Source organism: Rattus rattus, chromosome 3 (assembly GCF_011064425.1).
Source record: "Rattus rattus isolate New Zealand chromosome 3, Rrattus_CSIRO_v1, whole genome shotgun sequence".
In the NCBI taxonomy this organism is placed as follows: domain Eukaryota; kingdom Metazoa; phylum Chordata; class Mammalia; order Rodentia; family Muridae; genus Rattus; species Rattus rattus.
In genome coordinates this window covers 66173422-66245313 of record NC_046156.1, presented here as the reverse complement: position 1 = coordinate 66245313, position 71892 = coordinate 66173422, and the positions used below count along the sequence as shown (strand labels likewise).

Below are 71892 nucleotides of genomic sequence, written 5' to 3'. Positions count from 1 at the left end.
AGTTGTTCCTACATGCATATGTATATGCATATGCATTTGTCTATACATTTATAGGCATGTATATTTACATATGTATACATGTACAGATACATATTTATACTTATACACACATATATTATTAAATATAACCTGCCCAGTCTGTATAAAGTTATTTGTCTGTATGTTTTCAGACTGACCATTAATATCAATTTGTTCTGTGATACCTTCTACATCTGAGAGTCTCTCTCCCGTCTCTTGTACTCTGTTGGTGATACTTGTATCTGTACTTCCTGTTCTTTTTCCTAGGTTTCCCAGCCTCAAGGGTGCCTTCATTTGTGTTTTCTTAATTGTTTCTATTTCCATTCTTAGGTCTTGGACCATTTTGTTCATTTCCTTCACCTGTTTGATTGTATATCCCTGTATTTCTTTACGGGATTTATTTGTCTCCTCATTAAGGGCATCTATCTGACCGTTTTCTGTATTTCTTTCCTGTAATTATTTATATCCTCTTTGAAGGCCTCTATGATCTTCATGAGGTGGGATTTAAGGTCACAACCTTGCTCTTTGAGGGAGTTAGGATATCCAGGGCTTGCTGTAGTAGAGAGCTGGTGGTGCCATATTGTATTGGCTTCTGTTGATTATGTTCTTGTGCTTGTCTTTCCCCATCTGGTTGTCTCTGTTGTTGGTTGACCTGGGTGTCCCAGCTTGTAGTGGGCTTCCCAGGAGGCAGGTGGAGCTGTGTCCCGGGTTAGAGCAGGTTTCCTGGGAGACGGGCAGAGCTGTGGGGCGGGGGTGGGGCAACATGCCAATCCGAGAGTGCAGGTGGAGGTGTAGACAGGAAGGGAGATGGAGCTCTGACAGGGTGAGTAATACCCACATCTGCTGGGCTCTGTGGGGTCCCAGCAGGCTTGGGTATCAGGATGGGGGGGTCTCACCTGTGTCCCTGGTTAAGTTAGGCCTCCTGGGAGATGCTCAAGGCTATGGGGTCGGGGAGCTGGTGCGTGGCTCCGCGAGTGCAGGTGGAGGTGTGGGACGGAAGGGAGCCTGTATTCATTTTCATCGACTCCTAGGAAGTATTGAATTTTTTTCTTCCCTCTGTCTTGACTCATTTTCATTTTGGAGAAAGTTGTTCAATTTCCATGAGTTTTCTGTGGTTTCTGTTGTTGTCGATATCCAGCTTTAATCCTTAGTGGTCTGATATGATGCAGGGAGTTACTTCAATCTTTTTTTTTAATCTGTTCAGACTTTCTTTGTGTGGGAGTATGTGGTCAATTTTGGAGAAAGTTCCATGAGGTGCTAAAAAGAAGGTATATTCTTTTGTGTTTGGGTGAAATGCTCTGTAAATATTAAAAATACTCTGATGGGTCTATTATTTGGTATATAAATTCTGTTAGCTCCAGGATTTCTCCGTTTAGTTTTTGTCTGGATGGCCTGTACAATGTTAGTGAGAGTGGAGTATTGATGTAAGGATTTAAGCTGTAGTACTGTTGTTCACAGAAGTGGATGGCCTTGTATGTGGGGCATAGATGTGAAGAATTGAAGTGTCATTTTGGTAGATTTTCCCTTTGATGACTATGTAGTGTCCTTCCCTGTCCCTTTTGATTAGTTTTAGTTTGAAGCTTATTTTGTTAGATATTAAAATATTTACACCAATCTTGCATCTCAGGTCCATTTGCTTGGAATATCTTTTTCCAACCCTTTACCCCAGGGCAACGTCCACACGTGATGTTGATGTGTTTCTTGGATGCAGCAGAAGGATGGATCCTGCTTTTGCATCCGTTCTGTTAGCGCGTGCCTTTTTATTGGGGGAATCAAGATTGTTGATATTGAGAGATATCAGTGACCCATGATTGCTGATTCCTGTTATTTTGTTGTTGGTGGTGATGATATTATTGTTGTTGTTGTTGGTGGTGGTGGTAGTAGTGTGTTTGTACTTCCCTTCTTTTTGTTTTTGGTGTTAGTGGCTTTTAAATAAGTGTATTACAGTTTTCTTCTTACCCAAGTATCTCCCAAATAATCGAGACTGGATCAATGTATTTATTTAATAAGCTTTAAAGGAGCAAGTGGGTGATATTACTCTATTCTAATCTATGCTAATCTGGTTACCTCAGCCCAAATCCCCGAGATACTTGAGATACCTGTATTTTACAGCGTTCTCTTCTTGATCTGTCTTCTCATGGTGTCTCTGGACTCTCCAGGTGGATAATCCCTACTTCTCTCTCCCACCCCCTTCCCTGGTTGGCAGGAGGTCCAGCCCTATTCTCTCCTCTGCTCAGTCATTGACTGTTAAGCTGTCTTTTTTGACACATCAGGGAACAATTGGAGAGCTGGTGTTTACACAAGATCGAGAGACAGGAGATCCTCTGAATAAGGATTGCAACCAGATATAGGGGCGATAGAAATCAGCATTTGAATCTTCACACAGTGCACAACAACATTGTGCCTACATTGCTGGTGTGAGGTTATTTATTTCCTGTGTTTTTATGGGTCTAGTTAACCTCCTTGCATTGAAGTTTCCCTTCTGGCATCTACAGTAGGGCTGGATTTGTAGACAGATATAGTTAAAATGTGACTTTTTAAAGGAAATACCTTATTTTCTCTGTCTATGGTGATTGAAAGATTTGCTGAGTATAGTAGACTGGGATGCCATCTGTGGTCTTTCAAAGTCTGCAAAATATCTGTCCAGACCCTTCTGGTTTTTAGAGTTTGCATTGAGAAGTCAGGTATAATTCTAATAGGCCTGCCTTTATATGTTACTTGGCCTTTTCCTTTGCAGTTTTTAACATTCTTTCTTTGTTCTGTAAGCTTAGTGGTTTGACTATTATGTGACAATGAGACTCTCTTTTCTGGTCCAATCTACTTGGTGTTCTGTATGATTCTTGTACCTTTATCGGCATGTCCTTTTTTAGGTTAGGACAATTTTCTTCTATGATTTTGTTGAAAATACTTTCTGGGCCTTTGAGCTGAGATTCTTCTCCTTCTTCTATTGCTATTGTTCTTAGGTTTGGTATTTTTATAGTGTCGCAGATTTTCTGGATGTATTATGTCAGGAATTTTTTGTTTAACATTTTTTTTTGGCTGATGTATCCGTTTCTTCCATCATATCTTCCATGCCTGAGCTTCTCTTCTTCCATGCCTGAGCTTCTCTCCCATCTCTTGTTCTCTGTTGGTGAGACTTGCCTCTATAGTTCCTGTTCAAATTCCTACATTTTTCATTTCCAGAATCCCCATAGTTTGTGTTTTATTTATGGTTGATATTTTCAGTTTCAGGTCTTGAACAACAATTTTATTCATTTCCTTCAGCTATTTGTTTTTTGTTTTTTGTTTTTTTTTTTTTTTGTTTGTTGTTGTTGCTTGGCTTTCTTGTGTTTCTTCATTTCCTATAATTGTTTGTTTTTTTCCTGGATTTCTTTTTTTAATTTTTAAATTTTTATTATTAATTATTCTTTTATTTTTATAACATCTTTTTTTAAAAAGAAGATTTATTTATTATGTATGTAGTGTTCTGCTTGCATGTATGCCTGCAGGCCAGAAGAGGGCACCAGATCACAAATGGTTTTGAGCCATGTGGTTGTTGGGGACTTGAACTGAGGACTTTCAGAAGAGCAGCCAGTCCTCTTAACCTCCAAGCCATCTCTCCAGCCCCTTTCTTGGATTTCTTTAAGAGATTTACTTATTCCCTTTTTAAGAGCCTTTATCATCTTTGTATAGTTGGTTTTAAGGTCTTTTCCTTGTGTTTCAGCTGTGTTGGAATATTCAGGCCTGCTGTAGTAAGACAGCTGAGCTGTAGTGAAGATGTACTGTCCTAGGTGTTACTGACTGTGCTCTTATGCTGGAATCTAGGTGTCTGGGATTTGGGGAATCACACGTGTAGGTGCTGATTTCTGGGCTTGTCTTTGTTCTTCAGTTTCTCTCTTGATTTTCTTATTTATTTATTTATTTATTTATTTATTTATTTATTTATTATATATAAGTACACTGTAGCTGTCTTCAGATACACCAGAAGAGGGGGCATCGGATCTCTTTACAGATGGTTGTGAGCCACCATGTGGTTGCTGGGAATTGAACTCATGACCTCTGGAAGAGCAGTCGGGGTGCTCTTAACCGCTGAGCCATCTCTCTAGCCCCTCTCTCTTGATTTTCAAAGAGTGGTGTTGCTGTTTTCCTGGTCTGCTCAGCTGGTGTATCCACAGGAAATACCTGCTGCTGGTGGAGACTAGCATGCATCAAAGAGTGAGGGTGGGAAGGGGTAGGAGGGGATGGTCCATGGGATCCACAGGAGATATGGGTGGGGCAGGGGAGGCTGCAGTTGGTGTTCTGTGGCAGTGCTAGGAATGAGCCTGGGGGACTGGGTCTGGAGGAATGGAGAGGAGATTTAATGTTTTCATTGTAGAGGTTTTTACTTCCTTGGTTAGATTTATTACTACTAGATAATTCATATTCTTTGAAGATATTATAAATGAGAGTGTGTCTATGATCCTCCCCGTGTGTGTGTGTGTGTGAGTGTGTGTGTGTGTGTGTGTGTGTGTGTGTGTTACTGGTATATAGAAAAGCTATTTTTGTACACTGATCGGTATCCTAACACATTGCTAAAATTGTTGATCATTTCTAGAAGTTTTGTGGTAGGAAATGGAGGATTATTAGATATTATGAATTTTTCTGTGCAATACCATGCCATCTGCAAATAGGGGTATTTTGACTTCTTTTCCTGCATGTATCCCTTTAGTTTCCTTGTTACTACAGCTAGAACTCCAAGCGCAGTATTGAAAGGGAGACTGGGCAGTGGACATCTGTGCCTCACTCCTAATTTCAGTGGCATTACTTCAAGTTCTCTACCATTTATGATGCTGTCAGCTGTGGGTTTCTCCTACATACATTTCCATCATGCTTAGTCCCCTGCAGGCCAACTCACTCTAGAACCTTTACCATGAGGCATGTTGGAACTTGTCCAAGACTTTTTCTACATCCTTTGAGGTAACCACGCCCATTTATATGTTTGATTGCATTTGCATACGGTGAACCACCCCTGCCTCTCTGGGATGAAGCCAACTTGGTCGTGGTGGATAATCTCATTGGTGAATGCTTATAATTAGTTTGCAAGTACCTTATTGGGGATTTTTGAGCCTATGTTCATTAGGGTTATTGGCTTATAGTTTATGCTGTTGCTTTTGCTATGTCTTTATTTGGTTTTGATATTAGAGAAATAATGGCTTCTTTGATGGAATTAGGGAATGCTTCTTCTTTTCCTTTCTTCTTGTTTAAGAAGGATTGGCCATAGACAGTCTTTGAAAGTCGCCTACAGTTCTGCTGTGGATGTGCCTGTGCCCAGACCTGTCTCGTGCCCAACGTCTCGCCAGTAAGAACGACACACGGCAACAGGATTCTTCTGCGAACAAGCCTTTACTGTACAGCTTTCTTGAACAGGGACAGGGGACCACGAGCGGCAAAGTCGCTCGCCTTATATACACAACAGTATGCTAATAATCTCTCAGGAATTGGTGGGGCACGGGTCACCCCACTATCACCCCACTATCACCCCACTACTTGTCCTCCAAGGATTGGCGGAGAACGAATCACCCCACCAGCATGGTACAGACCCCTCATTAGCATATTACCGCCAACTGACACCAGGTGCAAAAACCTGCGCATGTCCATTACCGTTGTTGACCACTGGAGGGCGCCCTACACAGGCCTTTTTGAGTTGGAAAGATTTTCGTTGCTGTTTTCATTACTTACGAATTTTAGATTGTTGACCTCTTGGCTTAATTTTTGTGGTTTTCCTGAATCTGGAAATTCTTTAATTTCTTTTGGACTCTTCATCCTAATGGCGGTCAGGTTTTTAAAGAACTTGTGTTGATTGTAATATTTCTCGGTTCACTTCTGACTCTGTTCATCTGGAGCCTGTCTCTCTCTCTTTTGGTCAGTTGGGTTATTTATTTTTTCAGATAACCATTTCTTAGATTCACGAATTCTTTGGATTTGTTTGTTTGTTTTTCATTTATTTCTGCCTAACTTTTAATTTCTTCCCATCTACTTGATTTAGGAGTTGCTTGTTCTTGTTGTTTTAGATTTTTAGTTGCACCATTAATTCATTTATTCCTCTTCTTCCTACTGTTTGCATGTAGGTGCTTAAGCTACATATTTCTCTCAGAGTGCTTTTTGTGGGATGATGTCACAGGTGAGTTAGGCACAAGATGGAAGGAGGCCTGTCATTGGACAAGAAGGAAGGATGGGTGGGAGAGAAGTTTGAAGGAAGAGGAGGAGACTGCAGAGTAGCCACGGGGAGAGAACATGGAGACTGAGGTTAAGATTCCACGCTATACCTTTACAGGTTGTTATGAATGTTCTTATGGAATAAATGTGAACAGGGCTTTGTATGTATATCAATGGGATCAGAGGTTATTGTGTTGTGTGTTCTTTCTTGTGGTGATTTAAGTGTAAGAGAGTGTGTGGCGGCTGGGACACTGAGCTGTCACAGAATTAGGATGCATATTTCTGCCATGGTGGCAGCCTGCCTTGGGAACTGGATGGGTAGAGAGATTGCTGCCAGACTCAGAGAGAGGCCATTGGCAGTGTGATACGGGATGGAACAGAGCGGGTGAGAGGCTTTGCTGCCTGAGACTAAGATATCCAGGAGATAGCTTAGGGCACTGCAGTGCTGGATCTAGTGGGGATAAAAGACAGCTTTTTAATGTAATTTTACAACAACGGCTTTTAATACATTGTAGAGGGTTTGCTCTGGTGATCTTGGTTTCAAATAGTTCCTGGAAATTTTTAATTTTCTTTGTTGGTTTCAATGAATGATTAAATTCATTGTTTAGTAATGTGCTAATAAGTCTCCATGACTTTGTGTACTTTCTAGAGCTTTGTATTTTTATTGTTTTTAGGTTTGATTGCATTGCGGTCAGAAAGGATACAGGAGGTAACTTCAGTTGTTCTGAACTTGTTAGTTTGTTTTTGTTTTTGTTTGTTCTCTCCGTGTTTTCTTTTACAGAAGCTTTCCTGAGCTGATGGGTAAAATATGTATTTTTTGGTGTCCAGGTGGAATATTCCTATCTCTTAAGTCCACTTACTGTATAATGACATTTAATTCTGATTTTTCTCTTATTTATTCTTTGCCCAAGTGATTTGACAACTAGAGAAAGTGGAGTATTAGAATCATCTACTATTGATGTTTGATGTTAATCTGTGTCTTTAATTCCTGTAGTACACTTTATTTGAAATGGGTACACCAGAGTGTGGTGCACACATGTTCAGGATAGTAATAATTTCTTGGTCTGTTTGTTTCAATGTTCTGGACTTCTTTTAGTTTACAACTGTATCATTCTCCACTTATGTCCTCTATTATCGAAGCTACAGCTACAAAGTTCTCCTTCTAAGCATAAAGAAGGAAGAACACACATGCTTCCCAGTTGAGTCAGTCCTTTCCTTTGAGGGATTTTCCAGAACTACCCAACCACTTCTATTTACATATTCTTGCTGAGGATGCAAACACATTGACACCCTTGTCTACAGAGGGCACAAAAGAAATCTCACATTACTGTCGCTGGGTATTACTAAAAGCAGAACAATGGACAGGAATGCCTGTCGTCACCCTGTCAAGCCTTGGCCCTCAAGATCTTGTGGACCAGAGCTGCACAGAGATCAGAGGCCCTCAAGCTGAAAATGAAGTCAACCTCTGTTTTACAGTTTCCATGCCAATAAAGACCCTTAAGCCCATGCCTAAAATGCAAGAGTCTTACAGTTATATGTTCTTGGGTTTTAATCAGATCTGAACAAAATTTCAAATCTGATTACACTGTGTGATCCTCTTCCTTCAACAAAGGACTGATGCCCTTCTTGCCCACTAGATTGTACTTAACTAACTACACTCTAAATTCTCTTTACTCCTAGTCAATAGGAGTACACCTCTTACAGAAATGTGCTGAGCATACAATTATAGCCTCTGAATCAAAAGTAACAGCCTTTGAGGGTTTCTCTTAAGAGAGGAGAAACAAAAGCACACAGAACAAAATATATAAGAAGGTTCTAGAAGGAGGGGAGAGAACAAGAGAAATAGAGAATGGGATTAGGAATGTAATCAGGAACTCAAAGACTTGTTGGAAAGGAGATTTGAAGAGAGAAAATGCTGTGATAAGTGAACTTTGGGACATCCCTAAAGAGGACTTTTAGAAGGTCAGCTGCATGCTGCACGATTCACCACATTTTACCAGCCCCTCTTTTTGCCACCTTTTCAAGAGTCAGTATCTAAAAGGTCGAGGCTTTTGAGGGATGCATTTCTACATTTTTTTCTCCAAAATACTAAATTGTCAAAATGGTTTTGGGGAAAAATCAGAAACCAAGATTCTTTGAAAAAAATTTCCATCTATTTAAATATTATACAAGACCGATTGACTGATGAGAACTTCATAGTTGTGGAGAGTTGGAATGTTACAGAAAAGCCAAAAATTATTTTGGGATTTAGTCTCTCAGAAGTCATTCATTATTTACCTTTGTGTCTGTTCTAACATCCTGTTGACCATCAGGAAAAACTTTTGGAATGTATTGACTTACCAAACCACTGGCTTCAAAAAAGTAAAGAATATAGAAATGGAATTTTCAATTTTCAGATATACTTTAAAAATAGATTGAAGATTACAATTATGGTGCATTTTTGAGGTATAGTTGTGGTTATATAGAGGGAATCTCAAAGATGCCCTTACTTAAATGAGTCCTTCACATTTGAACATATAAGAGACAATTGGCTTCAAATGAAGACTAATAACATGAACAGCAAAAAAAAATGTCCAAATGTAAATGTTTACTTACTTTTTCTGATACTGTCCTGACATGAACAGGGTTAAAAGAGAAGATGTACAGCACGTAGAAGATTAAAACTAGATCACTATATATCACCCTTCATAAAACTCCACTCTAAATGGATCAAAGACTGCAATATGAGACCTGATACCCTGACTGCCAAAGGGAAGGGTGTGGTGTGTGCTATAACATCTGGGTATAGGTAAAAGCTTTCTGCATTGGACTCTAGTATCACAGGAAATAAGACCTGTGATACTATGGGATATTATGAAACTAAAAACATTTCTGTACAACAAAGTTAGCTATTAAGTGAAAAGATGGCTCCCAAAATGGAAGAAAATATTTGCCAGATACACAGCTGACAGATTAATGTCTAGAATGCCCAGAAAATCAAATTAAACTCCAAGAAAACAAAGAATTCAACTAAATAGTGGTCCAAGGAACTAAATGGAAAGTTCTCAAAAAAAATATAAATGACTGAGAAATACTTCTTTTTTTCTTTTTCTTTCTTTCTTTCATTTTTTTTTTTTGGAGTTGAGAACCGAACCCAGGGCCTTGCGCTTGCTAGGCAAGCGCTCTACCACTGAGCTAAATCCCCAATGAGAAATACTTCTAATTTAAGGGTTTAGCATCCTTTTCTTTGCCAGTAAGGAAATGCAGATATGGAGGGGAAAATGGGGAGTGGACTTTAATTGGGAAGTGGGGAACGGATGTCAATACAGAAGGACTAGGAAGGAAGAGGGGAGATAATACTAAGGATATTTGAAAAAGACTTAAGGAAACATTGTTTTATAGGTATAGGTAAGGGCTGCTAAAGCAGCAAGAAGCAGCCAGAGCACCACCAGAAATTCTTTGGTGCATTTCTCTTTACGAAGTCATGACAAGCAAAGATCAGAGAAGAAAGCAAGGCAAACCAACCCAAGAGTGTTGTTAGTGAAGACCAGCAAAGCAAGACAGTGTCAGAGTGTAGTTCACTGCTGTTGGGGTATACTCACACTCTTACCAAACATCACGTGTCCTCTCAAACTTTCCCTCTAACAAAACATCACAGGCTCCTTCATTCACTAGACAGCTTCCGGAAAAAACACTATGTGTCTGTTCTCAGCAAAGCATCCTCTCACAAGAAAAAAAGAAAGGAGACTGATGAGAGAAGTTGTAGGGAGAGTAACCAGAGTGCATTACAAACATACGTATATGAAATTGTCAAAGAAGAAAATTTACTAATAAAAACTCTATAAAATGATGAGACATACCCTAATTAAATGTCCAATAATTTGACACTGAATTAAGACAGCAACTTAATGCACACAGTTGGTCCAGAAAATGTGCTGATTAAAAGCAGAAATAGAGACACATTATGTGGAGTCAGAATGTCTGTGAAGAAGAATTAAATGGAGGGAAATGGTTAGAGAATTTAAGGAGATGATTCCAGAGATGAATCAGATTGTAAAGCGATTGAAAAACCTTCCAACCACATGCAAGGAGGAAAGAGGTCCATGCACTTTAAACCCCAGCAGTAGGCCTGGTGGTGTGGGCCATCGTGGCAGCTGAGAAATACACAGGACATCTCCGTGTCCTCCCCTGGGGTCTCACCAAAGCCGCAGCAGTCTCCTCTTCTGCAGCTGCACACCGTGAGAGGTCCAAGACTGAGGCAGACAGGAGACGGCAGCCCAAGAGAGGAACCATAGGAGGACGCCTGCTAGCCTGGCTGACGAGGCAGCATCTCTTGGCTGGCTGTGTCCTGCTGACCAGAGACCTCAACCCACTTGCCTTCAGCCACATCCAAGCCATGCAGTCATGAGCAAGACACCATAACCCTTTGGGGCAGTTTGTTGGCTAGGATTTGACCTGCTTTTTGCTAGCATGATCGGTTTTTCATTTCTGCATTGCATTAGGTAACAAATTCTTATGTAATTTGATCTTGATTAACCCATATTTGTGTTCCTCTTTTCAATGGGATTCAAAAGTGACAGCAAGGAGAGTATCCCTAAGATTCCTCAGAGAAGCAGCAAGGGGGAGCCAGCCACTTTCTAGTGCCAGCTAGTCCTTCGTGTCCCAAGGCTGCTTCCCTGGACATCTCTGATCTACCCTAGGCCTGTGATGGTCACAGATTTCCATGAGACAAGGCCACTCACCTGGCGATTTCTGAGTGGCTCAGCACAAGGCCATGAGAAAAAAGGCAAGAGGCATTATCCAGGGAGGTCCTGCTGTGTTGGGAAGAGTCCCCACATGACTGGCCATCATTGTACTGAGCTGTCCTCTATGGAGGGCATTGTCTTGATGGAGAAGTCACACATAGTTCTGTCCTGGGCTTTTCTAGCTTGCTGCGGGAATGGCACAATGGCCAATGACAGTCTTCCTCATCAAAGAGAGGATGATTTGCTTTGACATGTGTGACCAAGAAGGACAAGCTGCAGAATCCTTAAAAAGGAAAAGTCCTTCGGTTTAGAACTTACAAAAGCTTGTGCATCTTGATTAATGTGCTTTTTATTGTATATTGCTGCATAAATTTGTAATATATCCTGTTTGTATTTTTCCAAGTGTATAATGTTGGTGTGGAGTTTTCATGACAGAATATACACATTTTGTAAATTGGGGGAAAAAAGGACAAGCTGTTTCCCCTTGGGCCCCATGCACCTTCTCTGTGTCAGGGAGGAGGCTGGCCTTTTGGCCAGCTCCTTTATTTACTGGAGCATGCTACCTACTCTTGGCAAGAGGGCAGAAGTGTAGAGATGGTAGTGATGTAAAAAGGCTAAAGCCATGTGGTTGAGGGAGGAAGAGGGCTGGGCAGCTCAACGATTGCCCAATTTGACTGTAGAAGGAGAATTAGAAATGGGTTTGTTAAAGTCGGTGGGTTTATTTCCATGCATCCTGATGAATTATTTTTGAAGAATTCTACTTGGGGGTTGAAACAGGATTCTTGGGTTTAACACAGGAAAGTATTTTGAGAGAAGTGATTGTGAGGCAGAATTGGAGCTTCTTAAAAATAAATTTATCATAGATTTATGCATTTACTTTATATGGAAAGAGAGAAACTAAAGGGGAAAATAAGATAATACCAAGAGCACAGATATGGGGGTCTCAAGGCAGCCACATTCAAATGTCTCAGCTGAAGATATTGGACAGTTTTGGTTGCTCTCAAGTTACATCTCGAAAGTTTGCTAAGAGACTTTCTCTTCTTCCTCATCCTTGTCCTCCCCGTCCTCCTCTTCCTCCTCCCCCCTTCTCCTTCCTCCTCCTCTTCTTCATCATCATCATGTTTTTCTTTTTTCTTTTTTTAAATAAAAGATACAGGTGGCTTTCTGGAAATTGAAATGGATCACAAGGGTTGCACAAGTTAAGACAGTTTTATATTTTATTCTCTTATTTATCTATTAGTTTTTTTTGATACATCTTGAAGTTCGAAGATTTGTAACTGGGAAAGAGAAAGGTCATATTCAAACATAATTAATACTTAGGACTTAATTATGTTTTGTTGTTATTTGATCATTTTATTGAAATATCCCTATGTAAGCAACTTCCACAACAGATGCTAATTGTGCTGAAATTCTCAACTGTCATCTGATGAGAGCCCTCAGCCAGAGTCCAAGTGCAAGGCTTCCTTTCCTTCCTATGTTATCCTAATGTCCATTATCTTTATATCCAGCTGCTAATAATATTTTTAAGACCTAAGTATCATAATCAGAGGCTTAATCCTCTTATATAAACAAGAATTCTTTTGTTGTTGTATTGAGACAAAGGCTTTCTGTGTGACCCAGGTTCCCTGTGTAGCCCAAGCTCATCTCATAATTGTGGCAATCCTACTGCCTCAGCTTTCCAAGTTCTAGGATTACAGGCATGCACCACTATGTGCTTCTCAAGAAAGCACATAAGAAATTTGAAGAAATTATCTCTAATCTTTTTTATACAGTTCCTCATCCCATTCCTCCTCCCCATCTCCAAGAAGATGTCCCCACTCCACCCCAGCTCCCCAATCCTGCAATCCACTCCCTGGAGCCTCAAGTCTCTTGAGGGTTAAATGCATCTTCTCTCACTGAGGCCAGACCAGGCATCCTCTGCTGTCTATGTGTTTGGGGCCTTGGACCCGCTAGTGTATGCTGCCTGGTTGAGGGTCAGTGTCTGAGAGATCTCAGGGGCCCAAGTTAGTTAAGACTGCTGGTCTTCCTATGGGTCATCCTCCTCCTCAGCTTCTTCCAGCTAATTTAATCTCTAATTTCTCTAATTTAATCATGGGGTCCCTGTCTTCAGTCCTTTGCTAGGGTGTAAATGTCTGCATCTGCATCTGTCTCAGTCAACTGCTAGTTGGGCCTCTCAGAGGGCAGCCATGCTAGGCTTCTGTCTGTAAGGACACCATAGCATCAGTAATAGTGTCAGGCGTTGGAGCCTCTCCTTGAGATGGGTCCCAATTTGGGCCAGTCACTGGACTTCCTTTCATTCAGTCTCTTCTCCATTTTTGTCCCTGCAGTTCTTTTAGATAGGAAAAATTGTGGGTCATAGTTTTTGACTGTGGGATGGCAACCCCATTCCCCACTTGATGCCCTGTCTTTCTACTGGAGTGGACTCTACAAGTTTCCTCTCCTCACTGTTGGGCATTTTATCTCAGGTCCCTTCCTTTGAGTCCTGAGAGTCTCTCACCCCCCAAGTCTCTGGTACATTCTAGAGGGTCCCCCCACCTCCTACCTCCTGAAGTCACCTGTTTCCATTCATTCTCCTGTCCCTCAGAGCTTCGCTCCTGTTTTCTCCCCCAATACCTGAGCATGTTCCTCTTTTCACTTCTCAGTTGCCTCTCCCACCCATCTCCCTCACTCCCTCTGCCCCCCTGTGATTCCTTTCTTCTCCCTCCCAAGTGGGATTCAGACATCTTCACTTGGGACCTTCTTCTTGTTAACCTTCTTGAGTTCTGTGAGTTGTATCCTGGGTAATCTGTACTTTTTTTGGTTAATATCCACTTATTAGTGAGTCCTTACCATGCATGTCCTTTTGGGTCTGAGGTACCTCACTCAGGATGATATTTTCTAGTTCCATCCATTTGACAGCAAAACTCACGATGTCCTCATTCTTAATAGCTGAATAGTATTCCATTGTGTAAATGAACCACATTTTCTGTATCCATAGGCTGGAGAGATGGCTCAGCGGTTAAAAGCACTGACTACTTTTCCAGAGGTCCTGAGTTCAATTTCCAGCAACCACATGGTGGTTCACAACCATCTGTAATGGGATCTGATCCCCTCTTCTGGTGTGTCTGAAGACAGTGACAGTGTACTCGACATAAGAATTTTAAGATACACTCTAATTTACAGTTCCGCTGTGTCCTTTTGTTCATTCATATCCATCCATCCTTAACATTTAGTCACATTGGGGTGGCTGTCTTAGGGTCATACTGCTGTGAACAGACACTATGACCAAGGCAACTCTTATAAGGACAACATTTAATTGAAGCTGGTTTACAAGTTCAGAAGTTCAGTCCATTATCATCAAGATGGGAAAATGGCAACATCCAGGCAGGCATGGTGCAGGAGGAGCTGAGAGTTCTACATCTTCATCTGAAGGCCGGTAGCAGAATACTGACTTCCAGGCAGCTAGGACTAGCATGCAAAAGCCCACGCCCTATTCCACCTATTCCAACAAGGCCACACCTCCAAATAGTGCCACTCCCTGGGCCAAGCATATTCAAACCATGATGTTACATATTAATAAATAAAATAACGTAAGTAATTAATAACTGGCTGTATTTTAAACTTGGTATTAGGATTTTAATACTAACCTTTGTCACTTGGCAAATATCAATACTTTGTAATCAGTGACATAAGGTTAGTTCGGTGGTGGAATTTCCATCTGACTATAAATGAAAGACTTGAGGCAGGAGAATAGGGGTGGGTATTAACATGAATGGTTGCAGCAGAGGAATGCCGGGAAGCCTTATTCTCAGGAACTCGTTCACTCCATAGAGCATGCCCGTGACTCACAGAACACTGAGAGGAGGTGCTGTATTAACGAGCCATAAAGGATCTCTAGTCCTCTTCTCAGAAGTACTCACCATTTTGTCCTCTTGGGGACAGGCCACAGCCTGACACACCTCTAAGCTCCTTTGTACCCCTCTCTCCTTTAGTAAAGCATCTCCTTTCTTAGAACTCTCCGCTGTGAAAACTTATTGCAGAGGCACAAGAACCTAGAAACGGAGCAGCTGCCCTCCAAACTCAAAGCCTGTCTGTGGCAGCATGGGGTAATATCTCTATATGAATGTTAATATACTTATGTATAGACTAAGATGCGTGTGACACAGATGCTGAGGCCTTATAGCCTGAAGGGCCATATCAAGACACCTTCTCTGAGACTGAGAAGAGATAGTTTAAAGAAAACTGCAGTATAGGATCTTATTTGGTTTATGTTATTGTGAGCGGCTGATAGAAACTCTCGTCTTTCCACTGTACCTAGCTCATCACTGTATAATTTTTGATATCAGCTGTTTACAAGGGACTACTATTTTCCAAAGGAAACACTAAAGCCTGGGAAGGAAATTACTTCAATATTTGCTGTGAAACAGGTTAATGCCATCAATGTTAACCTGTCTTGCACATCGGGGTTTTGTTACAAAACACCAAGACTTTATCAAAGGACAAGGGAGGGAAGCAAGGGACATCTTTAAGCAGTTTTTAGTGTGCTTGCCTTTAGCTTTCTCCTAATAAATTAAACAAGAATCTCGGACATCCCGCAGAAACATTTACATGTATCCTCTGGAGTCTGGAGGAATGGCATGTCCCTGCTCATGTCTTCATATACCTAGAGGAGAGCAGCTGTCTAGAGCTGCAGTGGGGAGCAGGCTGTGCACTCAGGTTCACCTTGGAAACACATGATTTCCAGATTCTCCCTAGACCCATTCTAGATTATCCATTTAAAAACATTAATTCTTTGGGTTTCAAGTAATATGTTTTGATCATCTTCTCCCGACCCCCAGCTCTTCTTAGATCCACCATCCTCCCTTACAAATCCACCCGAATTTGTTCCATTTAAAAAAAATTATTAAGTTTGTTGATATTGTTGTTCTTCCTTCAGCCCCTACAGTCCTTTCTCTAACTCCTCCATTGGGGTCCCCCTGCTCAGTCCAATGGTCTTCAAGCATCTGCATCTGTACTTGTCAGGCTCTGCCACAGCCTCTCAGGAGACAGCTATATCAGGCTCCCGTCAGCAAGCACTTCTTTGGCATCAGCAATACTGTCTGGCTTTGGTGTCTGCAGATGGGATGGATCCCCAGGTCGGGCAGTCTCTGGATGGCCTTTGTTTCAGTCTCTGCTCCACTCTTTGTTCCTGTATTTCCTTTAGACAGGAGCAATTCTGAGTTAAAGTTTTGAGAAGGTTGGGTGACCCCGTCCCTCAACCAGGGGGCTGTGCATAAGCTCTGGATATGGTCTACAGGTTCTCTCTCCCCTTCGTTGGGTATTTCAGCTAATGTCATTCCTGCAAGTAGACACCCAAGAACTCCCAAGGACTAAACCACTAACCAAAGAATACATATGAAGGGACCCATGACTCCAGTTGCTTATGTAGCAGAGGATGTCCTCATCTGGCATCAATGTGAAGGTAGGCCCTTGATCCTGTGAAGGCTTGATGCCCCAGCATAGGGGAATGCTAGGGTGGTGAGTGGGGAGTGGGTGGGTGGGTGGGGGAGCACCTTCATAGAAGCAGGGGGAGGGGTTGAATAGGGGGCGTTTGGAGGCAAAATCAGGAAGGGGGATGATAATAAACAATGAAAAATTTAAAAAATTATCAAGACGAACCTGAAGAGACCACCTCCAGTAGATAGGAATGGTCTCCCAGTGAGGGATTGGGCTACCCACCCACCTCAAAATTTTTAACCCAGAATTGTCCCTGTCTAAAGGAAAGGCAGGAACAAAAATGGAGCAGAGGCTGAAGGAAAGGCCATCCAGAGACCACCCTACTGTGTGATCTGTTCCATTCTCAGACACCAAACCCTGACCCTACTGCGGATGCCAAGATGTGCTTGCAGACAGAAGCCTGGTATGGCTGTCCTCTGAGAGGCTGTGGCAGCACCTGACTAGGACAGATGCAGGGACTTATAGCTAACCATCAGACTGAGCCCAGGAACCCCAATGGAAGAGTTAGGGGAAGGACTGAAGGAGCTGAAGGAGATTGCAACCCCATAGGAAGAACAACAGTTCAACTAACCAGACCCCTCAGAGCTCCCAAGGACTAAAGCACTAACCAAAGAGTATACATGGGCCGGTCCATGGTTCCCACTATGCATGTAGCAGAGGACTGCCTTATCTGGCATCAGTGGGAGGGGAGGTGCTTGGTCCTGAGGAGGTTTGATGCCCTAGAGAAGGGGGATGCTAGAGGGGTGAGGCAGGAGTGGGTGAGTGAGTGGGGAGCACCCTCTTAGAGGCAAAGGGGAGGGGGGATGAAGGGTTCGTGGAGGGGCACCGGGAAGGGGGATAACATTTGAATTTTAAACAAATAAAATGATTAATAATAATAAAAAGATGAACCTGTGATGCTCAAATATTAATGGATGAATGGTCTTCCATGTAGTGTATCGCCCTCCCCCAGAAGCTGACAACTGCTCTATGACTGGGATCTCTAGGATCTGCTTTGGTATGGTTTGGGCTCATGCAGGCCTTGGACAACCTCTGTGAGTTTATATGTGCAGCTCTCCTACTATGTCCAGGAGACATTGTGTTTTCTTGTAGTCATCGCTCTAGACCCTCCCCACCCCCACTCCTCCACAATGATTCCCGAGTCCTAGGAGAAGGAGGCGTGATGTAGATTCCCATCATTTAAGGTTGAATACTTCACAGTCTATTACCCTCACCTGTTGATGGGTTTCTGTTAAACAGCATCTGCTGTAAGTAGGAGCTTCCCAGACTAGAGTTGAGATACACTATTATGTCTTGGTTTAATACTGTGTCCAAATAGCAATATAATAGGTTCTCTCCTAGAGCCTATGACCTGTCTAGCCATAAGTTCTTGGTGCCAGGTATAGGTTTCATATTTTGGAACAGGACTTAAAATACCATCAGAAAGTGGTTGATTACTCACATATTTGTGTCAACGTGGTACCAGTGGGCATGTCTTGCCAGACCAGTCAATGTTGTAGCTTGCAGGCTATGACTGGTGTTTCTCTTCCTCCTTCAGTAGTGTGCATAGCATTTCTAGCACTATGAAATGTAATCACTAGGGATGAGGATTCAGCCCAGAACCAGTTTGGGTTCTCTGTGTTCTGTGACTCGGCACGTGGTGTCAGCAAAAACGTCTGATCATCAAGTTCTAGAGGGTAACCAAGAGCAATCACAGTGGCCTGTAATGTTTGGAGGTCTATGGTTTCTCACTGGACAACAACTTCAAAAGAAGTAAGCTATCCCTGCCGCTGGATTTATCTGTTCGCCTCTGGGTCTAGTAGGAGTATTGTTAACGCACACTATACCATACTATAATGTGGTTCTCAACTTGTGTTACAACCCCTTGTGGGGGTCAAATGAGCCTTTCACAAGGGGTCACCTAAGACATATATTTGCATTATGATTCATAAAAGTAGCAAAATTATAGTTATGAAGTAGCAATGAAAATAATTTTATGGTTGGAGGGGTCACCACAACATGAGGAACTGTATATTAAAGGGTCAATTCCATTAGAAATATTGAGAACTACATTATAGGGAAATTCTTCCATAGCCTGCATTTTAAGTATAGATCTTAAATTTTATATATAGATCTATTTCAGGAAACTTCTACTGTATTGGGTTTCCATGTGACTGTTTTTGAAAGGTCTTCAGTGTTTGTCACATCCCCTGTACCCTACCCTCCACACTTCCACTCATATTTAACCCTTGCTGTTCCACTATTCTCTTTTAACCCCGTATAAAAGTATGCTCTCTCTCCCCTATCTTGAAAGTCCATCCAAATAGCCCCTGAGTGACTTCCCCAACACCCACGAATGTTCCAAATGAAACATAAATGTCTGAATATTCAAAGCTAATGTCTGCAGGTGGGCAGGGACACGCGATACTTATCTCCTGGCTCTGGGTTTTCTCATTGGAATGATTGTTCCCAGCTCCATCCTGAAAATTCCATAATTTTATTTTCCTCAACAGCTGAATGACATACCACCTTTTCATTGTCTACTCATCAGCTGGTGAACATCTAGGTTGTCCATTTCTTGGCTATAGTGAGTAGAAGAGCGTCAGACACAGATGAGTGGGTATCTCCCGAGGATATATCACACGGGTAGTCCTATTTTGAGCTGTTTGAAGAAAGACCGCTTGGATTTTCATAGTTACCACACCAGTTTGCACTTCCGCAAACACTGAATAAGTGTTCCTCTTTCCTCACATCCAACCCAGCATTTTTCATATATTTTTTTAAAACTTTAGTCATTCTGACTACAGTGAAATAAAATCTCTTTTTTTTCGGAGCTGGGGACCGAACCCAGGGCCTTGCAAGCGCTCTACCACTGAGCTAAATCCCCAACCCCATGAAATAAAATCTCAAAAAAGTTTTCATTTGTATTTCCCCGTTGTGGGTTGTCCTGGTGCTGTTTGTATTTTGATGCTAATTATGATTTCCCAAGAGGGGATGCCTAGGAAGAGGAGTGAAACACTACTCAGGTGACTTCGTTGGGACCTTCTCCCGATTTTAACTTGTAAAATGAAGGCTAGAGCCGGTGATTGGGCAGGGGAGGGAAGGTGGAGTGGAAGAGTTGGGGGTAGAGAGAGGAAGGGAGAAGGGGAAGACGGAGGAGAAGAGGTGAAAGGAAGATGGAGATGACGCATGTGGCCAGAGAAACGGCAAGTTATAAGGGATCCCATAGCTGGGGAATAAAGTAGTGCAGTGATGGATCTGCCCAATCTAGGCACGCAGTTTGTATTCATATTATTTGAGTTGTGTTTTGTTTACACGGGCTTGTCTGGGTTGGAGAATTTACTGCAACACCCTGTGGCTAGAAATGCTCAGGATCAACTGTGGGAGAGCTGGTGGGTTGAGCAACTCAGCTACTGCCCAGGCCCAGATCTACGGCTTTTGAGTTGTCTCACCTCAACATCTACCTCCTCTATGAAGTGCTGGATTTTGCGAAAGGGCTGGTCCTGCAGATTTAATGCTGCTGGATCTCAATGACTCACAACAACAACAGCATATTCTAGAGGAGTCCCAGTGAGGATGAGGTATTGATAGTGTAGCCGAAGCCAGAGGCCTGGAACCAGACCAATCATTCATTACAGTGAATATTTGCTTTGTTTTTTATTTTCATTTGGCAGGAAGGTCCAAAGGATAGAGGGCAGCTAGGAAGGGATGGGGAGATGAGTGGGATTGGGGTCCATCATGTGAAACTCACAAAGAGTCAATAAAAAGTTGAAAAAATAAATTGAACAAATAGATCAATAAGTAGAACTGGGTGATGAAACATGGTATTGTTAATGAGGAGCAAATGAACAGGAGTCGCGGCACATGGAAAAACATGGAAACCGATCCTTGCTAGGAATTGATAGGGGTCAGTCAGATTAAAACAGGAACCATTCTATAAACAGAAAGAGAAGACTATAGAAGAGCAGCTTTGAAAGCACCAGCGATGCGGGGAGAAAAAAAAAGAAAAGAAATGAAGGAGACACAGCAGACTGACGGGGACAGAGGGAGAGAGGGCAGGCATGTGCTACTCACAAGCACTCCACTCAGCTGAGGAAGGCAGAACACCATGAAATGTGGCCCCCCAAACAGGTTCAGAGCCACTGACGTGGCATCTCCTTATCCCGTTTCAAACATCCAGTAAATAAAAGAGCTGGCTGAAAGGACAGCCCCCTTCTTGAGGCCTTATGCAGCAGGAATGCTGCAGACACAGAAAATGTGCATGGGGCCCAGGGGGAAACAGCTTGTCCTTCTTAGTCACAGAGGTCAAAGCAAACTATTCTCTCTTTGGTAAAGAAGACTGTCATTGGCCAGCACACCATTCCCACAGCAGGTAAGAAATGTCCAGGACAGAACTATGTGTGACTTCTCCATCAGAACAATGTCTTCTTTGGAGGGCAGTTCAGTAAAATGATGGCCAGCCATGGTGGGAACTCTTCCCAACACAGTAGGACCTCCCTGGATAATGCCTCTTGCCTCTTTTCTCACTGCCTTATGCTGAGTCAGTTAGTCAGAAATCATCAGGTGAGTGGCCTTTCCTCATGGAAATGTGTGTCCATCACAGGCCTAGAGTAGATTAGAGATGTCCAGGGAAGCACTCTTGGGACACGAAGGACTAGCTGGCACTAGGAAGTGGCTGGCACCCCCTTGCTGAGGAATCTTAGGGATACTCTCTTTGCTGTCACTTTTGAATCCTATTGAAAAGAGGAACATCCTGCACCCAAATTCCGTGGGGGAGAGAGCTGAACTCCCAGATGTGCAGACATTCCTGAGAGCTCAGGGGAGACCTCCACTTCTACCCACTTCTGCTCACATTCCTGGCCCAAGAGAAACCTGCATAGTGGCCTCTGGATACAGAAATATAGGAGCAGTCAGTGGCAGGAACCTGCTGTTTTCTGCCTGCACCCAGAACTGAACTGAACCAGTCCCACAGCTCCCTGCATTCAAATCCTGGACCCTGAGAAGTGTGGACAATCCTGAGAACTGGGGAGACAACTACTTTCTGCCCACCTTCCTGACCCAAGAGGAAACCGCTTAGTGCCATCTGTGCCCTCTGGTCACAGGGACCTAGGAACTCTTCAGGCTTTTGTCTGTGCCAAGAGCTGAAAGCCAGTCACCAGGAGTGCCTACACACCTGAGAGCAGAGGTTAGACTGACTCTTCTGCACTGAGCAGCCCACCTGGAGGCCTCAGGTCACACAAACCCAGAAGCAGCTCTTTGTTCCAAGATCCGGCTGAGAGAAAGCAGGTCTACAGGAGTGCTGACACACAGGCCTACAGGAGGGTCAAGACACTATCAGAGACAGCAAGATAAGCTAACACCAGAGACAACTTGATGGCAAGAGGCAAGCACAGGAACCAAAGCAACAGAAACCAAGACTACTTGGCATCATCAGAACCCAGTTCTCTCACCAAAGCAAATACTGGATATCCAAACATTCCTGAAAAGTAAGATTTGGATTTAAAATCACATCTTATGATGATGATAGAGGACTTTAAGAAGGACATAAATAACTCCCTTAAAGAAATACAGGACAACACAAGTAAACAAGTAGAAACCCTTAAAGCGGAAACACAAAAATCCCTTAAAGTATTACAGGAAAACTGAACCAAACAGGTGAAGGAATTGAACAAAACCATCCAGGGTTTAAAAACAGAAATAGAAACAATAAAGAAATTACAAAGGGAAACAACCCTGGACATAGAAAACCTAGGAAAGAGATCAGGAGTCATAGAAGCAAGCATCACCAACAGAATACAAGAGATAGAAGAGAGAATCTCAGGAGCAGAAGAAACCATAGAAAACATCGACACAACCATCAAAGATAATGTAAAACACAAAAAGCTCCTAGCCCAAAATATCCAGGAAATCCAGAATACAATGAGAAGATCAAACCTAAGGATAATAGTTATAGAAGAGAGTGAAGACTCCCAACTTAAAGGGCTAGTAAATATCTTCAACAAAATAATGGAAGAAAACTTCCTTAACCTAGAGAAAGAGATGCCCATAAACATATAAGAAGCTTACAAAACTCTAAATAGATTGGATCAGAAAAGAAATTCCTCCCATCACATAATAGTCAAAACACCAAATGCACAAAACAAAGAAAGAATATTAAAAGCAGTAAGAGAAAAAGGTCAAGTAATATATAAAGGCAGACCTATAAGAATTATACCATACTTCTCAACAGAGACTATGAAAGCCAGAAGATCCTGGGCGGATGTCATACAGACCCTAAGAGAACACAATGCCAGCCCAGGTTACTATATCCAGCAAAACTCTCAATTAACATAGATGGAGAAACCAACATATTCCATGACAAAACCAAATTTACATAATATCTTTCCACAAATCCAGCCCTACAAAGAATAATAGATGGAAAACTCCAACACAAGTAGGGAAACTATCCCGTACAAAAACCAAGAAAGTAATCTCCTTGCAACGAAATCAAAAGAAGAGAGACACACAAACATAATTCCACCTCTAACAACAAAAATAACAGGAAACAACAATCACTATCCCTTAATACCTCTTAATACCAATGGACTCAATTCCCCAATAAAAAGATATAGACTAACAGATTGGATATGCAAAGAGGACCCAGCATTTTGCTGCATACAGGAAACACACCTCAGAGACAAAGACACTACCTCAGAGTAAAAGGCTGGAAAACAACTTCCAAGCAAATGGTCCAAGAAACAAGTTGGAGTAGTGATTCTAAGATCAAATAAAATCAGCTTTCAACCAAAAGTTATCAAAAAAGATAAGGAAGGACACTTCGCATTCATCAAAGGAAAAAAATCCACCAAGATGAACTCTCAATCCTAAATATCTATTCTCCAAATGCAAGGGCACCAACATTCATAAAAGAAACCTTACTAAAGCTCAAAGCACACTGTACCTCACACAATAATAGTAGGAGATTTCAACACCCCACTGTCATCAATGGACAGATCATGGAAACAGAAACCAAACAGAGACATAGAGAAGCTAACAGAAGTTATGAACCAAAATGGATTTAACAGATAACTATAGAACATTTCATCCTAAAACAAAAGAATATACCTTCTTCTCAGCACCTCATGGTACCTTCTCCAAAACTGACCATATAATCAGACAAAAATAGGCCTCAACAGATACAAGAAGATTGAAATAGTCCCATGTATCCTATCAGGTCACCACAGACTAAGGCTGGTTTTCAATAACAACAAAAACGACAGAAAGCCCACATATACGTGGAAGTTGAACAACGCTCTACTCAATGATAACTTGGTCAAGGAAGAAATGAAGAAAAAATTAAAGATGTTTTAGAATTTAATGAAAATGGCTCTTCCTCCCCTCTTACCCCCTCTTACTCTTTGTTCCTCGCTGCTCTTGCCCCCTTCCCCATAACCCCCTCCACGTGCCCATGGTGGTCTTTCCTCTCCTCTCCTTTTCCTCTCTCATTAAACCTCTCCACGTGGAACCATGTTGTCTGGCTGTGTTCTGTCTGGGCACAGGCCAAGATTTAAACCCTGACATTGCTGCTGAGACTCGGATGCCCTGTATGAGGTTTATGATCTCCCGGTAATCACCTGGCCTGCCGCCAGGCCACTGTGCACCATAGGCCACAGCAGCAGTCAACAGCATGGTCCTCTGGCGCCGGCAGAGTTGCATTTGCTTCCCATGGGCTGTGCACTCACACGGAGCTGCAGTGGGTAGGAATGGAGCTGTGCACTCCCACCACAGTGCCCGCCAGGCCCCAGCGCCCGCCAGTCTGCAGTGGTCATTGTAGCCTGCAGCTCACGCGGATCCCAGGAGCCTTAGTGGAGATGGATGGAGTTGTATGCTCCCACTGCATCACTGCATCGCCTGCAGTCCACCATGGGCCTGGGGCACAGTCGTGGTCATTCGCCATGGGCTGTGCACTGGCTGTGCACTGGCTGTGGTGAGGAGGACTGAAGATGCCGGCCACTTATGCGCACAGGACCCAAGATCGTGGCCTCTGGCCTGACATTGGGCACCACCGTTACATCCACTGATGCTTCCGCACACCCAATTTGATCGCAGCTGCTGCCTCCACCACACTATCTACACCATCCGACCACCACCACCTGCTGGCTGCTGTGGGACTCAGGACTTCCACCACTCCAGCAGGCTTCCCCATTGCCATGATGCCCTGCTTACAGCTGCCCACCAAGGAGAGCGCCCTCTTCAAGCATGTGCTGGTGAGCCGTACCTACTCAAGCTCTGTGTGCTTTCTTTACCTCAGAACTTGACTTTCCATGGTGTACACATGGTCTCAGAGGAGTGTTCTTGGGCCTGGCTGCCTGTGCTGCCCCTGAGGATGGATACTTTCACTGACTCTCATCTTAGGACCTTTTTCCTGATAATTTAATGCCAGGCAGGGCCTGGATAAGCTGCTCTCTGGCTCAGGGGCACTGACTCTAAATCTAGCCCCAATTCTGGTAGGGGCAATTAATCCCTATTCTCACCCATGGGTCTATCTGCCTTCACTACCTGTCCCCATTTTCTGGGATGTTTTGGTCTAATTAACACTAAGCAGAAAAAAAAATCTCTCTCTGGCCCCATCTCCAGGCCTTTCCCTTCTCCCTTCCTCATTGCTGTAGCTCCTGGTTCATGCCCCTTGAAAAGCAGGTCTAACTCTCACCCTTGCTTTCGCAGGGACTCTGTCTGTGAGGCCTGCTTTCCCATGCATGTGCAACCCCTAAGACCCTCGTATAAGCGAGCTCTTTCTGTATGCACCAGTGTCCCAGCTGTGCACACTTGCAAGCTTAAGCCTTTCCCTTGCTCTGCAGATCTTTAAAAATGTTCATGTTGTTGACTCATGTTGTTATCTCTTTTGTAAACTTATAAGCTACAAGAAATCCACTCAGACCTACTGCTCATGGGCCAAATAGACTTCACCCAGATAAATACATCTTTCTAAAGTTCCCAGTTACTACCTATTCCAAAGGGTAGGATTCCTCTGGGTTTCAAATGTACATCTAAGACAATTTTTCTTTTCTCCCAAACAGGATTAATCTTATTCTCTGCCTATAATAAATATATATGTGTGTTCTAGCATCTTGTCAAATCCAGGTTCTTACTACACCCAGGGCAGCTCCAGAGAAGCGACCTCCAGTTGTTCTAATTTCCTCTCACAGACACAGATGCTTCTACTGGACCTGTTCCTTCTGACCTATCCTCAGATGGTTTCACAGACCCTGGACAATAAGGAAACATCCAACTCTTAAGGCTGGACAAACACCCATACCCATTTTTCTATGTTCCCTAGAGACACATGGCCCCAAAGCAAGCAGGAAGTAATCAGAGATCATGACGACCCTATTCCTGCTCTTTTCAATTAAACCAAAATGGGGGGGGGGTGTTGATATTCTGTCTAAGCTCCACCCCCACAAATACCTGGCAGCAGCCAGGTATGCTCCACCCCACAGTCGACTAGCAACTGTTAGCTGTGCTGACTATATAAGGGTCTGCTTGCCCCCTCCTCTTCCTCTTCCTCCCCTCTTACCACCTCTTACTCTTGGTTCTTCGCTGGTCTTGCCTCCTTTCTCATCCCGACCTCCACATGCCCATGGCCAGCCTTTCCTCTCCTTTCCTCTTCCTCTCTCATTAAGCCTCTCCACATGGAACCACGTTGTCTGGGTGTCTTCTGTCCAAGCACGGGCTGAGATTTAAACCCTAACAATGTTACCACAGTTTAAGGAACAGACAAGTCACTGATATTTATTTGTTTCTTAGACTTTGTTATTTGACTATATTCATTGTGTTATTCAATCCTTAAGAATAAATATTAATGAGAAATAAAAAATAATTTAATGAAAATGAAGGCACAACATACCCCAAATTATGGGACACAATGAAAGCTGTGCTAAGAGGAAAACTCATAGCGCTGAGTGCCTGCAGAAAGAAACAAGAGAGAGCATATTAGCAGCTTGACAGCACACCTAAAAGCTTTAGAACAAAAAGAAGCAAATACACCCAAGAGGAGTAGAAGGCAGGAAATAATCAAAATCAGGGCTGAAATTGACGAATTAGAAACAAAAAGGACTAAACAAAGAATCTACAAAACCAGGAGCTGGTTCTTTGAGAAAATCAACAAGATAGATAAACCCTTAGCCAGACTAACCAGAAGGCTCAGAGAATGTATCCAAATTAACAAAATCAGAAAGGAAAAGGGAGACATAACAACAGAATCTGAGGAAATTCAAAAAGCCATCAGATCCTACTTCAAAAGCCTATATTCAAAAAACCTGGAAAATCTGGAGGATATGGACAATTTTCTAGACAAATACCAGGTACCAAAGTTAAATCAGGATCAGATAAACCATCTAAACAATCCCATAACTCCTAAAGAAATAGAAGCAGTTATTGAAAGTCTCCCAACCAAAAAAGAGCTCAGGACCACATGGGTTTAGTGCAGAATTCTATCATAGAAGACCTTATACCAATACTATCCAAACTATTCCACAAAATAGAAACAGACAGAGCACTACCAAATTCCTTCTATGAAGCCACAATTATGCTTATACCTAAACCACATCAATACCAAACAAAGAAAGAGAACTTCAGACCAATTTCCCTTATGAATATCGATACAAAATTAGTCAATAAAATTCTTGCAAACTGAATCCAAGAAAACATCAAATCAATCATCCATCATGATCAAATAGGCTTCATCCAGGGATGCAGGGATGTTTCAATATACGGAAATCTATCAATGTAATCCACTATATAAACAAATTCAAAAATCCACATGATCATGTCATTAGATGCTGAGAAAGCGTTTGACAAAATTCAACACCCCTTCATGATAAAAGTCCTAGAAAGATCATAAAAACACAGTAAAAGCAATATACAGCAAACCTATAGCCAACATTAAACTAAATGGAGAGAAACTTGAAGCAATACCATTAAAATCAGGGACTAGACAAGACAGCCCACTCTTTTCCTATTTATTCAATATAGTACTCAATGTCTTAGCCAGAGCAATCAGACAACAAAAGGAGGTCAAAAGGATACAAATTGGAAAGGAAGAAGTCAAACTATCACTATCTGTAGATGATATGATAGTGTACTTAAGTGACCCCAAAAGTTCAACCAGAGTAATACTAAGCCTGATAAACAACTTCAGCAAAGTGGTTGGGTATAAAATTAACTCAAAACAAATCAGTAGCCTTCTTCTACTTTAAAGGATAAACAGGCTGAGAAAGAAATTAGGTAAATGACACCCTTCACAATAGTACCAAATAACATAAAAACCTTGATGTGATTCTAACCAAGCAAGTGAAAGATCTGTATGACAAGCACTTCAAGTCTCTGAAGAAAGAAATTGAAGAAGATCTCTGAAGATAGAAAGACATCACATGCCCATGGATTGGCAAGATTAATATATAAAAATGGCCATTTTGCCAAAAGCAATCTACAGATTCAGTGCAATCCCTATCAAAATTCCAACTCAATTCTTTATAGAATTAGAAAGAACAATTTGCAAATTAATTTGGAATTATAAAAAAACCAGGATAGCAATTAGACAAGATGGATGAAGCAAAGAAGTGCAGGCCAACAGGAGCCGGATGTAGATCTCTCCCGAGAGACACAGCCAGAATACAGCAAATACAGAGGCGAATGCCAGCAGCAAACCACTGAACTGAGAACAGGACCCACGTTGAAGGAATCAGAGAAAGAACTGGAAGAGCTTGAAGGGGCTCGAGACTCCTTATGAACATCAATGCCAAGCAACTAGAGTTTCCAGGACCTAAGCCACTACCTAAAGACTATACATGGACTGAAGGACCCTGGACTCTGACCCTCATAGGTCACCCAAAGCAATGAATATCCTAGTAAGATCACCAGTGGAAGGGAAGCCCTGGGTCCTGCTAAGACTGAACCCCAGTGAACTAGACTGTTGGGGGAGGGCGGCAATGGGGGAGGGGGGGAGGGGAACACCAATAAAGGGGTGGGGGGGGAGGGATTAGGGGGATGTTGGCCGGTAAACCGGGAAAGGGAATAACACCAAATGTATATAAGAAATACTCAAGTTAATAAAAAAAAAACCAGGATAGCAAAAACTAATCTCAACAATAAAAGAAATTCTGGGGGAATCACCATCTCTGACCTCAAGCAGTATTACAGAGCAATAGTGATAAAAACTGCATGGTATTGGTACAGAGACAGGCAGGTACACCAGTGAAATAGAATTGAAAACCCAGAAATGAACCCACACACCTATGGTCACTTGAGTTTTGACAAAGGAGCCAAAACCATCCAATGGAAAAAAGATAGCATTTTCAATAAATGGTGCTGGTTCAACTGGAGGTCAGCATGTAGAAGAATGCAGATTGATCCATGCTTATCACCCTGTACAAAGCTTAAGTCCAAGTTGATCAAGGTCCTCCACATCAAACCAGATCACTCAAACTAATAGAAGAGAAAGTGGGGAAGAGTCTTGATCACATGGACAATGGGGAAAATTTCCTGAACAAAACACCAATGACTTATGCTTTAAGATCAAGAATCTATAAATGGGTTCTCATAAAACTGCAAAGCTTCTATAAAGCAAAGGACACTGTTGTTAGGACAAAACGGCAACCAACAGATTGGGAAAAGATCTTTACCAATCCTACATCTGATAGAGGGCTAATATCCAACATATACAAAGAACTCAAGAAGTTAGACTCCAGAGAGCCAAATAACCCTATTAAAGAATGGGGTTCAGAGCTAAACAAAACATTCTCAGCTGAGGATTATTGAATGGCCAAGAAACACCTAAAGAAATCTTCAACATCCTTAGTCATCAAGACACATACTCCAAATGCAAATCAAAACAACCTTTGAGATTCTACATCTCAAACCAGTCAGAATGGCAAATAAGATAAAAATGAAGGAAAAGCCTTGTTCCTGAGACAAAAAGGTTGGACCCCCAGTGAGGGGAAAGGGAGGAATTAAAAGGGGAACAAAAATATTCATAGGAGGGGGAGGCAAAAGAGACTGAAGGAATGGGAGAAGTAGGGGAGTTGTTGGGGAGGGTAACACTGTTGTAGAAGAAAGGGAGGGGGACTGGATAGAAGGCTTATGTCTGGGAAACTGGGAAAGGGAATAACATTTGAAATGTAAATTTTAAAAAATCCAATAAAAAGGGGGGGGAAGAAAAGAGGAACATGAATATGGGTTAATCAAGATCAAGTTACATAAGAATTTGTTACCTAATACAATGCAGAAATGAAAAACCGATCATGCTAGCAAAAAGCAGATCAAATCCTAGCCAACAAGCTGTCCCAAAGGGTTATGGTGTCTTGCTCATGACTGCATGGCTTGGATGTGGCTGAAGGGAAGTGGGTTGAGGTCTCTGGTCAGCAGGACACAGCCAGCCAGGAGATGCTGCCTAGTCAGCCAGGCTAGCAGGCTTCCTCCTATGGTTCCTCTCTTGGGCTGCCATCTTCTGTCTGCCTCAGTCTTGACCCTCACTGCGTGTAGCTGCAGAAGAGGAGACTGCTGCGGCTTCGGAGAGACCCCAGGGGAGGACACGGAGATGTCCTGTGTATTTCTCAGATGTTACGGTGCCCCAGACCACCAGGAACACTGCTGGGGTTTAACGTCTTTGGCCTTTTTTCTGTGTGTGAGAGTGTGTGCATGTGTGCATTTGTGTGTGTGTGTGTGTGTATGTGTGTGTGTGTGTGTGTGTGTGTGTGTGTGTTTGGTTTTTTTTTTGGAGGGGGGTTGGGTTTTTTTTTGTTTCTTCAAAAACAAACATATTTAATAATTAAAAAATTCACAGGATGGAAACAGCCATCCTGAATGAGGCAATACAGACCTTGAAAGACAAAGGCTGCCTGGCTCACATGTGGATGGTAGCTTTGACTCCTTAAATACGTGTGTTTAAATGGGAGTGCCCATAAAAATCAGGAAACCGTGGCAATTTAAGGGAGAGGGGCTAGAGTGCAGGAGATATGAAGGTAGAAAATGTGCTGGCAAGAATTTTACCATTAAAGTGCATTATGTGGCATCTGGAAAAAAAAAGATAAAGAAAGGTTTGTATGATCTGGAGGACGGGAAGCAGAGTCGAGCAGGGAATTTAGTAATTGCTTATTAACACTGAAGATCTTTGAAAACGCTGTTGGAAATCTAAATGTTTCCTAAATATATACACAGACAATAGGGATTTAAGTAAAATTAACCTATAACAGGGGCAATACCTCCCCAAGGTACCATAGCTTATTGACGACGACGATGATGATGATGGTGGTGGTGGTGATGGTGATGGTGATGATGATGATGACGATTTCCTCAGTGACAGGTATGGGCTACCTGTTGTTAAGTCGTTGGTCATTGGGTTCCCATAGATAGTCCTTCTCAAACATCATAGACTATTACTGTTGGTCTTGGTTATTTTCCAGAGATTAATGAGAAGACCTTGTTGCTGAAGATACTCTGTGAGTTATAGGACACAGAAATAAGCTTTATTCCTTCTAGGTAGGTGTCATATCGCTGGACATTTCTATGCACGTCACTGGGGGAGAAAAGCTGTCAACAGCCTTACCCAGCAGTGAAATCAGCACGCTCCAACAATGATCCTTGAATGATGTGGGGCTAGTACAATACTGGCATGACCCTTATGGACATAACTAAGCACTTCTGACTGGATTTAAGTCCTGTTTTACAAGACAAAGTTCATGCCTGGCACTTTTAATTAGGCCAATATGATCCATGGTTATGTAGGTCCTAGGTCCTGGAAGAGAACCTAATAGCATTATTCTGGTAAGTGGGTTTCTATTGCTGTGATTAAACACTACAAGCAAAAGCAACCCAGGGAGAACAGTGTTTATTTTCACTTACAGTTCCACACCATAGTCCATCCCTGAGGGAAGTCAGGACAGGAACTCAAACATGCAGGAACCCAGAGCCAGGAGCTGATGCAGAGGTCACAGAAGGTTCTGCTTACTGGCTTGCTCTTTATCTCTCCCCCAGCCCACTTTCTCATACCACCCAGGACCTGGCACCACCCACTGTGAACTAGGTCCATTCATCTCAACCGTCAGTCAAGGAAATGCACCACAGGCTTGACTGCGGGCAAACCACAATTTTCACAATTAAGTTTGCCTCTTCTAAAATGATTCCAACAGTGTCAAGTTGACTTAAAAGTCAGCCAGCACCGTGGAAGTAGTAAGACTGCCTCCTAAGTTCTTATCTTTGTACCCATTGATCAGTGAATCTCTCAACCCCCTCAGAGCTTCGTTTTGCAATAGATGCCAATCAATACAGAGACCTACAACTGACCAACATAGATAATAAAAGACTGTGTAGCGTTCTGCTCTAAATGTGACATGTATAGTATACCCCATATCCCCCATCCCTCTGAGATCATTATGGCATAGGAATTAAGAAAGATTTGAATTTGCATCCTCTGGAAGAGCAGCTGGTGCTCATAACTGCTGAGCCATCTCTCCAGCCCACGTAGTGGCCAAGCAGCACATCGCTCTTCCAGAGGACCAGAGTTCAATCCCCAGCACCTGTATCAGGTGACTCCCAACCACCTGTAACCAGCTCCAGAGAGATCCCTGGCTTCTGTGGGCAAAATACACTTACGAACACATGCCCACATCCCCATTAATTAAAAAAATTTAAATGAAAAAGCAAGGGCCATAGCAGTACAGAATCATAAAGGGCCATTTGAAGGGAAAGGGAGGAAGGAAGGAAGGAAGGAAGGAAGGAAGGAAGGAAGGAAGAAAGAAAGAAAGAAAGAAAGAAAGAAAGAAAGAAAGAAAGAAAGACAGACAGACGATTATATGAGCAGTGGTAGAATTCTGCTGTGAAATGATGCTTGCTGGACATGACAGGGCTGTTGCATTCACAAACTCACAGCATCAGTGGCAGCAAAAGCAAGACTTGTACAACATCAAACCAGCCAAAATCTCACTGTGGATAGAGGAGAGGCTCGTGAAGTCCTAACCTTAGTTGAGGAGCTATTGTGATTCAAGTCTCCTGGAGGAGAGAGAATCAGTTTACTTAGGAACGTGTCCTGACCCAGAGTCTACCCAGGTTGCAATGGGTGGTCATCACCCATGCATATACAGAGTAAGTGCATTCAGTGGGCTTAGGAACCATCACAGGAATTTTGGAGGTGAAGTGGTTGGGGGAACAGGAAGGGAGGAAATTTGGAGAGATTTGATTAAAACACATTATAGGCACATATGAAATTCTCAAATGATAAGAAAAAAAGCAAATAATGGAGCTTACTTGTAGGCCACTTGATTGTGGTGTGGACAAGAACGTCGTAGATAACTCACCTCACGCACACACAGACAGCCTATTTTCTCTTTGGTCGTTTTTTTTTCTCAGAAGTTAAAAAAAAGTTTCTCTGGCCAAATGTAATGATGTCTGTCTGTAATTCCAGCTGAATCAGGAGAATCATCATGAGTTTATTGCCGGCCTTGGTTACACTGTGAGCTCCAAGCTAGCCTGGCTGTAGAGCGAGACACTGTCTAAAAACAAAAATTAAAAATAGAACAAACCAGAAGATTGATTTCCTTAGCTCCGCAGCTAAGGAAATTGCTTCTCTTGCAGAGGACCCAGGTTCAGTTCCAAGCACCCCCAAGAAGGCTCACAACCACCTGTGACTTTAGTTCCAGAAAATCCAGTGTCCTTTTTCGCCTCCTGGGTCACCAGATACACAGATGGCATACATACACACAAATGCTGGCAAACACTCAGACTCATTTCAAAAAATAAACATTTAAAATAAAATAAATTCAGACCTTTATGACTTTCTACAAGCTCCCAGTCCAATGCAGCCTTCCAGACTTAGGATAAACACCTTACCCATTTGACCTCCACCCCAAACACACTTCTACTTTCTGTTCACATTCTCTTTGGACTAAGTCAGTGATCCAGTGTGCTTGCTCACATTCTCGCTGTCTCTGTCTGTCTATCTCTCTTTGACTGTCTGTCTCTCTGTATCTATCTATCTATCTATCTATCTATCTATCTATCTATCTATCTATCTATCCATCCATCCATCCATCCATCCATCCATCCATCCATCCATCCATCCATCCATCCATCCATCCATCTATCTATCTATCTATCTATCTATCTATCTATCTATCTATTTATTCCTATCTCTCTCTGAGACAGAGTCTCACTACATAGCCTAGACTGGACTTACAGTTGTAATCCTGTTTCAGCCTCTGGAATGCTAGCATTCCAGCCTGGGCTACAGCATTCCATGCTGGTCTCCATGACCCAGTAATGGTCTTCTTCCCTTCCGATTCCTCCAGGCTGAAACCAGAACACAATCTCTGAAATGTTATTGTGGGAATTTCTCCTGGAGTGTCGAGAACTAATGCCTACGTACACCATTTAGGGCACCAGCCCCCAAATCAAAGTAACAATCCCACCCAAATCCCAGCCAAATCTAACCCAAATCCCACCCCTTGAAACAACAAGCTGATTTGGTTTGCCCATAGGAGCATGGGTGACCCCGAAATAGCTTTATCACTGCAAATTCATACTCCGGCATGGTGTCCACATCTCAACAGCACTCAACAGCTCTGTGGATGGCGTCTCCCCTTTCAGAGAATGTTCCACCTCTGATAAAACCTACAACCTGCTGAGACATTTCCAGCTGGGGAAGAATTGTATTCACTGGGGTGGGGACACAGGAGTAAATCCTGGCTGTGGTCTCAGGTGAGGCTCTAACGATCTGCTCACTCTCATCCCCTCTTAGGACAGGCAGAGCTTGTCTAGGGCTTCTTGTGGGTAATTCTGGCTACACTAATTAGGATGCTAATGCGCCTTTCTGCTTGAGGACAGAGTTCACAACAGATACACCATACCATCAGTAGCTGCTTCTGTCTTATGAAATAATGTCCCTGGTGACTGACAAGCTTGTTTTCCTTTCTTTATCTTCTTGATGTTCTTGACTGAGTTAATGAGATACTTTATTGGGAAAATATTTTGTCTTTTTTTCCCCCACTCAATTTCATATGTGAAATATATTCCTGAATCAGAAGTCTGTGTTCTCCAGGATGCTTTTTGCCCATAGGTTGCAATAAAGACTTTTATTTTTCAAGGATAAATTCTGTTATTTGTGTCAGGGTCTGGGAGGATGGGGGAGAACGCAGAGCATTTTAGTTACACTCTAACCTGTGGCCCTAGAGCACCGACTCCTACCATCTTGCCCTCTCAGTCACCTATCCGCTGTTCCATAAACAGACAATTGTGCTTAGGTTTGCTTGTCCCCTGCCAAGCTCCACTACACTCAGTTCTTAGCCCTTGATCAAGTGTTGTCATTTCCTATATTGTGTCCCCCAAATTCTTCCACTCCCCTTTTTTACAACAGATTTTATGATTTATTCTTTTGCTGTTTCAAGTTGGCCCTCGTTCCCCGGGTCACTCTCCACTCAGCCCATTGTCTGACACTCACAGCTGCTGAAAACTGTTTTTGAAGAAAATGATTGTTAGAACATGGGCCTCCACCTTGAGAGCAGATCCCAAAGCCTGTATCATGTAACTTGCAGCTCTTTCTGAGACAGGGTTAAGAAACAGTGTATTCTGTGACTTGATAGCTTTCTGTACCCCTTGTCACATATGCTGTGACAAACAAACCAGTGTGATGTAGGGCTTCCCGTTGCTCCTAAGAGGCTATAAAATGTTAGACCTTTCCTTTGTTCTTGGAATGAGCCCAAGACTCCTCACAGGGATTTTTCTCAGAGAGGTATGCTGAAGTCTCCTTTGGCTTCCTCCAACCATGCTCTGTCAGTGTCCTCCCCCCCACCCCCAATAACTCATAATGGAACGTCTCTCCAAGTTTTAAAGGGAAATCTTCCCTATAAGGTCCCATCATGTTTAGTCCTCCATATGATAGTTTCAAATGTTCTCCCTTCCATCTCAAGGCCCCCTCGTGGCCTCAAACTCTTCTCTTCTTAATAATCTTCCCATCCAAAGGAAACCCTGAATTATGTGTCAGCTTCCCATTCTGAACTGACGGACAATATCATCTTCTTTCATTATATTTAAAATTAGTAAACAAAGAAATACAGGACTAAAAATAAACCCCAAGGTGAACCAAGTCTCATGTTAAGTGATCTAAGCTATGCCACCACTGGGGAAACTTTACTTTGCTAGAGAGAGTGAGGGTTGTGTTGGTGTTTGAAGCTTGGTGTCCCACTAAATTAGCTCTTGAGGGGCAGGTGTGCTTAATAATGAAGGACAACAGAGGGACGGGGATCCTGACGAATATGTGGCTCCATTTGTTTTCATCATAATTTAGACTGGAAGGACATCTGAGTTCAGCAAAGAATGTCTGTCTATCACCACAGGGACTTGTGGCCATCCAAGTTCCTAAGATGGGTACAACCAGCAAACCCCAGAAGAGCAGCCTATGTGTTAGGCCTTCTGCTCAGCACCCAGGAAGCTGGTTGAAGGTAGGAAAGCCATCCCTAACAACAGAGAGAGATGCCACAATCGTAGCTTACATTCGGAAGTCAAGTCATTGACTTACTTGCCTCCCATGCTATCATTGGAGGCTAAATATGGTCTAGGCTTCTACTACTGGGGTAGCTACCTTCCCTTAGGAAGGCTGTTTCCTCACACAGAGAAGAGGATAAAGCAGAGACAGGTTGAGCTAGGCTTTCAGTACAACGAAGTCATGACAATAACAGCCTCCCTCCACCCACTTTTTTCAGGATCTTGGCCACTCAGTCACCTCCCTTCCTCTAGACATGCTGAACTCAGCATATCTGCTCTATCAGTCCCACCCCCTGGGCCATTGGCTTTCGGTCATTTGATAAAGCTTCTGCTGCACACAGGACATCTCTCTTCCTTATCCTAGCACTCAAACTGAATACTGCTGCCCGAGGCCTTCAGCCTGTCTCAACACACCATCTTCAGCTGCCAGGGCCATGGCTCTATTGTTCAACTTGATACTGGGTGAGTGTTTCTGCTTCCGTGACTAATCCTGTCACAGAGGAGGCAAGGGTCCAGAGCTTTCTGGAGACTATACCAGAAGGATATTCTCCGATTCTGATTCAGGTATCTTTCAAAAACAGCTTCCCATAGATGGTAACTTGTTCCAAACCTTAGAAAGCCCCTAAATCCATATTTGAAGTTTGCTTTGACTGCCAGATTTTTGTCTATTTCTTTATATTTGCACAAATTTTAATGCATTTCCTTTGATACACATGTACAATGTACAATGTAAAAAGACAATGACTGGATGTTGGGTAGCAGTGAGGTAGAGCAAGGAGAGAAAGGGCGTCTGTCAGGGGAATCTCCTGGGGCAGCTCTCACCCCTTGAGAGTATTGTCTTTCTTGTAATAAGACTCTGACACCCTCCTTTTCTCATCTTATTAAAAGACTTTATTAAAAAATAAGGGAATAAAGAAAAGAGTTGCGAAATAACAATCTCTCATTAGTCTATTATTAGTCTAGTGTCTTCTAAAAAAATATTCACAGGGTTCTCTAATTTTCCTAAGTCAATCTAGATATTGGACAAGCTGCAGTTTTGGATTGCAAAGGAACATGTACTTTAGTCATGGCTCTTAACTGAATTTGTAAGTTACCATACTTCACTGAAATTTTGCTCTCTGAAGTAAAGATGATGTTAAAACCCCAGAAGTTTTAAAAAGGATTTTGTACTCTGTCTGTGTTTGTGTACCACAGAGGAAAGACTTGGGTTGCTGGTTAACCTTATATTGAGACTGTCCAATAGGCCTGAGTTGGTCTAGGTTGGTTGGTCAGTGAGCACTGGAGAATTTCCCTACTCTGCCTATCTAATACTAGGATTACAAGTTCATGCCTGTCTGGAAGTCTTTTAATAATGAAATTAGTATGTGACACCTAATGGTGTCTACTGATCTGCTACCCTAATATTTCACATCCATTTTTAGTATCTTAATTACCTAGAGGATAACCAAAGCCCACACTTCTCTCAGCTTCAGACATGTATGACCCATGAAGGGCCTTGACATATCCTAAACATCTCTGCATCCAGGTAGAAACCAACAACTAGCTTTGCCTCTTGTGGATTACAGCTGAGCCTTCAAGGACTCACCTGAAGTCTCATCTCCTTCAGAAAGTCCTTCAGATCTGTGCCAACTGCACTCATCCCTCCAGTAAACAATGTTGAGAGGCTCCAAGCCATTGCTGACGATCATTTCCGCTCCTGTGTGCCAGCCTGTCGCACTCCCTTTCCTTCTAATGCTTCTCAGTCCTGTGTGGGAGGTTATGCAATGCATATACAAAGTAAAACCGAGTTTTAGAAAGTTGTAATATACAAGCCTCAGTCTGAGTGGCCTCACTGTGAAGGCCAAGAGGCTCCTGAAAGCTATTTATAAAAAGAAGTATTTCAGGATTAGTCACTGAGCTATTTGAAGCTGTTTGAAAAATTCTAGACTGGTCCAAAGATATTTGCTCTATTGGGGAAATCCTATAGCATATGTGGCAGGCAAATTACACAATTAAAAATCCTTGGCTTCTGGGGCAACTGAGGGCTTCACAGTGTGAAGAAGGTGACAGACTGTACAATTATACAGATTGTGTAGGGGGAAAATGTTCCCACATTCCAATATGCCAGATTGGAATATGCTAGAATTTTGAACTAAATTGTTGCTCCTGGACTGTTGATCTAAATTGTCAATGAACCACAGTTTACAAGCGGTGACTAACTTTTATACTGTTAAATGGTGGAGGGAAATCAAAATCAAACTATCACTTCACAAATGCCTAAAAATTAACTGCAATTTAAAATGATGTCAATAAGAAAGGTTTCGGGGAATCTGGCAATGCTCATTGGTCCACGTACACTTGGCTCCTCTCGTATCTCAGGGGCAGGGCTGAGCAGTTGTAACTGTGCATGCAGCCTACAACATCAAAAATCCTCACGGTAGGCTCTATACAACAGGATTTTCCTACTCCCATCTAAATGCAGTGCCAATGACCATGACAGATCATGCCTCTCTGCCTTGCCCACAACTGACTGTTCTGTGGGCTCTGGTGCTCTTTTCTGTGTGCTACATCACCACTCTCCCTCTGTAGGCAGCTACAGTTGGTCGGCATGAATGAGAGTGGTAGATACAACCTAGACCCATGCCTGGAGTGGAGCGGCAGTAACGTGTAATGAACAACTAACTTAGTTAGTTTGCTAGACTTGGCCTCTGTGTTTCCCATGGTGTCCTTTGAGGACCAGGAGTGCTAGGAGAAGATGGCCATGACAGGAATGCCCTTGAGGCTATGTATCTCTCACTTTCCCTTCAGAAGTTTGGCAAGGACACATGGTAATTTGAACAAGGACTTTATGACCTATGACCTTTCTTCTTTTTTCTTTTCTCAGCCCTCTTGACCATTTTTGTTGGACTGTGTTTCTCAGGTAAGGAGTTTTTTGTCTGTATTTGTTTTGTTTGCCCATTTGTTGAGCTCTCAAGAGTCTTAGGACTTAGACTCTAGGCTTAGAACTGACGAAAGTCTGTAGCTTCCTTGGCTGTATAAAGGTTCAATCCAGGCACTTCCTTTCTAGAGTCTACACCAGCCCACCAGCCTTGTGTGGATGGATTTTCACCTTCAGTATCTGGATGTATTCAGGGTGTTTTTCCTGCTAATGATTTTCTGTGGCCCTAGAAGTTCATCCAACATCCAAACAGGATAGGTCCCTGCATCAGGCCCCTTTGTGGACCTGCTCAGAGAAGAGATTCATTTTGTCTTTCCAGGTTCCCCCAGCCATGTTTTTTTTTTCTCAGCTCTTTAGGTAGCCTTGAAGTAGAAATGCTTCTGTCCATCATGTGGCTTGAATGCAAAGGGAAGCCTGGGGTTCAGCCCCTACCCCGTCCCCCACTGGCTGCCTCTTCACGGAGCCTGTACAGTGGTGAGAGCGAGAGCAGAGACCGGGAAGAGGGGCAGAGGGAAAGGTGGAGAGGATGAACCACAGACTGGTTTCAGTTTCTTTGACACTCTCTCTCCATGCTCTGTTTAGTTGGATGGTAGGGGCTTGACCAGAGATAGTGCCACACATTTGACGGTGAGATCTTCTGCCACTTACTGTATCGGGATGCTGACAGGGCGATTCTCTGCCACACAGGAGCAGCTTGACGGATCAGGTGCTCGGCCAGATGCTGAGCTCACTGCATCGTTTTTCTTAGCCCTCCATGGTTGTTGCCAATACAGGCACTGCCTGCTCTCTTTGGTCTCCCCTCACACGCATGAACACACACACACACACACACACACACACACACACACACACACACACACACACACACACACCCTACTTTCAAGCTTTCCGCTAATAAAACCGAGTAAGGGCACCGCTAGGAAGGCAGGTGCCTCTGTGTTTCCTCCCGAGCTTGAACTTCCTAAAGTCAGATATTTCCAGACCAAGTCTTCACTTACCTCGCTGCACTCTTTGGTTACATCAGCTTTTCTCAAAACTACTCTGCTATTCTACCTCATAAAAAAATAAAAATTCATTAAAACAAGAATTTTACAATCCTAGTGAGCCCAATAGCAGCTTTTTCCTGCTCTGCAAAATAATGCCAGCCTAGACTAGAATCTTAGATCCAGTGACCTAAAGATTATTGCTAATACGGCTCATGATTTATGTATGATTTATAAACTTGACATTCACATGTTCAACACTGGGGACTTTCTTAAGTCGTTTTACTTTTAAATAAAGCATCCTTCATTTATTTTTGACAATTCCATGTGCAAAACTATATATCTTAATAATGTCCATTCTCAAAATCTCCCTGCCACTTCCCCAGGTACCTTCAATGTGTCCCACTCACTCTTTCATGTCTTCTTAAAACAAAAGCAAAACAAGCAGAGGAACAAAATTCAAAACATTAACAACAACAACTGGGTTCACTTAGTGCTGCCCTTTCGGCTGTCAGCCGATCCTGTGTAGATCTACTGACCATAACTGCAGTTAGTGAAACAGCTTCGTGGTGCTCAGAAGACAGCATTCCACAGCACAACTCTAGCTCTTAACCTTCCCTCTCCTTCCACCATGTTCCCTGAGGTGCAGATATAGCTATCTTATCCAGTGATCTCCAGTTATGGCTGGTGCCTACTGCAGAGAGAAGGTTCTCTGCCTGAACTTGAAGGAAACACCAATGAATGTGTGCAAACACAACTATTTGGAAGGCTGTTTGACAGCATGTCCACTTAGTAAGGCAATAGTAATAAGGTGCTCTCCCTCCCTGTGGCCTATGGTCTCCCTAGTCATGGACTTTTGATAAGGCTTACAGGACCAGGGAAGAATTCCCTCTTGGAGCAGGCCTCAAATTCAAGTGGGAAGCAGTTGATTATCCCCAGAACCAATTGGCATATTTTGCCTGGCAAGTCAGCTTGTAGTAGGCAAGGTTCACCACTAGTACACCACCCATAGCTTTTCTCCCTCCTGGAGCCTACATTGTGCCTTTGACACAATGAAAGCTAGCAGGGAAGAACCTGTCAGGTCAGTTCCAGCTTAGTTCCTCTGTATCCTGCAACTACAGTCTGAATGTGACTTCAGCAAGTGTGATATGATCTCACTTATGGTGAGCAGCCAAGAGCAATGGCCATCGCCTGTGTTGTTCAGGAGCCCCTGGAAACTTTCTAGCCAGTGACTCACAAGGAGGTAACTCAGACTGGACACTGGGATTTGCATGTCTTCCAAGGGGAATCATTACTTACCCATACAGGGTACCTGTGTTTAAATTTATCCTTCTTTCTAAAAAGTTGTATTTTTAATTAGCCTACACAGTAGTAGGCTTCCGTAATGGTTCTTCATTTATCTTTGGTTTTGGTTAACCTACCCCATGCCTTCCTCTCTTCTGTCTTTAAATCCAAATTCTGCTTAAACCTTTAACCATCGGGGTTTTAATCCTTTGAAGCTCTAGCTGTTCTCCTACTAGATCTCTTTTGAGCTAGGTTTTTGGAGAGGGACAATGTTGTAGGAAACAAGAGGGAAAGAGAGGAGGAGGAGAAAGAGGAGGGAAAGGAGGAGAATGAGAACAAGGAGGACTAGGAGGAGGAGGATGAAGAGGAGGCAGAGGAAGAAGAGGAGAATGAAGAGGAAGAAGTGGAAAAGGAATTAAAAGGGAAAGGGAAAGATGAGAAGAGATTTAATACATTAGCCTCAAATCACATATCACTACCACCTCAGTATGGCTACCACAAGAGAAACTCATGGGCAAAAATTTGTAAGAATAGCATCCTTACACAGACCTGGACTGGGACTCATAGCGAGCCATCACTTCTATGAGAGTTTTCCTTGTCTATGAAATTGTGGGCAGACATTTATTGGTCCTCTCATTCTGACCACTAGAGGGTCTAAAATCTCTGCCAAGTCTTCAGCCAGCTTCTTCATCTCAACCATCAATCTGAAAAGGATATCAGTGTCTAGGTGCCTTGAAATGGCACTCTTGGTAGTGTACAATTACGAATATAAGCATATCCAGAAGTTTCTTTACATCTCCTATTCTGATTCCAGCTCCCCATGCTGTTTGTCAAAGACATAAAGGCCCCAAACTGACTGCATATAGCCCCACACACCCTTCTACTTCTCTGAGGCCTCCAGCTAATATCTCATCCCTTTTCAGAGTCTCCAACCAGAGTGCGGCTAGTGGGAGGCGCCCACCGCTGTGAAGGGCGAGTGGAGGTGGAACACAACGGCCAGTGGGGGACTGTGTGCGATGACGGCTGGGACTTGACTGATGTGTCTGTGGTGTGCCGGGAGCTGAATTGTGGAGCAGCGAAAAAAACCCCGAGTGGTGCATTATATCATCCACCAGCATCAGAAGGGCAAAGCGTTCTTATTCAAGGGGTTGAATGCAGTGGGGCGGAAGACATGCTGGCTCAATGTACGCTAAACTACGATGTTTTTGATTGCCCGCATGCAGAAGATGCTGGGGTACAGTGTGAGAGTAAGTATGGGAGGCTCAAGGACCATCTTCTAGTATCCTATGCCCCAGGCAGCCATTTTGCTAGTCTTTGATTCCTGCTGTGAATGTTCACACGGCGCTAAGATGAATGACGGCAACACCATTCTCTACATGCTACACGTTCTTGATTACAAGACTTGGATATAATAATGGCTGTGATTATTATCCATATGGCTTCTTCCTTCCTTTCCAGGCAGATATGAGATCCAATTTCCCTTATTCATGGACATGCAAATAAATCTGTGCAGATCTGTCAGCCACTGGACACTTGTTCAATGTCTGTGGAGTTATAGGAGAGCCCATGAGGTTTAATAAGTGTTTTTTGTGAACATTTTAGTTCTTTAGTTGCCTATCAGCTTAATTGGGGAGAGATACTTGTGGGAAGTCAAAGCAACCTCACAGGTAGATGGAACAGGCATATAAATATGGAATCGATGCAGTCGCACAAAGAGACAGACACACGGACACAGTGTTTCTTCACTGTTCTGCATCATTAGCTCTCTATGAATTAACATTATGCATGTGCTGTCTCTAAAGACTGTGATCTAATTGCAAGGCCGCCTCCATCCCCTTCTTTTTGTGTCCCTGCAGGATTTACCATTAGAGAAAAGATGAGCTCCCCCAATGTTAAATTCTCCTATTTTTTAGAAAAGTCAAGGTTTGGGAACATTAGTAAGGGATACTTGATTTATGCCAACATAGAGCCAAAAAATATTTTGACATTTCAGCTAATATGTGTGTTTATTAATGTTTGGTGCTTTTTCAACATTAATCTATATGTTACATAATATAATTACACATATATAATATACATAGATTAATATAATCTATATTATATAGATTACATATAATATGTATTTTGTATTAATTTGTAGTGCTTTTATCTGTCTCTTGTGAGGAGCAATTAGAAGTTGAATACGGAAATAATTTGAAAACTAAAATGCCCTGGGCAGTGGAGCACATGCTGTTAGTCCCAGCACTTGGGAAGTAAAGGCAGGCAAATCTCTGTGAGTTCAAGGCCAGGCTGGTCTACAGAATGAGTTCCAAGACAGCCAGGACACAGAAGAGCCCTGTCTCAAACAAACGAAAAACAAAACAAAAAGAAAACAAAAGAAAAACTAAAATGCTACAGAAGTGAGTATGATTCGTGTAGGGACTGGGAAACCATCACGTCATTCTCTTAACCACCATGTACCATGTGGTGCTATAACTCTAACAGCTTCATAATGAAGGCCAAGAACTGAGCCATGTGTAATCAGACTCCCTTTTCCGAAAACACCGTGTTCTGACATGGAACAGACATTGCCTCTCCCTTTCTTTCCAGACCCAGACAATCCAGAGAATGTGCGGCTAGTAGAGGGCGTCGGGCGCTGCCAGGGTCGACTGGAGGTGTTCTACCAGGGCCAGTGGAGCACTGTGTGCAAAGCAGGCTGGAACTTACAGGCTTCAAAGGTGGTGTGCAGGCAGCTGGGCTGTGGGCGGGCACTGCTGGCCCACAGATGCTGCAACAAGAACACCCAGGGCAAAGGACCCATCTGGATGAGCAAGATGTCATGTTCTGGACGAGAAGCAAACCTTCAGGACTGCTCTTTCAGTCCTTTGGAGAGCAATTGTACCCATGGCGAGGACACGTGGGTGGAATGTGAAGGTAATGGACGATAATGACATTGCATCTAGAAATTCGGTTTATTCATAAGTGCGGTTAAATGGAAACCCATGCAAACAATACCTACAAAGAACTACTCATGCACTGGAAGGCCATTGCAATTTTATACATTTGTATTGATTGCCAAATCTCTTAAGAATAACTCCCTTTGCAGAGGGTAAACACTTAAAAATTGTATATTTTGCAATCATGCTGTGAACTATGATACAGAATGCTATAAATAGGGTATAACTTCTGAGTTCTTCAGCCTTTAATAACCACTAGAAATTCATTATATATCTATAAATAACATATATTTACAAATAATGTGTGTGTGTGTGTGTGTGTGTGTGTGTGTGTGTGTGTGTGTGTATCATAATAAAATGAAAGTATTCTCCCTAGGAAAACAGACCTAGCCACGGGGTTTGGAAATGGATGAAGTCTTAGGGAAGGAGCAGCTGTCACCAAAACACATGGAGAATTTCAAATGTGCTGGCAGAGTTTTGGTGATCACATCCATAATCTTTTCTTTTTTCCTCTTTTCCTTTCACCTCTTATGTCACCGCCTTCCTCCTGCAACCTGCAGATCCCTTTGAGCTGAGGCTGGTAGGAGGAGACACCACCTGCTCTGGGAGGTTGGAGGTGCTGCACAAGGGTTCCTGGGGCTCTGTCTGTGATGACAGCTGGGGAGAAAAGGAGGACCAAGTGGTCTGCAAGCAACTGGGCTGTGGGAAGTCCCTCTTTCCATCCCCAAAAGCCCGCAAAAGCTTCGGGCCTGGGACAGGCCACATCTGGCTGGATGACGTCAGTTGCTCAGGGAAGGAAGAGTCTCTTGAGCTCTGCCGGCACAGGCTGTGGGGATACCATGATTGCACGCACAAGGAAGATGTGGGCGTGATCTGCTCAGGTATGTCCTACTGACCTGCTAAGGCTGCACTTCCAAGGGCTGAAGTAGAAGAAAGGCAGCGACACTCGACCGGTCATGGTACTTCCTTCTGGGCCGCAGAGTCGGTGTAGCCTGCACCTGCTCTGGACAAGCCTCGAGGGTTAGGAGCCAGGGTCCTAGCAGTAGTTTCGTGTTTCTTTGGGGGAGGGGAGAGGTCGGTATGGACACAGATATATATATTTTTAATACAGTCATTGAATATGAGAACAGGAGGATCGATAGATGTCCTTATAGTAAACGTGAGAAAAGTCAGTCAATATCGAGTTTTCCAAACAACGTAAACGACTTTTAAATCATACAGCAGAACTAAATTGATTGGTCTTTGGTTTCAGTACCAGATTAGTTCTCGGAGGTGACGCTGACCTTCAAACTCTAAATTTGAGCTAACTGTAGAAGGCAGCTTGACCGCACTGTGTTGTTACTTCCTAAACCTTATTCCTAGAGTGGATGTGGGGGAGCCCTGCCGCTAGGCAGGGAGCTCTCTGGAGAATGACTGAGAGCATCTTGCCAGAGAGTACAGGATGCCATCCCTGAGCTATTGGCCTCCTCCCAGGAGCCGAGGAAGAAGTTCCTTGCGAGAAGAAGTTCGAGTGTTACCCCTGATTCTAGCTGTAGGACTGCAGCCCAGCCTTGGATTAGGAGAGGGAGGTGGCCGTGCAGAGATCCTTGCTTTAAGCGACTTACTCTAAAGTGAGCTGAGAACTGATTTTAACAAAAAAGGTGGGAACAGTTAACGTCCAGAAAACAATAGATCTGGCCACTCTTCAAAAATTGCTTCACTTTGATATTCAAACAAAAAGACTCTTGTCCCATTTACCTCAAAGGTTTTTGCGAGCTTATAAGGATAAGACATGAATAGACTCAACCATCTCTTCCTCTGCATTCTATGTCTAGGGATTCAGAAGTATCTGGGAAGCACAGCTGCACCTGTACTGAACGCACAGAATTGCTATTTCCTTAACAATGCAGTGTGACAGCCACTTATACCGTAGTTGCATTGCATTCAGTGTTATAAGCAATCTAGCAACGACTCAGAGCATATAGAAGGATGTGCCTCAGTTGTATACAACTGTATGGGAGACTTCTGCTGCACCTGTGGATTTTGGCATCCTTGGAGATGCTAGCACCAGTTGTCTGTCAATACAGAAGGTGATCTGTACTGTTTGTGACTCACAGGGGACATAGCTGCTGTACCTTTGGAGTATAAATCCAGCTTTTGACCTCTCTCATATCATTGTGGAAAGAGTTACACATGGGGCTTAGCTCTTTCCTATTCTGGCCCTTCATCTGCCACCTTGGCCAGTTTAGCTTGAGTGGAACTAACCTTTCACAAGGTTCTAACTTTGCCCTCACTGCATTTTCCTCTTTTTTTTTTTTTTTTTAACAGAGCTTTGATGTGTGAGCTGGATCCCTGCTTGTTCATTGATTCTCCCAGTGGTTAAATCTGGCCTTGGGCTTTAGCCACCTCTCCCTCAACCTCTCAGGAGTCTGAACATTGTGCTCATATCTTGATCCAGCGTTACATGCTACCACAATCACCTCAAGATGTAAGCTGCTGAGCTCCTTGCCTGATGACATTTCCAATTTCCCTATGCTCACTGTTCACTCCTTGGTAACGTCCCCATCTTTACTTCTGCTCCCCAGCCTGCCTGCAACTCTTGGGCTTGCCAGAATTGTGCAGGCCATGATTAAGGCACAGGCCATGATTAAGTCTGTAAGCCACACCGAGGATGCGACAACATGAGGAACACTTAAGAGGGAATGTGGGTAGACAGTATTTTGGAGGTTGAGGAGAAAATGCAACTGTTTAAATGCTTTTAAAACTTGTAACAAGTGAAGTGATCATGGCAATAACACTTTACTACTCTGTTTTCTCTCAGAGAAAGTAACAGGGTGGTTTCCTACAGCCCTCAAATGTTACCTGTTGAGTTCTAGATGTCTACCCAAAACCTCTATGTTTAAAGTTTAGTGTCTAATGCAACAGTATTCTGAGGTGGGGCCTTAGGGATCAAACTGCATCACATGGTTTGATCCCTCAGCCTTTATGAGTGGATTAATCACTAGTGAATCCACTGGGAGATGGTAGAAACTTCAGGAGTTGGGACCTAGTTAGAGAAGAAGTTAGTTGTTGGAGTGTGTCTTTGGAAGGGGATATTTTGTCCACAGCTTGACCACCTCCCCGTGTAGGTAGGTTGCCTGCATATCTTAGCTACTGCGTGTGAATTATACTACAATAAACATGAGTGTTCAGGTATTTCTTGGTATGTTGAGTCTATTTTCTTAGATTGATGCCTGAAAGTCAGTAGCATTTTTATACCCACATCTCATATCCATGGAAAGATCTTTCCAAACTCTGAGCAGTTCAGTCCTGCCCTCCCAGGTTCTGTGGGTAGATCCAGTTGTCCTTGAGGGCTAGTTAGCACTTTCTAGGGACTAGAGATTGTGACACAAAGTAGATTGTTTTCTCCAGGTAAGTGGATTTCTACAATTTATTCTGGATCTGAGAAAAGACATTTCTCACATGTGACAGAGACCGGAAGAAGTTCAGAAGAAACCCTTACATGGAAACACTCGTGCACAGACGGTAACTGTACGAGGCACACAAAGGTCCAGAACTTGGGATCTAATGGCATTCCTGACTTCATGTAACAAACTGCTGTGTAATCACAGTAATTTTAAAAACTTAGTTGTCTGGTATTGGTTTTAGTGCTTCTAACCAAAAGAACCCCAACTAGTTTACTCATTTCAAATTAATAAAGTGATAATTCATCCACATTTCCTGATATTGATTAGATAAGTTAGTTGTTGGCAATGCAGAAATTGTCATTGCATTTATACAGCAAACTCACAAATAACATAGCATGGGGACCAGCTATAACAGGATAGCACTCTAAGAGTTGACCATGAGTGCCCTGGTTTGCCTTTGAATGTTTAAAAGCTAACAGTCACATACAATATTTGACTTGTGGGGAATGGGTTACCTCACCCAGGAAGATTTTTCTAGCTTCATCCATGTTTTGCTAATTCTGTAATTTCTTTCTTTTTTTTTAAAAAAAGATTTATTTACTTCATGTATATGAGTACACTGTCACTGTCTTCATGCACACTAGAAGAGGGCATCAGATCCCATTACAGATGGTTGTGAGCCACCATGTGGTTGCTGGGATTTGAACTCAGGACCTCTGGAAGAACAGTCAGTGTTCTTAACCACTGAGCCATCTCTCCAGCCCCCTGTAATTTCTTTCTTAACAGCTGAATAATATGTCATTGTGTATTTGTACCAAAGTCTCCTTTTTCATCAGTTGATGGCCATTTACACTGTTAACAATTTCTGGCTATTTTGAATAAAGCAGTAACAAGTGTGGTGATTAAGTATCTCTCTAGCAGAATGTGGAGAATACTTTGGGTATATGCTGGATCTTAGTGTACTTAGTGTAGCCAGATCTTGAGATAGATCCCAACTTCCTGAGGAACCATCACACAGATTCCCTCGTTGCTGTATAAGTTTGCACCCCCACCAGCAATGGATAAATGTTCCTTTTTTCCCATGACCTCATCAGCATGAGCCGTCATTTGTTTTATTGATCTTGGCCATTCTGATTGCTGTCAGGTGAAATCTCAAAGCAGTTCTGATTTGCATTTACCCGGTGGTTAAGGGTGGTGACCATTCCTTTAAGTGCTTCTCAGCCATTTGTGTTTCGTCCTTTGAGAGCTCTCTGCTTAGTTCTGACCTCATTTTTAACTGGGTTGTTTGATTTCTTTATGTCCAGTATTTTTACTTTTGTATACGTTTCAAATACCAAACCTCTTTTAGATGTCTAATTGGTGAAGATCTTTCCCCGTCCTGTAGCCTGTAGCTTTGGCTGAATGACAGTGTCTTTTGCCGTGTGAAAGTTCTTCAGTTTTCGTAAGATCCCATTTATGAATTGTTGTCCCGAGTGCCTATGCTATAGGCGTCCTGTTCAGAAACTCCTTCCCTGTGCCCACGAGCTCAAGCCCGTTCTACACTTTTCTATCTATCAGGATCAGGTATCTGGTTTTATGTTGGGGTCCTTGGTCCACTGGAGTTGAATTTGTGTGATTTGCATTATTTTGCTGCACCCATTCAGTTTGACCTGCACCATTTGTTGAAGATGCTGTCTTTTCTCCCCTATGTATTTTTGGCTTCTTGGTCAAAAATCAAATGCCCATAGGTGTGTGGACTTGAGTTTTCATCTCAGATTCTATTCCACTGATCATCATGTCCATTTTTATGCAACTGCCATGCTGCTTTTATTACTATCTGTAGTAATATTTTGAAATCTGGGATGGTGATACTGCTAGCATTTGTTTTACTATTATCAGTATATCATCATCATCATCATCATCATCATCATCATCATCATCAAAGGCTGTTTTAACTATCCTAGTTTTTTTTTTATGTCCATATGAAGCTGAGAATTGTTTTGTTTTGTTTTCAATTTTTGTGAAGAATCGTCTTTATGGCAATTGCATTGAACCTATAAATTACTTTTGGTAGGGCAGCTATTTTCTCTATGTTAACCTTACTGATCCATGAGTATGGGAGAGCTTTCCACCTTCTGGTGTCTTCTTCAATTTCTTTCTTAAACTTTCTATTATACAAGTCTTTTGCTTGGTTGGTAAGAGTTATCTCAAAATATGTATTTTGAGATATTGTGGAAGGTACTGTTTCTCAGTCAAGTGGTCATTGTCTGTGGGAATATTACTTATTTTTCTGTGTTAATCTTGTATCTGTGTTTACTAGCTGCGTAAGTTTCCTGGTGTTTTCTTTTATATATAAAATCTTACCATCTTTAAGTAAAGATACTTGGACTTTTTTCTTTCCATTTGTGTCCCCCTTCATCTCCTTATGCTTTAGCTAAGGCTTCAAGTCTATACTGAATAGATATGGAGAAAGGAGAGAAGGCTGAGTGGGAAAGTAGGAGCCCACCCTGAGCAAGAGTACAGGAGAAAATAATCACAGATACCACACAGCAAAGGCTATTTTGAGAAACAATAAGTAAGATTTACTTGAGAAGAATCATTTTTCATGCCTCCTCTTCCATAATACACCAGGAACACAGACACAGTCACCTGTGAAGGCTGCCTGTGACTTGTTTTTTATCTGTAAGGTAAACTTCTGATTCAAGTGGGGATGGTCAGGAAGCCTTCAACAAGAAGACGAAGGCTGCTGATCTATAATCCATAAGCCTTATCCTCACTAAGATTGTTTTGAAATGAACCATCCTAATTTTTCTCTCCACACTGGAAGTCTTAGCTAGTGCAACAGGCAGGAAAAGGAAAAAAACAAGTATACAAACTGGAAGAAGACTAGAATGTTTTAGTTCACAGCTATGACCAAATGTAAAACTCACAATGGACTCTACCAAAAAAAGGCTTTCAACTAGCAAGATTTCCATATACAAAATTAATTTTATTTATCTATAAAGTAACAATTAAAACTTGAATATTTATAATGCAATCAAACATGAAAGACCTAAGGACATATTTAACACAAATGTAAACCACCTACACATTGAGGAATACACAAAATTAAGAACGGTGTTAAAGAACACCAAAGGTCATAAAACTACATTGTTAATTATCTACCAACTTTTCTTGCCTGAAGGAGAGGATTTCGGAGACACAGCAAAAATGACATAAATAATAAAATAAAAATGTATAAACTTGACCTCACTAAAATCAGAAAATTCTCTTTGAAATGCATTAATAATTAAATTTATAAACTAGTGTAAACTGTCAACCTTCTGTAGTTCTCTGGCTATATCTCAAATTATTAATAGGATAAACAGCTCTGGCTATAAATAGGAAAATGATATGAAGAGATACTGTAAGGCAGAAGACACATGTAAACCTTACAAGCACAGGACACTCAGCTTTCTCCGACATCAGAGCACGAGAAGGAAGGTGTTTGTCTGAATGGCTGGAATGAATGGATCTCAGAAACAGTAAGCTAAGGGAATAAGTTTAGAAACAGATAAATGTGTAGGTTTTAGTTTTTATGAAACCACAGGGACTAATCTAATCTATAGTGGCAGAATGCATATTTCTGCCCGCCGCCGCCCCCCAACCATAGCCGACCTATAGGATTTCAAAAGTGGAGGGAGAGAAAGGCTGAAGCCTGGAACCAGTCAAACAGGGAGCTTGTCTCCTGGAAAGCAATCCACACAGTTCTAACCCGTGTCAGCCCACCTTACAGGATGTTACAGGAGGGACTGAGGCCCAGACAAGGATGGATCAGCGGTGGGTGGGACCATGCCTTGACCAGGAAGGACTTCGTAGATGTGCACATCACCTGCCCTCTACTTAAACTTTGACCTCATTTTGAATCCTTAGAGATGGACTGGGGAGGTCACTGTTTCTCTTACTCTTCCTACTATGGCCACAATTGAATTAAAATCCATTTTCTGTTTTTTGCTTTCTATTGCTGTTTTAAGTCACTGAGTGAGGATGAGTGGCTACAGCTGACTAGCATTTTCTTAGCAGGAATGTACAAAGCTAGCCCCTGTCCCCAGATCCCTGAGAGACAATGAAATAGACACTCCCTGACTGAACCTGGCTTCATAGGCTTGTTGAGGAAGGAAAGAGATCCTACCTCAAAGGAAGAAAGAGATCGCTTTCTGGAGTGAATATGAGCAATTTTGGCTTAGGAACACAGATTCAGATTTTTTTCCCAAATACCATGTTCAACCAGGTATCAATTTCATTAACTTTTTATAGCAAAGAAAGTCATAAAGTAACACATTTTCAAATATATCAGGTAGGCGGGTTATAGCAGTTGGGAAGCCTGGTGGAACTGTTAGATACTCAGTTGGTGGAAACCGGGAGTCTATTTGTACATTCCCAAAGGGTTTACAAAATGGTGACAAAAGAGGCTGGTTCATGTACAAAGGCGACCAACAGATTGTTATTAAGAGAGATTAAGATACCCAAGAGAATTTGCCCCTGGATTTGGAACACCCCAACCTCTCCATGTCACTGAAGGTCTAGGCAGTCAGCATTTGTAGACATGACTTCTTTCTAGAGGTTCTCATTCCCAAGGTGCAGACTTTGATCCCAGCCTGTATTCTGACTCCAGAGTGCAGATTGTGACCCTAGGGTGCAGGCAACAACTCCAGTGTGCAGACTGCAATCCCAGAGTGCAAACTGTGACTTCAGGGTACAGACTCTGACCCCAGAGTGCAGACTGTGATCCCAGGGAATCTGTTGTGATCCCATGTTTAATAACACATACACACATATACACACACATACACACTCAATGTCAAGATGATGTAAATAATCTAGAACAATTTCTATGTATTTATATCAGTTTACGTTTGTCAAAAATCATTGTGTTGTATACTTATTGAAGGGACTCTGGCAGTCCTGCCTGGCATAACATGGGTTAGGCAGGCCCTGCCCTTCTCTTTACTCCCTCTACTTTGCTAAAAGCCATCAGATTGCACTCCTAAAGCTAGCCCCCAAGACTTCTCGATGTGGCCACTTCTCTTCCTGGGGCTGACTACCAAGGTCCAGCTATCAAAGTATTGAAGTCTACCAATCAAAAGAGCCCTCTGGCTCACCTAATTAACATGTCCAATTAAAATGAAACATTAATCCTAACATAGGGGTCTCCCATGTACCCTTATAAACTGCCATTTTCCTATGGTCCCTGTCTGTCTCCTCTCCATCCAGGGGCAGCAGTCCTTTGTCCCTCCCATACAAATACTCCTACCCCATCTCCCTTGTTCCCTTCCCCTTCTCCCTCATCCTCTATCTCCTGTCTTTGTCTCTTATTCCCTGCTCTCTGTCCTCTTGGAGCAAATAAATCTTGATCGTGTCGAGAAGGAGCTGGTCTTGGGGATCCTGAGCAGAGAGTTCTCCTTTCTCTTAGGACGAATTCATTCTTGTTGATGCTAACTGCATTCCAATGGGCAGAATTTTTAAAGAACCATTAAATCTATGGAGCGGTGTGGGAAGATATTTTAATCTGAAGAAAAAAAAAAAAAAAGCTCAGGAGCAGGACGCAAAGGAAAAAAGACGTGAAACTGTCCCAAAAGCGGCTCCTTCTGACTCCTGGACTTCCGGTCTCTGCATTTCAAGGGGCAGCAGTTTTTGTGTTGGTCCTGAAAGTTTAAATTTGGCAGACATCTTCACATGGCTTTCCCAAACCATAACCACAGCTGCCGAGTCAACCATCTGCTGTGCAGAAACTTCTCTGGATATTTGGCTGGTTTGTCAAAGCTGGTCTCTTTTTCCTAAAGTCGAGTGTGTCCACTGCCCCTCACTTCTTTAACCATTTCTTCTCTTTGGACTTAATACCCAAACTTAGACGGACTTTTCAATCTTCTATGACAACTCAGCCTTCATGGATTGCCTGGCTATTTTTTTTCATAATTTATTTTTTAATTTACACTACATCCCAATCACAGCCCCCTCCGTCTTCTCCCAATCCTACCCTTACAAATCCCTCCCTCGATTACCCCTTACCCCTTCTCTGAGGAGAAGGGGAAGCCCCCTTGGGAACCATTCCACCCTGGGACATCTAGTCCCAACAAGACTAAGCACCTGTCCCACTGAGGTCCAACCAGGCAGTCCAACTAGTGAAAGGGGACCCAACGGCAGGCAACAGAGTCAGAGACGGCATCCGCTCCACTTGATAGGGGACCCACATGAAGATCAAGCTGCACATCTACAAATGTATGGGAAGCCTAGGTTCAGCCCTGCACGCTCTCTGGTTGGTGGTTCAGTCTCTGTGAGCCTCCATGGGCCCAGGTTAGTTGACTTTGTGTCTCTCCAGCCCTTTGTCCTGCCTGGTTATCTTAGGCGATAAAAGATTCAAGAAATGCGAAAAATAAGATCGTTTATTCCCCTTTAATCCGTAATGAGAATCTGTTTTGGGTGACAGAGAAAGGAAGACACAGATGCTAAAGAAAGCAATGGCAGGAATTGCCTAACCCCTGACCGGGTAAGGGGAGGAAAGGGATCTCACAAATACCAGAGTTAGCGATGATGGTGAGCATTTTCCAGTTCACGGAGGCTAATCGGTGCATACTCAGGTCCTCCACTTTATTCCAAACCTCTCCCACTTTATGATTTCCTATGACTTTTTAAAAAGTGGATCATGTTTATTTTTTGGGACACTTTGAAATTTTAAACATGGGAAAATACCTATAGAAATATCTGGACCCTATATAAAATCAGAATACAAACAACAGCAGACACAGAACATAACCTGCGAATACTCCCTTCCATCCCTGAATCAGACACAAAGACTGCAGTAGAAGCTTGGGAGAAAGAAGGTGTATTTGATCTGACGCTTAAATAGGCATCCTTACCAAAGATGGCGATGTGTGGTGTGAAATTCTGCAAGACTCAAGCTCAGTGAGACTTGTCAAAGCCAGAATCATCGACTGGAAACCCCTGAGATACATGAATATTAATATTTTAATACATAAAGTATTAATCGAAGTTATAAAAAATGAAGCCTGCGTCTCCTGATGCACAGAAGCTCCAAGTTATGAAATTCAATCAAGCCACAGGAAAGAGCACCTTTCTTTTTGGAGGCCTTCATGGAGGAAGAAACGAACACTGGCCAATGTTCCTTTGAACTTCTATTTCTGTAACTCGTGCTGAAGGTTAGCTTCTGACCCCAACTTCCTCAAACCTCAGAGAAGCTCGGAGCAGTCATCTGTGACACCTCTGTGAGTAGTCTGGTTTTGCTTTTTTTTTCTTTTGGTGAGCGGCACCTTCAAGTTACCATCCCCAGCCTGGTCCTCATGCTACCTTGGCTCCTGCTGTTGATCTGTGGTGAGTTGGACAGCTTGGAGTGGGGTCTGGGATCGGGGATCTTGAAAAGGATAGAGAATTCTAGAACTAAGTTTCTGCCTGGCAGTGCTCAAGAATTCGATAGGGATGCTTGTGTGGTCTCTGTCTCTGTCTCTGTCTCTGTCTCTGTCTCTGTCTCTGTCTCTCTCTCTCTGTGTCTGTGTCTGTGTCTTTGTCTCTCTCTGTCTCTCTGTCTCTCTCTCTGTGTCTCTCTCTCTCTGTCTCTGTCTCTGTCTCTGTCTCTGTCTCTCTTTCTCTCTCTCTCTCTCTCTCTCTCTCACACACACACACACACACACACACACACACAATGTAGGCAGCAACTTGGTCCCTCAGTTCCTTTTTTCTTCTCTCAACATCACTTCCTTTTATTCACACGGCAGAGCCCTCCCCATTCCACCGTAGCTACACTCTGGTTTCTCTGGTGTGATACATCAGAATGGCAGGATTATTCTTCCATCATTAATCCTCACATCCGGAAGGCTTACGTCAGGGGCTCGGACTCTGCAGCTCATCCCCACGGTGTGCCTGTGGATGCTCTTTAACTCTCTCCCCACTGCACTGTCAGACGGCACACTTTAACTGTATCTAAACAGCGCTATTTTAAACAAAGGCTCACCTGGCAGCTCGTCACCATGTGACGTGGAAACCGAATCGCAGATCTTCTTCGTCTAGAGCCCTGTGTTCCCACTCGTGCATGGGAGCCATTGTTTCAGGTCTTCTCATTTCTCTTCAGACTTAATCCTTTTTGGCCCCATTTTAGAAATTTAATCAATACTTTATTTTAGATGTAAAAACAGCAAAAAGAAAATTCTCCATTTTTCTACTCCCATGTCTACCAGCTACCTGCCTTCTTCTTGCTCTACACCTTGTCTCAAAGGTAGGATCTCTGTTTGCTCCCTCAAGACCCTCCTCCTCCTCTCGTGTCTCTCCATTCCAGCTTGTTTTCATCCACGCGCTGGCACGCTTGGAGATTTTTCCCCTCGTTCTCGCACTGTTTCTCTGTCTCCCTTCACTCAGCGCTCGGCAACTTCACGTTGTCTCACTTCCCTGCTTCTTTCTTTTAAAAAAAAAAAAACCTTAATCTTTAGCTTCTCTGAGCCTTTCTTACGCTCTTGAGACTTCCCCCGCAGACGTCAAAGCAGGGAACATTTCTATCACATCATAGCTTCCTTCAAGCTCCCAATCTTGTCCTGTGAGCTCCTCTCTCGTTCTTAACCCAGGCAAGTGTTCAATCGTCTCCTTTTTGGGGGGAGCTCGCTTTAATCAACCTTTTGTCCCCACGGCCCCTTTGCAGTCATTCTCCCCAGCGTCGCCCACCACTTCACCTTACCCAGAGGCCATTCCCATTCCTACTTCCTCAGCCGCTGGGGCAGATACAGCGAACGATCATTCCTTCAGGGAGCTTTGAACTTGGCTGCCAAACCGCCATGTTCCTGTTTTCTTTCTGCTTCATATCTGGTGCTCTCCTGCTTCCTTGCTGGGCTGAATCTGTCCACAGCATGTTGGCAACGTGGAGTGGATACCTCGACTTCAGGTATCTTCTCCAAACTCACACACCTTTGTCATTCAATGCGACTCATCAACTATAAACTTAACTCTAAGCTCATCTCACCAGCTCTGATTCTTTAAATACTTCTTAATAGCCTGTGGCTACCCGGTGGCTACCAGGAATCCTAAACAGCTTTGTTCATCTCTGTCTGTCATTTCACCACTACACCAAATTGTCTACCTCAAGAAATGTTATTACCATTTTTTTTCTGGTTGTTCTGGCCAAAAACTTAGAAATAGTGAAATAGTGTTTAATAGTCTCTCTCTCTCTCTCTCTCTCTCTCTCTCTCTCTCTCTCTCTCTCTCTCTCTCTCTCTCCCCTTCCTCCCTCCCCATCTCTCTCTCCCTCTCTTCTGCTTCTCTCTCCCTCTGTCCTCCCCCCCTCCCCTCCCTCCCCCTCCTTCTCTCCCTCCCCCCTTCATGCCCACGCTCCTGATGGTTACTGCTCTGAGTGTCCAGGCGGTCTGAAGCTTCAATGCAACTTATTTCTCTGCTTTATTTTCCGAGCTCTATTCTCTCAAACAATGTTCTATTTTTATCAAAAAAAAATTATATTGCCTCCCCTTCTTTGTCCTCTCTCTAGCTCCTCTCATGTCCCTACTCTCCCTCACCTTAGTGACCTTTTCTGATTATATTATTCTATATACATACATAAATACATAGCCACAACCTGTTGAGTTCATTTTTGTGTATACAATTTCACAACCGATGAAGGGAAACTCATCCCTAGGAAAGAGCATCTGTCTCCACACACACCAGTCACTATTTGCCTGTAATTCTTTGTCTAGGGAGGGCCATGTGTGACTTCATCTTGTGCACTAGCGTGTATATTGATGTTACCACGGTCTGGGTCTTCTCTAGCTGGTCATACCGTTGAGGTGCCATGGGTCCCTGTTACTTCTTGGCTACACAATCTCATAACAAAACCCCTGGTCCTCTGCCCTTACAGTCTTCTTGCCTCCTCTCCTGCAATGTTCTCTAAGCCTTAGTTGCAGGAGTTTTCTCCCACTAGTGTACATTCTGTGGCAGTCAAGTATTGCAAAAGTATTTATTTATGAGCAAATGCATAAATACGATGTTTCTGCTAGCTCCCTCTGATCCCTTGCTATTACCTGAGGAAGTAATCATTCAAATAAGCATTTAATGAAGTAGGCAGTTAGAGCTAAACATAATAAAAAGAATTAATAATTAGGAGAAAATCTTGATCAGATCTTAAAGAAATCTGAGTCATTAGTCTCAGCACTCTGTGGACACGCACTTGTTTCTACAAATACAGTAAGGCAAGTTCTGTCATTATCTCAATCCCATAGAAAAAGACACTGGAACAGAGGAAGGACATACTTTCCAGGGCCCTGTGGCTTGCAAGGTGACAGATGAATATCAGTATCTCTCCTATCTAGTGACGAAGCAGGATTTTCCCCAGAATCTTTCCTATTTGACCATTAAGATGGCCAAATCCTTGTGTTGGGAGAGAGTATTTGAAGAAGTCTTAATTCTTCTCTGTACCCAAGCCTCCTCTGATAGGAAGTTGGCAGCCAGTGGGGCCCCATGCCTTGAGAACAAGGCCTTCATTTCTCTTATTTGACTGTTGTTACACCTGTAATAAGTCCAGAGATGACACTCAAGGTTTCTGAGAGGAGGAAGAACTAGGGGATGTGAGTAGAGGAACAAACTGACAGGCAGTTAAGAACAGGGTTCTTCCCAAATCCAGGTTTGAGCATTTGCCAATATAATGGTGCTGGTCTATTATTTCAGTTTGGAAGTTTTATGGGTATCGATTAACTCATCACCTTCTAACATATTTAGGGGCTTTCAGAGTTTCCGTTTATCTATTGGAGACTTTATGTTATATATTGCCTATTATAATCTCTGTCTATTTTGCTATTGAGATTGCTGTTTTCCTTGTTACTTAAGAAGTATTCTTCAGGTACCTTGAATAGCCACTTTGGTTGTTTTGTTTCTTGGATTTTTTGTTTTGTTTTGTTTTTTCAAGAAGGTTTTCTCTGGAGTAAGTTCTAGAACTCACTCTGTAGACCAGGCTGGCCTCAAGGTCAGAGATCCAGCTGCCTCTATATTCCAAGTGCTAGGATAAAAGCCATGTGCCACCACTGCCCAGCTGAATAGTAACCTTTTTACTTTAATAGCAAGAACATATAGGTTCTCCCATTCTGATAGCTCTTAAGACTGTCTACTACAGGGGTTGGGGATTTAGCTCAGTGGTAGAGCGCTTGCCTAGCAAGCGCAAGGCCCTGGGTTCAGTCCTCAACTCTGAAAAAAAAAAAAGACTGTTTACTACAATATTCTTCATTAATCAAAACTACTACTATCAAGTTAAGGTAACTAGATTCATCCATATTCACCTCCACATTGTTCATTTGAAATCGTATTTGCTAATCCTTCCCTATCCCTAGGTGCTGCACAGTTTTCTGTCAACAAGATAGTTTTCTCTATAGAACTAGATGAAATGCTGTGTAAGGTAGCAACTCAACTTATTGTTCTGTGGTTGAAACACAAAGTTTCCCAGCATCTTCTGAATAAACCCCCTTTCCCCTTGTGGTTAGGGGTGGGAGAAGAACATGGAGACAAAAGTTACTAAAATTACCTTAAAATAATAAAAATGACTATGTGTCTTTTTTATGATATAGAATGTGGGATAATATAAAATGTGGGGAAAGAAATAAAGGAATTCGGGGAGGGGAAGATGCAGCAGAAGGGGAAGAAGAGGGGGGTGTCAGGGGAAGGAGAGGGCACTGCTGGGAAAGCCCTCCAGAGAAGTTGAACTGTGTGTCTGTGGCACTCGATGCTCTGGTCTAACCTGCACTGGTTTCTTTTCCAGCTCTACCCTGTGAGCCTGCTGGTGAGTTATGCTCCCCCTCCTCCTCCTCACAATCTAGGGGTAGCTTGTCCCCCAAATCAGCGCATGAAGCACATGAATGTCTGAGCAGCCATGCCTGTCCTGTCCCAGAAACAAACTTGAGAGACTCTTCTGGGCCCAGGCTGTGGCCTGTGTCTGCCTAGCCTGGGTGAGCTGTTCTGGAGCCATCTTATCCCTGGGAGGGGATATGGTCACACAAAGATGGAAGCGATGGAGGCGAGCATCAGAGATCTGCGTTAGAAGGGATCTGTCCTCCTTCGGAGGTCCCAGGGCTGCTCTTCAGCTGCGGACACTGCCAATGGCTGAGAAGAGGAAGGCAGAGCCACAGAGCACAGCACTGTAGTCCTTCCCCAGCCACATGCAAACCCAACATGTCTGCCCTCTGTCTTTGTCTCTGTCTCTCTCTCTCCCTCCCTCCCTCTGTCTCTCTCTGTCTCTGTCTCTCTCTCTCCCTCCCTCTGTCTCTCTCTGTCTCTGTGTCTCTGTCTCTGTCTCTCTCTCTCTCTCCCTCTCCCTCTCTCTCTCTCTCTCTCTCTCTCTCTGCTATATGCAAATTCGATTTTCTTGCCACAAGGAATTTTTCACTGTGAAGCATATGCAAATCTACCATGCATGAACTGATCTCTTGCTCACAAACTATTAACCACAAGGTTAAAAAAGATTGGGGGATGGAGAGATGGCTCAGTGGTTAAGAGCACTAAATGCTCTTCCAGAGGTCCTGAGTTCAATTCTCAACAACCACGTGGTGGCTCACAACCACCTGTAATGGGATCAGATTCTCTCCTTTGGTGTGTCTGAAGACAGCGACAGTGTACTCACAGACATAAAATAAATAAATTCTTTTAAAAACCTCATTTTAAAAAAAAGATTGTCTAGTGCACCCAGCAACACAGGATCAGAGATCCCCATGATTGGATGGAAGAGAAGGATCTGGTCTTCTGGGTCCATCACTGATATCCAAACTTAAGTCATGTCTGTGTGATGCCATATGTGACTTTCGTTTGGTCTCTCCTTTATCTCTAAGGCCAAGCACTCAGTCACAGCCTAAACAGAAATACAAACCCACATCCAGGACAAGGAAATAGTTGCTTTGCATGTTTTTATGGAAATCTTTGATGCCTGAGAATTCTCTGAAACAAGCCGTGTGCTACAAGGCAGAACTGCGGACTCCGCAGTGAGGCGTGTCGGCCTTCTTGCTCCTTGTTACCCTGGCCCACTCAGAAGAAAGGGTTGTGGGTGCCTTCTGCCTTCCTTTGTCTGCTCAGTTTCAAATGCTGGGAAGTCATCAGTGCTCTGGGGATCACAGATGCCTACTGAGAGAAGATGCAGGGTAGTCCATACATGGGGCAGATGCTAACTGTAGGTATAACTGGTGTCTGAAAGGATTCTTCAAAAGGTGTTCTTGTAAGAAGGGTCTGAGGTTATACACACTGAGCTAGGACTCACCGGGGACCCAGAGACTCTGTATTTTCATCTGGTGAAGAGAATGATTTCCCTAAAAGGGAGACTATTGAAGTCTCCCAAATTGAGAGGTTCTCAGGGTTAAGTAAATGCCCAAAGAGACTGCGGCATTCATGAGCTGATGGGACTGTGGAAGGCTGAGAAAGCACCTTAATAGAAAAAAGAGCCCTGAAAGCCCAGGCGCACATCCCTCACGAGATCTAAGACATGTGTTACACTTTCATTTCATCCCATGCATTCTTCAGAGGTTTGTATAGAAGTACTGAGTCAAAGGACCTGAACTGTGTGGGTGATGGGTTTGGTGCATTTCCAGGCAAGTGCCCCTGTTCCTCCATCAAGAACTGCTACAGGAGGCTCAGGGGAGAGGCAGCAGAGGACTGAGCTCCTCTATATCGCTTCTATACTTCCTGACTCCCCAGGTCCCCTGTTGTGCCTTTGAAAGTGATGCCGTGTGTCTGAGATGTCAGGGAAAGGGGAACCTTTGTCCTGATCAATATGGTTTATAAAAAAATAAAATAAGAGAAGTGGGCTGAGTTTTAGCTCAGCGTCCAGCATATATAAGGCTCTACTGCTTGCTGGTATTACCAAAGTATAGAAGTGGGAGGAGGGGAGGGGCAGGAGGGGAGGGGCAGGAGAACAGGAAGGGAGGAGGAGAAAGGAGAGTTTACGAAAGACAGTTTACAAAAGCTTCAAGCTCTGCCATACCTTGTGACAGTCTTCAATATACCCACAGTGGTATAACTTAAAAAATTATTCCAGAAATTAAAAAAATAAGATGATGAGATCTAAGCCACAGGTGAAGATTGCCTTCTGGAAGCTGATCCCAACACATAGGGTTAGGAAGTACCAGAAGGAACAGAGCAGGTTCACAGCAAAGGGAAACTCATGCCTATGACAGAGGTTGTGGGAGACGTCATAGATCCTACAGACTGAGAACACAAAAGATGTCTAATCATGAATACTGCTCTGGAGTTTGTGTTTATGTCCTATCTCTTTTTTTATAATTTATTTAATGTATATGAGTACACTGTAGCTGTCTTCAGACACACCAGAAGGACCTCTGGAAGAATAGTCAGTGCTCTTAACCACTGAACCACCTCTCCAGCCCATGTCCTATCTTTTAACTCTGTGCTGAGTAGAAGCTATGTCATCATAGGGTGGGAGATGACATCACATACTCTACGGTAGTGGTATAATGTTTTTCTTACCCCAACCAAACCTAAGATGATTTCAATTCAACGGAACACCAGCCCCTACTTAAGCTCTAAGAATCAGTGACTTTGCCAGCAGCCTTGGCTCTTGGGACCGCCACACCTACTAATTTTCTCTGAAATGCGCCCTACAGAGTCCTCCTCATTGTCTCATGTTCCCACAGGAAACCCTGTCTCTGATGTGAGCTTGAAGACCAAGCCCCCGGGGGGATGGGTGATGGAGGGAAACAAGCTGGTCCTCATCTGCTCCGTTGCTAACACCACTGAAAATATAACTTACCTCTGGTACAGAGGGGCCCTGGGTTTAAATCTGGAAAAGAAGACACTGCCTTCAATAACAGCAGAGTTTGAGATCAGTGAAGTGAAGCAAAGCGATGTTGATCAATATTACTGTGCGGCTGACAACGGCCATGGCCCTGTTCCCAGTGAGCTGGTGAACATCAATGTCAGAGGTAAGAAACACAAAATACCACATCTCAGCCAGCAAGTCTCATCTAAGCTCCATACTCCCCGGAGCTGTCCTTTAGGGCACTCAGTGAGGTTGAGTCTCTAGAGGACAGGCAGAAAACATGGGTCTGCCACAGTATCAAGGTACCTTCCTCTAATTGTCCACTGTTGATTAGTTCCAGTGTCTCGCCCTGTCCTTACATTTGTGGACACTGGAACCCAGGCTGTGCTGGGGGACCTGGTGGAGCTTCACTGTAAGGCCCTGAGAGGCTCACCCCCAATCTTCTACCAGTTTTATCATGAGAACATCATTCTGGGGAACAGTTCAGACCCCTCTGGAGGAGGAGCATCCTTCAACTTCTCCCTGACCGCAGAACATTCTGGAAACTTCTCCTGTGAAGCCAGCAATGGCCAGGGTGTCCAGCGAAGTGAAGTGGTGGCTCTCAACTTAACAGGTATCTCTTAGGCTTGGGACTGTCAAGGTCAGTGTCTCTTCCCCAGCATCCTGGAAGAGCTTCAGGGTTTCCAGGGGATGTTGTCAGGGGCGGGGCTTCTGTAATGATGCTGTCACAGGTGGTGTGCATGAGAGGTGTGGAGAATGGAGTTTGAATGTCTATCCTCTTTCATAAGTGTAAGAAGCAGAAGTTCTCTAGATAAATAAGGACACCCCCCTCTCATGAGGAGCATCCCTTGAACATAATCTACGCCTAAAGTGTCTGTTCTCCAAACCCAATCCCTTTCTTAAAGTAGCTTGTGTGCAGGTCTCTCCTTAGTGCCCACTGTGAATGGAATTGGCCACCTCTCCTCAGGACTCACTGGCTGGCTGATTGGCTGTCTTGGCCCCATCGCCACGGTCCTAATATTTTGCTACTGGCTCAAGAGAAAAATAGGTTAGTAGCTGAACATACTCATATGTCACTACTATAACCTTTTCCCCCTGAAATAGACTGCATTTGTGGCACACAACCTGAGGAGTGAAGTGCATGCCCTAGCTACCTTGTCTATGGGTCTTCTTCTAAACTTTCACAGCCTGCTGAAGCACCATTTCTAGGAAAGTTATTTATGTCTTCCTATTTCACCGGCTGGTATTTTTTCTTCTGTGATTTAACTTTTACATAAAATGTAACTATTTTTTAAATCCAGTCAACAAGTAGGGAAGGGGAACACTGGGCTGCTCACCCTGGCCTAGCTCTGGTCCTGACCTCAGTGCAGCAGTCTTACCCAAGGGCGTCACATGCTTTTCCTTCTCCCTGAAATAGATTTCACGTTCCTACAAGTTCTGACCATTCCTGGATCTTTCCCACTTTTTGGATGAAATATATTAATTTCCCCCTTCTGGAGTTCTCACTTGGTAATATAGCCAATAATTGTTCTCCATTTTGAATTTTAAGTTATTTACCTTCCCCGTTTATCCCAACCCATAATTTAATATGTGGTTGTTTAACTATTCTCCACTGAGCAAGCTAAAGATGTGTCAGTAGGGGACTGTGTGCGACTATCATTTGAACATCTGTGGACACCTTGCTTTATCCCATCTGTAACTTGACCATGTCAGCATCTGTCTCAGCCCCTGGGCAGGATAAGATTCATCAGGGTGGATGCAAAATTAAAAGCAAAGCATGTAACCAAAATTTCTAGTACTCATCAGCTTTGAGAAGTTGACTTAACTCTTCTGGACCTGAATCACCTTGATTGTGATAGGAAGACCCCATAAGTGCCCCCTGGAGACATAGTGCCATCCAAACTGAGCACCACCAAGACAGGAGGGCAGTGAAAGGCCCACACTGACACATGCTCTCATTTTTCTGCCTTGCAGGAAGACAATCGGAAGATCCACTCAGGTAAGGACGCTGCTTTCTCCTATGTGCTGATGATGCCCCAAATCTACGTTTTAAAAATTATTTTTGTGAGAGTGCAATATAGTTATATCAATTCCTTTCCTCCCTCCAAATACTCCCATACATCCTTCCCTGCTCTTTTTCAAATTCATGACCTCTTTAACACACACACACACACACACACACACACACACACACACACACACACCTAAACCTAGACACCACCTGCTCAGTCTGTCTATTGACTGTATGCTTGTCCCCAGGGCTGACCATTTGGTACTGGGTAACCTACTGGTGTCTCTCCCCTGGGGACTGTGTCTCTCCCACTCTCAGCATTCCTTAGTTGCCTGGAGCTCTTTGCGCACAGACCTTCCCCCTGCCCTCTGTAGTTTGTCTACTTTTGCCATCTCTGTTTAGAAAGTCATGTTGGTGGGACTTTAAGGTGTTAGCTTCCTGCATTACTAGGAGACACAGTCTCAGCAAACTTGGGATCCTCTGACTCTTACAGTCTTTCCACCCCCTCTTCCGTGATGTTCCCGGAGCCTCTGGTGTGGAAGTGTTTTATAGATGTATACGCTGGCAATAGACTTCACAACTGTGCACTTCTTTTTTTTTTCTTTTCTTTTTTTCAGAGCTGGGGACCAAACCCAGGGCCTTGTGCTTGCTAGGCAAGCGCTCTACCACTGAGCTAAATCCCCAACCCCACAACTGTGCATTTCAATGGGTTGTGTCTTTCTGTAGTGGTCTCTGCCTGTTGCAGAGAAGGTTTCTTGATGAGGGATGAGGACTACATTTATCTGTGGGTATAAGGACAAATATTTAAAATGTAGTTAGAATTCAGGCGGGTTTAGTAACTGGTGGTTGTACAGTCCCCTCTAAGATTGATGACATCATTAGCCTGGAGTATGAGTGGCCACTACTGCATCCTTAGGGGGCCATGCCACACTGGTGGTTGTTGTAGTTCACAGGTGTCATAGTTGAAAAGGTCTGTCCCTTCTCATGAACTTCCATCATGCCTTCGAGACCATGAAAACTTACTTTTAAAACCCTGATGTCCTCTTTCATGAGCTGCTTCCCTGTTTTACAACTAAAACTCATTCCTGAGTTTCCCCTGTTGGCAACTTTGGACATTAATTTGCCATTTTTCTTTTACTAATTACTTTAAACCTTTTGCCATGCTCTCTATGGCTTCCTCCCAACGCCTCTGCGGTTTTCTTCCTTTGATTTCTTTTGGTCTCGTCCCTGGTTTATTCAAGCAGTCGGCCTGCTTACAGCAGAGAGCTTCAAGTAAATGGAAAGAACCTGAGATTCTAGAAGGCTTTTAGGGCAGGTAAGCTGTATGTGCTGTGTGTCTCTGACATGTAGGACAGACAGTAATAAAAACACTGAAAACATTGTCGGTGACGTTTGTTAGAAGCTTAGAGGAGGACAAAGTTCTAAAATACTTGCAGGTTCCAAATTTAGTTTGAGTATCTTCCACATCAACAATAGACACTTGTTCCATATCCCGGTGGTGTAGCATGTGCATGGCCATTTTCTTTTGCTTCTTCCTCAAGTTGCTTACTCTGGTCAACTATCCACTTTTAACGGAGATGAATCACTGATTCTTTAGTATTCTGTACTGTCCTAAGGGACTAGGAGTTAGACTCCCTGATAAGGGGACAGAGAAGGAGAGTGATCATGACTAGGAATGAAGAAAGTCAACTTCAAAGATGCTGGTTTCTTTGCCACCTCCTGACCCAAGACAAAAGCCTGGCAGCTCAAAACAAAGGCCTTGTGGGATTATCCTGATGTATCCTGATGATAGACTGACTCAGCAAGTTCAAGATCTTTCTTTTTTAAAAAAAATATATTTATTTGTAAGTGTATAGATGGTTTGCCTGCTTCAACTGTGTATTATGTCTGTGCATTGCCCATGGAGGAGGGTGTGGGGCCCCCTAGAACTGGAGTTACACAAGGTTGTGAGCTAAGCTGCCACGTAGGTGCTAGGAATTGAACCCAGGTCCTTTTGACGGAGAGTTCAGTGCTCTTAACTGCTGAGCCATCTCTCCAGTTTCCAAGTTCAAGATCTTATCAGGACACATCTACACCACAAGTGTGGGCTAATTGGCCATTCAGTCTTTTTTCAACTGATCAGCCTCAGATCATTGTTTCAATGACTTAGAAACAACAACAAAAACAGTCCTCAGGGGTTGGGGATTTAGCTCAGTGGTAGGCGCCAGGCCCTGGGTTGGTCCCCAGCTCCAAAAAAAAAAAAAAAAAAAAAACAGTCCTCAAAGAGAAGGTTTGACTTCAATTTTTCAAGACCCTTCATCCTCTTACTTTGCTGAGGGTCTTCCTTTGTGGGCTTGCTGTATGCATGTGTTTCCTCATCCCTAGTAAAAAGCCTTTCTTGCCCTGCTGGTTCTGTCTTCTGCTGTCTGCCATGGTCACAAGTTCTCCACAGTTACCTTTTGCATGCAGGATTCTTCCTGCCTTTGAATTCTTTCACTGGCAGAGAAAATAAATACCACCCAGCTCCCTACCTGGTAACAGCTACATGCGTGGGTAGTGTCAGAGAAGGAGTGAGCAAACACCCCGTTCCTGTGGAACATGTATGGCACCACAGAGTCCACCCATGAGTGAGGTTTCTGCTTATACCACAGAGCTGTCCCTTCCAGTGGTCGAGTTTCCCATGGGTTAGTATTCAGTACAAGACCCTTTCCTCCACACTTTAAAATCTCAGACGATCACAGCTGGGGCATCTGGGATGGCATATGTTTTGTGTTTACAGGAGCCCTCCTCAGACTGTGCTCCAAGAATCCAACTACCACAACTCCCCGGACCCAGGGCATCCAGAGCCCGTGTATGAGAATGGTGAGGTTTCCCAATGATCAGAGTCAACACAGCACAACAAGCTGACGGGGAGGCTCTACAGGGCATTATCTGCTTGCCAAAGTCGATTCTGCTGTGACCCCATAGGAGGTGGGGGTGGGGTCAGTGGAAGAACAGGAGGAAAGGACTGTGCCAACATGTCTCCTTTCTTGTTTCAGTGAATGCTGTAAGTGGCGATGAAGTTTACTCTCTGGTGTACCACACCCAGCAGGAGCTAGGACCGACAGCCGGTGAGATGTGGAAGGGCATGAATTTTCCTCTGACCCTTGTTGTCCTAGAACCAAGAGGACAATCAGTAGCTCTGCTCTGAAGCATGGCAGCCTTTGTCCTTAGGACTGACTGTAGTTACTTGGAAACTGACCTTTGTTCTGGAAGCTGTGCCAAATAGAGCCCTGTGCTGTTGTTGTTAGCCTAGTGCATGGTTCACATGGCCTGTCTTTAATGGCAACCCAAAGATGCCACCTGCCTTCTTAGTGGCCACACACTCTCCCTGCAGCGCTTCACGGTAGCTTCGACTCTTGCCCCACCACCCTGACAAGGAGAGAGGTATCGAAGTATCTCCAGGGGCAGAAGGGCGGACTTGCCCACTGACCCCGGGCTGACAGTTCTTCTGTGGACGCTAAGGCAATTGTTCATGTGATAGAAAGGGGGATAGGAATATGCTGGAGATCAATCTGTAGAAGACAGGCAGGAGAAGACCCAACCTTAATTAATGGGAGGCTGTAAAAAGCTAAACATGAGTGGAATCTCACCATTTACTTGTCCTTCCACAGCTCAGCATGTGAGCACACACGGGGCAAGTGAGGTAAGCAGTCGGCACTGTCCTCCTGGCTTCCTCTATTTCCTGTGGAGACCATGCTAATGCCCCTCACGGTATTGCTGCTTAGGAAAGGAAACATACCAATATCCTTTATCTGACAGCACAGAAGAGACAGGAAGCATTTAGTATTAACAATAAAGGATCACCACGTGAGGGAATTTTGGAAGCTTATGGGTACATTTCCCGGAGCCATGGGCTGATGTGTAGGTCGACTGTGGTTCATACTTATTTTTAAAGTTCCTAAAATACTGTTGGACTGGACATCCATTCAGCTAGTGCTGTGTGGTTAGCAATACCAAGTGAACTAAATTAATAACTGAATAAAACTGAGGTGATGATTTGTATTATGAGAAAGTCCTAAGTTATAACTCCTGGATAATTCAAGATATCCATGGAGAGATATCAACAGTCAAGAGCCTTACTGCTCTTATGGAAGACCAGAATGCAGTCCTTAGCACCTACATTGGGCAGCTCACAACCAGCACTATCTCCCATTTCGGGGCATCCATGGCTTCTTCTGCTCCCTATGGGCACCTTATGTGCACATACTCACATATAAAACACACACACACACACACACACACACACACACACACATACACACACACACACACTTGCACAGCTTTTAAAATGAAGGTACTTTCTGAAAACTGTGGGTGTTCTGGCTTTGCTCCATCAAGCAGAACCCAAGTCCTCAGTGGACTCTGAGAGCAAACTCAGAGTTTAATTCATTCTGACATCTTAGAGCAATGGCTGCCCACAGAATTGCTTGGCAGGAGCACGACTGGAATCCTCCAGAGTCACAGGCTCTTTTGACAATGCTGGCAGAAGGTCACAGGCTTCCAAGAAGCTCCTTTTAAGGTGTTGTGTGTGCACAAGACAAAATGCAGCCAGGCTGGCTGGGAAGCAGCCCAGTGGAAGACTTGTCCTTCTGTCTCCTCTTCTTTGGTCCTTCCAGGTCTCCTCCGGAATCTATTCTAAGCCGAGGATAAACATCGTTTATGTGGACTATGAAGACACCATGTAGAATTATGGAAACAGCAATGAGGAGTGCTACAAACAAGCCCAAGGTCTGATGTGGCCTCTGAGGACACTGGGGACAGGAGTAGCTTGCAAAGACACCTTTCCCACGTGCTACTGTTCATTAGACGGGTCCTTCACCTACCCAGTGTCAAGCCAGAACAAGTCCTACAGAAACCACCCAGGAAAACCAACTTAGATGGAGAAGCTGGAGCATTTGCTGGTGACATCTGGTTGTTGTCCATTCATGTTGGGGCATGATGAATTGCACACAAACTTTTATTTATAAGAAGAAAACGGTGTGATGAAAGCAAGTGAAGTCTTGGAACAGAGGACAACTGAAACTCGGAGAGCACAAAGCCAAGATCAATGGCTTTGCTATGCTTCCTCTGTGCACACATCCTAAAATACCCAACAGTGTACTTTTGAATCACTGTCATCAATTTGGAATTAAAACACGATTGCATAAAAATGTCCTGTGGCTACACTTAATTTTTAGCTATGTGTTTTTTGTGTACAGGCTAGTCTAAATCCTCTCAGGTTTATAATAGTCTTTGAAAGGTTCACCAAGTTCTAAGTTTTGAACTTGATACAACATTTAGACTAAGCTTTATGAATATATGAAAACAGTTTACTCTTGTATTGTCATTTTGCTTGGAGTATATTTTCAATGTAAATCAATTACAATCTCACTTTTATATATTAAAACAATTTAGAAATAAAGTTAAAAGTAAAGTCCACTGCAAAAACTTATTTCTCTAGGTGGTTTCCATTTGTGTACCAACATTTACATGTACTATATAAACAAAAGCATAGCTATTCAAGTAGCTGAAATATTTCCAGGTCTATGTGTATATCTAACATACTATTTCAAAAGACTTTGGAATATTATGTTGTGCATTCACATTATAATATATGCATTTTCCTTTTATATCGTAGTAAATATACAACCTAGAATTGGTTATTTTAACATTTTCCTTTTATGGGAATACTATGCAGACCAAGTTTTCCTAGAACTTGAGATTACCTTGCTTGTCTCCCAAGTACGGGGTTTACAGTTGTGTGCCACCAAATGCTATTCGTTTTAACAGTTTTAAATGTACTGTCCAGAGACATCATCTACTCTCACAACACTTTAACACTTTGGATGACTGATGGAGATTAAAGTTGTTTCAGATTCTCATAGGATGAACGCAGTGTCCATTAAACATCTTCACACTTGCACTCTCCTGTGAGATCATCTGAGGAGCACATTTGGAAATCGGGGACGACACACTGTTACTAAATGCTCTTAAATTTCTCTCCAGTAACTCCTTACAAAGCTACACACCTCCCATCAATATAAGAGGGGATCCATGTGCGGGGAAAAGATCTAGTCAACTTGTTTTTAAGTTGGTTCAGTTGATCATCTGTGCATCAAATCAGTTACTAATGTTTAGCATACTAGTTTCTGCACTTAATCTTTGCCTTTGCTGGGGGCATACTGGTTTTCTCAGGGGCAGCAGGAACTTTTCCCAAAGAGCAGGGAGTGACACATGCTGTTTATAACCCAGAGCTGTCCATTTATACTTGGAGGCAGCGGCTTGATTTCCCCTAGCCACAGGATCTTCCAATGTTTGGTGTCCATTACAGAAGCTTGAACGAGAAGAAGTACAGCATCTAAGAGTTTAAGAGTTTTCTGTGAATGTTTCATGATGGCTTCAGTGGTATTTAAAAGGCCGCTTTCCCTCCAGAGATTTGCATGGGGTCTGGGGTTGTGCCCCACCTTTTATGTTCTGAGAGAGCTGCTGCAAAGAAATATGGATTTTCTCAAAATACCTGTGGCTGCATGTAGAATTAGGAAGGCATATGTAGAATCCTTACAGACATCAGCTTCCTCTTACTCGGATAATTCAAGGGTTTTGTGAAAGCAAAGAGCAGGATAAAGTGGGCACTAGAATTTTGGAGGAGAGGCCCCAAGGCAGGATGCCCAAACACATAAACAAAACAGTGTAAGCACGTATCTAATCCCGTCCTTGAAAGAGCTCCTGCAGTGTACAATATTAAATCTGGAGTCTTTGAAGGCTGAATATTTCAGTCATGATGGGCTGCTCACCTAGCCACTAGGAAGGCCTCTTCACATGAGTGGAGGGGTCCCCCTCTTCTGGGACATATGTGGAGGATTTAAATTTTGATAGGCATTAAGAATCCCTCCAGGACCTTCCAACATGAGGGCTTGGTGTTTAAGCAATGGTAATTTGATATCCACAGATTCTCCACAGAGTTGAAAATACCTCCTATATCATGTAGGGTATGAACCATTAGAGAATATTCAAAGGGAAGCCTTTGAGTTTACAGAATCAAAAGTCCCATGGCTGCCACTGCCCAGAGTGACTCCTTTGCTACCTGGTCTAAGTCTTACTTAAGTAGCCCATTGGGTGAGCAGTTAAGCCTACTAATTATGTAATCGTACTCAAAGCTACCCCTTTCTTTCTGCCACATACACAGCAAACTTGGACTGAGTGCACAGTCCCAAAGCAAGAGCCTGACTCCCTTTCTCTTCTGAAAAGCATGGGGAGAGTCAAGGGTCCACATCCCTATTTGAATGTCCCTGCGTTTGAGTTTATTCGCCCTTCTAAAGAGGCCTAACAAGTTCAGCATATCCAAGAATCCAAATTCTACAATATCCAGTAACTCCCAGGAAGACTCTTAGCTCTTTCAAAGTGTAGTGGAGAAGGAAATTTAAAATACATTATGGTATTTGTGGTCATTATGGTCACAAGGCTCCGGTGCCCTTTGTTAAAGTTAGACCCAAGAAGGTGACTTGAGTTTGCAGAGATTGGTTTTATCTTGAGATATTTTTCTTCTTCTCCCCGAAGAGATCCCAAAGAAACTCTGTAGCCCGGAATATTACTCTCTCGGAGTGCCCACAGAAGAGAAGTTTATACATATCAGAGCGGCATGACTTGGGTTGTGTCCAGTCTATTAAGCCCTGAGAGAGAGAGAGCTTCTGCAAACAAGTATGGGATCTTGTTGTTTTAAAAATAGAAAAAATAAAACACTCTT

General features: G+C 43.2%; 2 protein-coding genes across 6 annotated transcripts in view; one reads left to right on the top strand and one right to left on the bottom strand.

Annotated features, from left to right (window-relative positions):
• The window catches only part of LOC116895806 (Fc receptor-like protein 2), a 73884-nt gene extending 49323 nt beyond the window's left edge, over positions 1 to 24561 (bottom strand). The window contains exon 1 of the mRNA XM_032896945.1: positions 24422 to 24561. Coding sequence (XP_032752836.1) covers positions 24422 to 24561 — 140 coding nt within the window. The remainder of the gene's footprint in view (positions 1 to 24421) is intronic.
• An 11696-nt stretch (positions 24562 to 36257) lies between these two features.
• LOC116895431 (Fc receptor-like protein 1) lies at positions 36258 to 69319 on the top strand. 5 transcript variants are annotated; one of them, XM_032896713.1, is made up of 14 exons: positions 36258 to 36341; positions 38743 to 38778; positions 41987 to 42310; positions 43653 to 43976; positions 44560 to 44880; positions 59138 to 59158; positions 62013 to 62300; positions 62472 to 62750; positions 63069 to 63185; positions 64112 to 64136; positions 66907 to 66989; positions 67166 to 67237; positions 67781 to 67812; positions 68786 to 69319. In XM_032896713.1, exons 1-14 carry the CDS (start codon positions 36314 to 36316, stop codon positions 68852 to 68854), a joined length of 2019 nt encoding a protein of 672 aa, XP_032752604.1. In that variant the 5' UTR covers positions 36258 to 36313; the 3' UTR covers positions 68855 to 69319. The 5 variants fall into 5 exon arrangements, with proteins under 5 accessions (XP_032752604.1, XP_032752600.1, XP_032752599.1 ...); XM_032896708.1 differs by lacking the exons at positions 36258 to 36341; positions 38743 to 38778; positions 41987 to 42310; positions 43653 to 43976; positions 44560 to 44880 and adding exons at positions 54702 to 54732; positions 58713 to 58772 and having other exon boundaries at positions 63057 to 63185; positions 67781 to 67811; positions 68776 to 69188; XM_032896709.1 differs by lacking the exons at positions 36258 to 36341; positions 38743 to 38778; positions 41987 to 42310; positions 43653 to 43976; positions 44560 to 44880 and adding an exon at positions 54659 to 54732 and having other exon boundaries at positions 63057 to 63185.
• The last annotated feature ends 2573 nt before the right edge of the window (positions 69320 to 71892 follow it).

Coding starts and splice junctions, on each gene's coding strand:
- LOC116895431 (XM_032896713.1), top strand. CDS start 36,314: ATGGCTCTATTGTTCAACTTGATACTGG. Junction 42,311..43,652: donor TGCTGGGGTACAGTGTGAGA/GTAAGTATGGGA, acceptor CTTTCTTTCCAG/ACCCAGACAATCCAGAGAAT. Junction 44,881..59,137: donor TGTGGGCGTGATCTGCTCAG/GTATGTCCTACT, acceptor TTTCTTTTCCAG/CTCTACCCTGTGAGCCTGCT.